The following is a 60,948-nucleotide window of genomic DNA, read 5'->3' as shown; positions in this document are numbered from 1 at the left end:
AACTTTTTTCCTTTGAAATCATGTAGAAAAAAAGGACTTAATTGTCTGAAAATGATGTTGTTTTGTCATCAATCTTAATGACGTGATTAATTGGGTAATGCTTGATCGACAGGGGATATAATTGAGAATTTGTTTGTTTGGGGACCAAATTGAGAATCGCATGACTGTTGAGAGACAAACATGTCTATTTCCAAAGATCAATTTCCTAATAATTTCTTTTTGTGAAGAGAGGGGGGGGGGGGAGCGGACTGTTCACAGCCTCCCTTCAACAGTAACCTTTCAGACCTTGAGGGCCATGCTAGTTCAGATCTATCCCTGTGGAGGATGAGGAAATTGAAAATTGAAAATTGAAAATCAGACAGGCACAGAAACAAAGAGCGTATCATAAATTAGATCGAGGAAGATCATTTACAGAGCTGTAGATGGAGATAACCTTAGCTAACTTGCTCAACCATGGCAGAATCATCATGAGCAAATATAAACATTTCAGCAGCTTCCATTTTCTTTGGAAACAGCATGGACCTGCAAGTTGGGCAGGTAACCTGGCCTTGATCCACCCAACTATCCAGGCACTTCATATGAAACACATGAGAACAGTTGCATAGTTCTCTGACTTCATCTCTTTCCTGAATACAATCCAAGCAGACAGGACACATGCTCTCTTGATCATCTTCAAGCTTCACTAGCCTTTCAAGCAAGCTGCTGAATGTCATCACTGGAAGCTTCTTCTTGATCAGCCTTGTTAGAACGGAAACTGGGACTGGAATCGGTGAGGGACTTAGTTCACCCATTACAAGAACATAATCCTCTGTGGGATGTTGATCTTGATCAGTATTATAAGGTTGTCGAAGTGGCCTGGACATAAGTAGATTGCTGAGAATCAATAGAAACAACAACTTGATGAAAGTTAGAAACTCTAGAAGAAATTGGAGACCAAAACATTTCGGCATCTTCACTGCAACAAAGGAGATCCCCATTTTTATTTTTATTTTGTCCGAGGGAGGTGAAGGGAGGCTTGAAGTTGAAGAAGAAGAGGAAGCGAATGGCTAGATAGGGTTTATAATGGAGAGGAACACTTCAATGGGTAGAGAAATATCATCGTAAACTACGATTTAAGCAAGTGGTCAGGCAATTTTTAAGGCCTGCTGAAAAAGTTGGGAGAGAAGACAATTCCACGTGTTACAATCCTTGTTGTTGTTATTATTTTACTCAATACCTTCCACGTAAAGTATGTTTTCTTTTTTAAAAAAAAAATATGGTCCTACTTTTAAAAAAGTTTTAAAAGCTTGTTGGCACGAACTTTCAACTGTCTAGATACATTTACAGTAAAATATTTTTTTATTTACTATATTGTTTATATTTGAATCCTTAATGATAATGTGAACATCAATATGTGAACATCAAATCCATCATAGATTAAAAGTCTATGATATTAATTATGTTTTCAAAGTATTTGAAAATATATAGAAATAACATTTTTATTTTTTAAAAAATTTATTTTTAACATTATCATATAAAAAAAAATTAAAGTAAAGAAAAAAATAAAGTAAAAATCAATTAAAAAAAAATTAAAACACGAAAACAAGCGAGTTCTAAACTATATATATATTGTTTTTAGATACCTTTTCAGACCACCTATTATCGATACTAAGTAACGGCCAAAACATTATATCCATTATTCATGATATTATGTATGGATCAGATATATCATGGTGAATTCTTTAGAAATTTTTGTTAAAGACATAATAGAATCTGATAGGTGAGATTTTGAGTAAGTGTTTATATAATCATCTTCTGTTTGAAAAAATGATTCATCAAAATAATGAACCACCATTGATATCGACACGGCCGAGATCGTCAAATGTTTGGGAGTTCCTTTATTCAATCCTTTCCTTTTTTCTTGTTGCAGGATATCTTGTTCATACACATCTTTTCTTTGTTTCTCAAGCCTATAATGAGTTACAGATAGAGTTCGAAAAGATCAATCAAGTGCCTGAACTCTAAGGAAAAATCATTATTGATGGTCCAAGATCATACATATTGATAAATAGAACTGTTATTTATTTGTTGAATAAACAGATCGATCGAAAAAATCATAACTATACTTAACAATAAAACACTAGGAAAAGCCCATATATGGTGAAGCTTTTTTGTTGACATCGAAAAAAGTAGCAGTCCCATTCCTATTAACATAGTGACTAGAAGTGTATCAAAAGATAAAATCCATAAATAATGATATGTATGTTCCATAAAAAAAAAATCTTATTATTTTTAATTAAAAAAATGAATTCTTTCTTGTTTAGGATGTGAAATGTGAGAGGGTGGATTTTATAATTTGGGTTTTGAATAAGATTGTTTTTCCAAAAAAAAATTTTAATATTGAAGTTTTTATTCTAACCTTTTTTTTGTAATTTGAAATAAATTTTAACTTTTAATGTTATCTTTAAATTTAAGTGTGTGTTTAGGATTGTGTTGTAAAGTATTTTTTACATGAAAATACATTAAAATAATTTTTTTTATATTTTTTTTATTTTTATCACTAACACATTAAAATCATTAAGAAATACTATAAAAATATTAATTTGATATTTTTTTCAAAGCAAATACATTTTAAAAAGCACATAAAAACAAAAACCACCGTAATTCCATACAGGATCCAAGTTTGATGAAAAAAGCAAAAATAAAAATTGACGTTTTCTTATATAACAATAATATGATAAACCATGTTGGAGTTAACATTAGAGATAAACACGATGTTTTAAATTGGAGAAAGAAGATAGAAATAATGGTGACTTAGTCATATGAAATTTATTTATTGGCTTATTAGCCACCCAGATTGAAAAATCTTCAGCAGAAAAGTCAATAAATTAAATTCTTCATTAATTGAAATCTATGAAGATTCTTAGATTTCTCAGTTTGGGTCCATTATGAATTAAAAAAGGAAAAGTCTTTGGCAAGCAGCCGAAATATTTTTCTTTTTATAAAGCATCCTACAGGAAAAAAGACAGCCGGAATATTTTTCTTTTAATAAAGCATACTACAGGAAGAACACCTCATGCAGATAAGTTCTTGCGGAGATTATGGTGGCCAAGGGGGCCTTTACTTTTGAGGACAAAGCTCAAAAAGATACCCACACTATTAAGAAATACTCTAAAAGGCATTGGAGAGCATTATATTTTCCCCACGTCTTTCACTTATTAATATATTATATTATTATAATTATTATATTATATTATAGAACTGTTTTTTTTCATTTTTCATTTTTTTAATGATTTTTTTTATTTAGTTTGTTAATGTTAAATTTTTTTATTTAGTTATCAGATTTTCATGATACAGATCTCAAGTTTGATGGATTAATCTGATTTGACAAGTTAACCTATATTTTTTTAATTAATTTTTTTATTTAATTTAGTTTGCTAATGTTAAATTTCTTTCTATTTAATTATTAGATTTTCATGACATGTATTCTGGACTTGACGGGTTAACTTGGTTTAATGGGTTAACCCAGTTAATTCTGGGTAAACCCGTCATTTTTTTTTTCTATTTAGTTATCAAACTTTCATGACGCGAATCCCAGGTTTTATGAGATAACCTGATTTAAGGGTTAACCCAATTAATTCAATTTTTTTTTCTTCATTAGTTTTTTTCTTCATGTTGCTTTTTTTTTTTTAATTATCACATTTTTATGACACGATTTTATAGCCAGACCCATATCCAATATTCTTGGGTTTAGTGTTGCAGTCAGGCTTACTTAAGCTTGGGTCATGCAAGTTTAATGTTATTATTAATATTATAAATATTACTCTTAGGTCAGCCGTTGCAACCAAACCCAAGACTTTTAAATCTTATTTTTTTATATTTTTTATACAAAAAAAAAAAAAAATGATCTGCGGCATCACACGGGTCATGTAACTAGCAAGAGCAATTTCCAGTAGATCTCAAATAATCTTTTTTTTTTATTTCAATTAGGTCCCCAGCATATCAATAGATTTTCAATTAGATCCTTTTATTACTTTAAGCTAACAAAATGGTTAAGTATGCATTTCAAAATCATGTGATTTCTCTTTGCCCCTTTAAAAGCCCTTGAATTTGCTTAAATCTTCTATGTATACATTATAGAAGATACTATATGAAGAAATGTAATTATGTTAGGGTTTATATCGTGTGCACGTGCGAGCGCGTGCACGAGAAAAGAAAATAAGATTCATGTGGTTTTTATGTGATTATGTAATAGCTTTCTTCATTAAAAGCTAAAGAAGGATATGATTAAGAATTCATGGATGCATTAAGGATCTAATTTAAGTTAGGGACCTAATCAAAACCGTCCTCAAAATATGAGAACTTCTATAAAGTTTGTCTTTTTTATTAAATTTTTTCTTATGGACAATAATTTCATCGCACTCATGCACGAGGAGAAATAGTTCTCCTACACTTGACATAATGTCAATTTTTTAGGTTACTATGTATTGTATCTTGAAAATAAAAATCAATAAAATCAAAATAAATTTCTTTTTATACAAACAATAATCTAAAGTTATCGGCCTATTAGCACTACAACTATATAAACAAAGCACAATAAATCCCACAAAAATGATTAAAAATGGCTATCAAAACAAAATTAATTTGATACAAACAACAACGTATCATCCGCTAAAATAATTTCTCAAGCATATCAATAATCCAAAAATCATGGCCAAGGTTTTTTTAAAAAAAAAATCTTAAAGGTCCATTTTAAACACATTTTGACCAGAAACACACCTCTAAAACATATTTAATTCAAAAAATTTAAATAACAACAATAATAAACATGAGTTAGCTAAAACTTCATAAAGAAAAGGATGTCAAAAATTATAATAAATACTATTTATTTTTGCGTTTTAAAAAAGAATTTGAAAAAAATTAAATTTTTATATTTTTTTTGTTTAAATTAATATTTTTTAAATTTTTATATTATTTTGATGTGTAGATATAAAAAAATTTTATTATTTTAATATATTTATAATTAACAAATATTTTAAAAAACAATCTACAGTACACTTGCGAACAAACTGTAAAGCTAGAAACTTTTAAATAGGATGATCCAACACCGACAAACATCCTCCCCTTCCTTCACGTCTCTCTCAAGCATCAATCAATTAAAGGCAACAAAATTAGTAAGAAACGTAAAGGACAATCCCGAGCTAGTGAAGTGCGCAACTCATAAAGTTGTGCTAGCTAGTGATTGAGGAGTTATCCCCTCCTGGGCTTGGTGGTTGACCACGTCATCGCAAAACTTGAGAGGTTTTTAATTTATTTATTTTTGTATTTTAAAGATATTTTAAAAAAATTAATTTTTTTAAAATTTTTTATTTTAAAATAAATGAAGATGATAAGATTCGAATTCATGACTGTTTAGTCATTAAAACTCTGATACCTTGTCAAAAATTAAATTCAACTCAATAGTTTAAAATGTTAAGTGAGATTCCAATATATGATATGATTTATATTATTTTTTTAATAAAAATAAATAAATTAAAGGAGTTAAAATATAATTTATTAAGTAAATAAAAATAAGTTAAAAATCATGATGATAAAATGTTTGAGATGGTTTTGTTACATAAACAACTTATGCTGTACTTCTAAAAGAAATTGATGATGTTGTAAAAACTTTGCATTGATTTTGGATTTTGGATGATTGTGTATTAGATTGAAATGTTTGGGTTAGGTTATTTCATGCTCTCCTCTAAAATAAGTCTCCAATATAAGTTTTTAATCAAAATAAAGGATCATCTAATATTTAAATATTAGATAGTAAATTATAAGAGAGATTGAAAGGGTAGGAAAGAGAAGGAGAGTGGAGAACTTGTGGTTGTTCAACGGAGTTTTGTTATTTGAATGAATTTCTTTACCTAGTGACCTTACTTAGTTATGTCCCTTGGAGCTTATCTTATAGGGGGTGAAGTAACAATGACGAATAATAGCAGGTAACCTGAAAAGACGAGTTTTTTCATTTTTTTTTTTTAAATAAATAAATTACATACCCAATGATAATTTTAATTTACATGATTTTATAAACAACACAACACATTATTTTATTATTAAATAATTTAATATGTTTAATTTTACAATACAAAATACGATATACACAAAACAACATGAGACATTACAAAATAAATAAAAATTAAAAGGGCTCAACTATTTACTATGTATTGTGAGGAGAAACACCAAAGATTTAGAGTGTATTGACTATTTTTGTCTTTCATCGCATTTAATAATTGCTTTGAAAATGAGGGTAAAATTGTTTTTTCCTGGAGGATCCAAATGTTATTTGCGAATTGGTTTTTTTGAAATATTCATATGCCTTTGAATCTTGTTTAGTCATTTGCATTATTAAAATATTAATAAATCAATTAAAGAGGCTGACACGTGTTGTTCACGTGCTCACGCATCTATATCCCGTGCGCTATTCTAAATGCGCATGAGGTATATTCTAGTAGCCAAAAGCTTCCGACCATCATCTCATTCAACGTGTTAGGTAATGATGCAGTTGTTATAGTAATATATGTGGTCAGGATGGCGGTGGTTCAGTGGCTATGAAGTCTTTTCCTCCACCCTTTCTTTTCTCTCTCCTAAGCTTTGGTATTCGTGCAAAACCTTTAAATATTTAGTTGCATCCTCCATAATGCATTTGTTTTGAATTTATTTCTTATTCTTTTGATAATTTTTTTTTTTAATTTCATCCCTCATCATTTAGTTTCATTAGATTTTTTTTATCCAGTCTAGTCCTTATTCTTTTATCCTTTGTATTAATATTTTTTTGATTTTTTCCTTTATAATTTAATTTCATTTTGTCTATTTTCAATTTTGGTCCTATTATTTATTATTGCTCTTTTTTTTTTATCCTTTTCTTCATTTATTTTACTTTTCAATTTAATCCCTGATTAGTTTATTTCAATTATTTTTTGTGCATGGTTTAGTCCTCATTGTTTTAATTTAATTTAAGTTAATTTAATTTTCTTTTATAATTTAGAATTTTGCTTTGTAATTTTTTTGTGTATGTCTTTTCAAGGTAATCTCAGTCTCATGACCAAATCCACCAATTTCGATGATGAACCCAGTTTAAGTTTGGTCTTTTTTAATATTCTTTTTTAATTTTTTTTTTATCATTTAACATTTAATTTATTGGAGATTTGTGATTTGTTTTGCTTCTTTTTTTTTAATAGGTTATCCATGTCTCATATCTCGGGTTACAATTTAATTTATCATTAAATTATTGACCATTGAGTGTGTTTTATTAAATGTTATTAAAAAAACTAATGCGGGCAACGAACGCCTCAACAAGTGATGGCCTCTATGTCATTCAAGAGGCGCGTGAGGTCCCTTTTATAGTTATCAAAAACTTGCTTTTGTGGTGATGTTGGGAGCGACGAGTCGACCTCTTTCTAGCAGTGTGAAGCATGTTGATGAAGGAGGTATAGTTGGGCCAGGGTAGAATTTTCTTTCTCCTCTCTTCTCTCTCCCATTGCCTAGAAATTCGAGCTTGACCTTAAAAAAATAATTGTGTCCGCCAGTTTGTGATTTGATCAATTTTGACACTTCTTCTTTTGATCACTATTTATTTGGCTTTTGATGTTTTCTTAAGTATTTTTTTTTATTTCATTCCTAGATATTTTATTCAATTTTATTTTTTAATCCAATTTGGTTCCTCTACTTTTGATTGTTCTATTTCTATGTTTTATACTTTTTTCTGATTATTATTTTTATTTTTGCAATTTCCCCCCTGATTTTATTGCATTCATTCTCACAATCCAATTTTTGTCATAATTGTTTTGATTACTATATTCTTATTCTTTTATTGATTTATCTTTTTCTCAATTTTGTCTCTAAATATTTAATTTCATTTGATTTTATATTTAGTTTTGGTCCTCATTCTTTTGAATATTTTTTTCTTAATCATTTTCTTAGTAATTTTGCAATTTAGCCCCTAAGTATTTTCTTTCATTTTGTTTTTATATCATATTTGGTTTGCATTATTTGAATTTTTAATTGTTTAACGATTGCATATTTTGTTTTGTTATTTTTTCATGCTTGCCTTCCAACATGGTAATCTTTTATTGAAATTTGATTTTTTTTTTCAAATTTATAATTTGACATTTTATTATTAAGCCCTTAACTTAATTGTTTGTTTTGCTTTCTTTTTTGTTGTGCTATCCATATCTCATATCTCAAGTAATATGTTAATCAAATTAACCACAACTGATTCATTTTTTTTCCCCTCAAATTTCTTAACAAATTTATTTTTTTATATAATTTTATCATTCGATATTAAATTGTTGGCCATTAAGCTATGTGATTTTTTCACTTTGCTTTATACTAAATTATCCTGAGTGCAAGTTAGTCAAGTTAACCTGAGTTAACTTGCATTTTCTTATTTAGTTTTTTGTTTTTATTTAACTTTGATCTTTTTTGCTAGGTGCTTTTTTTGGAAGTAAATTTTTTTTTTTAGCTTGGTCTCATATCACAAGTGGCGGGTTGGTTGAGTTAATCTGGATGGAATCATTAATTTTTTTAATTGTTTTTTAATTTCATTATTTTGCATTAAATTATTTAATCTTAAGCTTTGTCATTTCTCTGCATCTCTTATTGTTTTGTTATTTTGAGAGCGGGCTGGTCAAGCTAATCTAAGTTGATTTGTATTTTTTTTTCTCAATGTTTTTTATTTAATTCAATTTTTTTTTTGTAAGTCTTATTTTTCTTTTTAACCCCAATTTCTCTCCCCCCCCCCCCTATCCTTATGAAATGTTGAAAACATCAATTTTGCAATTTGAAAAGTCATAAATTTTGAATTCTCTATAAGATATTATTTCTCTTAATATTTTTTACACTATATTATTTTTTTATTTTTTTCTATGCTAGAGTACAAAAACACAAGCCGGTAAATACCTTCCACGCACCTTTCGAACCAATCAAGGTCAGGCCCAGAAAGTCTTCATTGGATCATAGGCGTATCCCAAAGCATGCCTACTTTCAGACGCTCGTGCCTCTTTCGAGGCCACTAAAAGGTACTTTAAATCAAACTGAAAGGAAATAGCTCCTAAAGACTGAGTGGCCTTTAGGAGCTATTTCCATAGAACGAGTAGGGAAATAGAGGGACTCTTCCCGTATTGCAAGCAACAAAGTTTTTATTATCTTAGAAATTTTTGGTAGTATGTGAGACAAAACTTAGTTAGCTTTCGGGAACATGACCTCTACATTGTTAGGTAAAACTTTAATTTTTTTTATATATTATTGAATTGTTTTGATATTTAAAATAATTTTTTAAAAATAAAAAAATAATTTTTTAAAATAATTTTTAAAATATCTACTGTCACCTACCAAACTGCCGACCCCGTGCAGGCGCCGCTTAAACAATTTCTGACATCCCCTTCAAATCAAATGGACGTTTGTTTGTCATTATCGATATATTATTTATTAACCTATCTATGATATTATAAATATTTGGGAGTACGTGAGACAAAACTTAGGGTAAAAATTATTTGGAAAAAATTGATTTTTTTTGTTTAAAATTAAAAATTTATATATTTTTTATCGTTTTAATATATTAATATTAAAATTTAATTTTTACAAATAATAAAAAATATTATTTGAATATAATTCTAAAACATAATTTTTTTTAAAAAACTACTATTATAATACCAAATGCTATCCAGCCGCTTCCCGTGCACGTCCCGCTTCCACAATTTCTAACGTCACCTTCAGATGGACGTTTGTTTGCCGTTGTCGATAAAGCAATCCTTTTCACTTGGAGAAGGGAAGGTGAAGTGACGGTGACATGACATCTATGATAAATGACATTTCGTAGCTGATTGGATATTTCATGGTTGTTACCGTATAGTGTTTTTTTTTAAATATATTAAAATATTATTTTTATTTATTTTTTAATATTAATATATTATAATAATTTAAAAACATAAAAAATATTTTTAAAATGCAAAAATAAATATACTATAATAATCAGACTTTTTCTCATAAATTTATAATTAATAAAAATAATTAATAAACTATTATAATTAAAAAAAATTAAAAAAATAACATAATTTGATGTGACATCTATTTCCATTGAAACCTTTTAAAATTCTAAAAATGTTACATTATCATGGACATCACATCTCTTAGCATTTAAAATTTTTAAAATTAAATTATTTCCAATCACGTCATCTTTAAAAAAGTAAATTTGTGAAGGTTGCGCTGCTAAAAAGTAATTTTTTTTTTTATATATTTTTTTAAATGTCTCTACACTGATTTTATTTATTTATGTATACTTGGACTTGTTTAATCAATGAAATATCTTGTTATAAATTTATTGATGTGACTCTTATTTCTTTATCAAGTAGGCTTAAATATTAGAAATTGACAATTGTAAATAGCATTTGAATTATGAAGTATCTTTATTTATTTATTTTTATTTAATTTACCTAATCTATCCTTATATAATTGAACAAATCCTCAATTTATTTTGTTTTATGTTTCAAAAAAATATATATATTTTTAAAATATATTTTTTTATTCATTTCAAATTATTTTTTTTAGTATTTTTATATTATTTGTTGATATAAAAAATAAATTATTTAAAATAAAAAAAATATTATTTAGATATATTTTTAAATAAAAAATACTTTTAAAAAATTTATTATTAAAGTATCAAGCGTGCTCCAAATATATCTAGCATGTCCTTGTATAATATCAAATTCTCTAATATATCACCCAGTAAATAAGAAAAGTGACATAGTAAGGATATATGGATCTATTTAAATTATATATCAATTAATTGTAACAAAAGTTCATGCTCTTTTTTTTTTTAATTAATGTGTATGTTTGGGTTAATTTGCTCGTATTTTTATTAATTTTATAAATTTTTAAAGTATATAAATATTTAATGATTATTATATTAATAATTACATAGCTCGAGATACAGATAAATAAAAGTTCGTACTCCTAATCACATTGGTTGGGCCTTTGGAATTGGATACATCTCTTGGACCAATGAATATCAATCCATTTACAAAAGCCTGAAGATAGAAGAGAGAAAAAATTCAAGCCCAACCCAAACACAAATCGAAGATGGAAAGGAGATGACAAGTTTTATCTATAACATCACTTCTTTCCTTCTCTTTCACGATCTACCCATTATCACTTCACTTCCACAATGGCTTCTTCTACTCTCTCTACCCATTATCACTTCACTTCTCCTTCTCCTTCTTCAAAGAACAATGCTAACATCAAGCTTTCCTCATCTCTTTTTGTTTCTCCCATTAGCTTATCTTCAAACGCCAACATTTCTCTTCAATTCTTTGACAAGAAACACTCCCCACTTCTTTCAACAGCTCCAAGAAGGCTCTCAGTTATTGCAATGGCACCTCCTAAACCTGGTGGAAAGGCCAAGAAAGGTAAAAAAGAGGTTCCCTTTATGTTTTTGTTTTGTAAAGTTTCAGTTTTTGGGGTTTTTTGTGATGATTTTTTGTTTGTTTGCGGGGGTTGCAGTGATTGGATTGATAAAGTTGGCTTTAGAGGCAGGGAAGGCAACTCCTGCACCACCTGTAGGACCAGCACTTGGTTCAAAGGGTGTAAATATCATGGCTTTTTGTAAGGATTATAATGCAAGAACTGCTGATAAAGCTGGTTATGTCATTCCTGTTGAGATTACTGTTTATGACGTAAGAATCTCATTTTTTTTGCAAAGTTTTGATGGGGTTGAGTTTTTTTGGGGGGTTTTATGGTGTTTCTTGTTTTGACCTTTTGTTATTATTCAGGATAAAAGCTTTACTTTCGTTTTGAAGACACCTCCTGCTTCAGTTTTATTGCTTAAGGCCGCAGGTATGCTTGCGTTTTTTTTTTTTTCACCAACTGTTTGATGTTTTTTTTTTCTCCGCTGGCCATGTTCCGTTTCTGCTCTAATTTCCTACCTTTCGAAATTGTCATGTTTTCCTAAAGCCCGAGGTCAATGTTTCAATGGGTTAGGATCGAATTCTATGAATGATTACCTCTAATTATTGAATATCTAAAAATGTCTACAAGCTTTATAAGGGAGAGGCATTTATGATATCTGTCAAACAAAATATATCACGTGAATAGTAGATTGGACAAGCTGTTTGCAGATAGTTAAATGATCAAACTATTTAAAGGCTTCTTTAAGAGACAGGTATGGTTGATCAAACTATCAAGCTGTTATTGTGGACCGGTAGTTTTGCAAGATGATTGTGGATGTTATATCATCTGCTATTCAATTGTCATTGCTGTAATATAGATGTTGATTCTTGGTTCTTATTAGGAGTGGAGAAAGGTTCTAAAGACCCAAAGATGGAGAAAGTGGGTATGGTCACCATTGACCAATTGCGTGCCATAGCTACTGAAAAGCTGCCAGACTTGAATTGCACAACCATAGAATCAGCAATGAGAATCATAGCAGGCACTGCAGCTAATATGGGGATTGATGTTGATCCTCCTATTCTTGAACCCAAAACAAAGGTTGTCTTGTAGTTCACTTTGTTACTTTTGCCTTGATTTTGGAATGTTTGTATTTAGAATAATCTGTAGAAGCAATTCATGGAAATATTTATATTCATAGTTCTGTAACTTCAATGTCAGTCTGTTTGACGATAAATTTTATGATCTGGTGAATGACACGAGCTTTAATCGAGAATCTAAGCTTGGTCAAAGTTCATCCTTCATAGGATGATGATCAGACTCTGCTGGAACTGGCTTTAGAGGCACGTTTTGCAGTTAGCATGAGGTTTGTTTCATGTTCCACTACCCCAAATTGAACATTGTGCTAAAGAGATTTGTTGGGAAAACTCAATGGAGTGACCAAAGCCAAGCAAGCATTGATGAAGAATGAAAAGGGACGCAAACTTTTCCAGGATTATGGTAGTCTGTTCCATCTCGAGTCACAACTCACTAGTGGGAATCGAATTCTATTCAACTTTTGGTTCCATCGTGTCCACCATGCAATGATTCATGAAGTCAAATGCTAGTTGATGAATATCCTACTGAAGTAGGATTATCATCAGTGGTGAGAATCGGGGGAAAAAAAATCCAAGTGTACCGGATGTATTGTTGCAAAATTTTGAATGAATTGAACCAAACCGAATTGGATAATTAAACTAATTGGTTTGGTTTGGTTTAAAAAGAAAAGAAAGAAAGAGGGCTATTTTCATTAAAGCTTTGATGTTTTTGAGATAAAAAGGATTGTTTGGTTTTAGTTTGGTTTGATTATATGTAGTCTTGATTTGTTTTGTTTGATTTTTTATTTCAGTTTTTTTTGTTTCATAAGCATAAACAAATTAATATGATTTTTTAAAAAAAATTATTTAAATTTTGTTTGATTTCTCATATTGTTTTTTGAGGATAATTTGATTATTTTGCTCACACCACCTAGGAGATGTGCTTTCAATCCTTGAAAAATGCAAATAATTTTCACAAGATTTAGATATAGAGATGGTCTAAGCATTCAGAACTTTTGCATGATTTCACAAGATTTCAGATTTAGATATAGGGATGGTCTAAACATAGTAAGAAAGTAAATAATTTATTTACTAAAATGTACCAAACCTATATAGAAATTATATTTAAAAAAAAAACTCAATCTCGATTAATCCATAAATTCGATACAAAACACTTTCGGTATCAACTTCAAAATTAAGAATTTATACCAAAACAAGATTAAAAATTTGAAGTGACTGTTGACTAAGAAAAGGGGGAAGAAGCTTGAGGAAATAATCCTTAATAGGAAAATAAAAAACTGCAAAACAAAAACTTACAATACTTTTTAAAAATATTTTTTTAACATTTTTAATATCAACAAATTAAAATTATAAAAAATACTTAAAAAATATCAATTTTATTTTTTCAAATAAAATACATTTTTAATATCCAATGATGTGCTCTCTTTCTCCATCTTGGGTATGAATTTGAGATCAAGAAGTTTATTTTCTTTATGATTTCAGGTTTGAGCTTTGTAGTTGCTAATATTAATAGTCATTGGAGACTTACTTGATCCTTAACTTCAGGGTCCATAAGAATTAGTCGAGGTGCTCATAAACTGATCCGTACACTCTATGTAAATAAAATAAAATACTGAAAAAAATAAAAAAATCACAACCCTCGACATAAACACAAGGAAAAAAAACATTAGTACTTTAGTGCTGTAATGCTCTCTCCATCTGTCATACAGAGAGAGCGATAATAGAAGCTGAAGCAAAGATACTATTGCCAACACCAAAAAGCTTCAGAATTTAAGCAGACCAAAAGGTACTTCCTTTGTCTTTCTCTCTTGTATATTGACTGGTATTAGTTATGGATATGGAATCTAATGCCTTCTATTTTATTTTATCTTATCTTGGATCTTTAAAAGAAAATTTATTTACCTTCTGGATTAAAGTTTATTGCTTTTTGTCATTTAGTGGAGTTTTAGTCAAAGGGTCTCGTGGATTTGTCCTGTTCATTTTTTTGGCCTTTTGCTCGTTGTTCTAAAGTGGATAATGTTTTTTTGAGGTTTTTTTTTCTCTGAACAAAAAGTTTGTTTTTTTAATGATCATGGATGAGGGGTTTGATGGCGGGTTTGGTTTGTTATCTTGGATTGTCAAGGGCTGGTTTTGTTCCCTGTTTGTGTTGTGACTGGTTCTTATTATGGAGCTTTGGGTGATTAATGATTATGTTTCCAAGATTTGTGGTGATTGAGGAATGGATTCTGCTTGAAGGTTAAAACTTGTTAACATGAATATCTATGTTTGTTAGCTTGCTCATTGTCAATGATTGATCTAATTACCGTATGTTATGTTTATCAACGAACATTAAGCTTATTGTTGGCTGGTCATTAGGTTTGGTTCCATAGATGCCTCTATGTCAGCGTTTAATGTTACGGATTAGTTCCAAATCCGAATGCTGATCTAATTACCGTGTTTGTCCTTGAATATGTTTATAGATTAATATTCATCCAAATTTTGTTATTGCTGCTGGTTAAATTCAGATGGAAGTGCGAAATTCAGAACATGGACGTATAATTGACATGCACGTAGATGTTCCAGCTGTGAAGACGAGCCTGGGTGTGAGTAGGATTTGTGCGGGAGCAACGTGTGGATTTTCAGATGCTAAAACCAGTTCTAAAGATGCAAAGGAACGAGGGGCGTCTATGAAGAAACTTGGATGGACAGTTGTGCTCTGTCTTATCTTCATGGCTGTTGAAATTGTAGGAGGCATAAAAGCCAACAGTCTCGCGATCTTGACCGATGCAGCCCATCTTTTATCAGATGTTGCAGCTTTTGCAATCTCTTTATTTTCAATCTGGGCATCAGGATGGGAGGCGACTCCTCGCCGGACTTATGGTTATTTTAGGATTGAGATACTTGGTGCTCTTATTTCCATCCAGCTGATATATATGGCTTCTTGCAGGGATCCTTGTGTACGAAGCTATTGCCAGACTTATTTACGACACAGGTGAAGTTCAGGGTGTTCTCATGTTTGCTGTTTCTGCTGCTGGCTTACTGGTTAACATTGTCATGGCACTCTTGCTGGGTCACGGTCACGGTGGGCACGGCCATGGCCGCAGTGATCATGATCACACCCATACCAACAGTTTAAGTGGGGCCACACATCATAATCACCACCATCATGAGGGGAACTCCGAAGACAATGATGAGCATAATGCCACACATGGAGCAGATCTTGCCGAGCCTCTGCTTAGTGGTCACACCGAAGTTGAAAATAAAACAGAAGGTGGGCATAAACAGAAGAGGCAACGAAATATCAATATTCAGGGGGCTTATCTTCACGTATTGGGAGATTCAATTCAGAGTTTTGGGGTGATGCTCGGTGGGGCAATTATATGGTACAAGCCAGGGTGGAAAATCATTGATCTGATATGCACCCTTGTGTTTTCCATAATTGTGTTGGGCACAACAATCAGTATGCTACGGAATATTCTGGAGGTTCTCATGGAGAGCACGCCGAGGGAGATCGACGCAACCACGCTCGAGAAGGGTCTCTGCGAAATGGACGCGGTGGTTGCCGTCCATGAACTGCACATTTGGGCAATAACTGTAGGGAAGTTTTTGTTGGCTTGCCATGTTATGATCAAGCCTGATGCTGATGCTGACATGGTTCTAGACAAGGCTATAGATTACATTAGGACAGAACACAATATCAGTCATGTGACCATTCAGATAGAGCGACAGTAACCATTTACATTTCAGTGGCTTAGCGTCAGTTTTGAACTTTTACTTTTAATTCCTTGTCATTGATTAATAACTAGTTTTTATGAATCTTGGCAGGTTCATGATTTTCTCTAACTTGCTGACAAATAATCACTAAGCAATCACATATTTTGATTAACCTTTCTTTTCCACTACTGAAAAATATAAGCTCCACAAGCAACTGTTTTCAGGGGCTTCTGGGACTACCATGTCCATTAGAATCACTTTTTCATTGTGGTTTTAAGGGTTTTTTGAGAATGTAATAACAATTTTTTTAACCTGTTTTTTATTTTAAAAAACATCAAAATATTATTTTTTTTCTTCATAAATCAAACCACTGTCAAAACTTTTAAAAACTAAAAACATCATAAGTGTAGGGATACTTTCAAAATATTTAATTTTATTTCTTCATGTATTCACTTGTTAAAGAACTATTACAATATTTTATATAGAAAAAATTAACAATTTCTAATAATATTGAATAAAAAATAAATTAGGATAAATATAGAATAAACTAGAAAAGCATCATAATAAAAAACAAAAAAATAGAAAAATATTTATTTTCCTAAAAAATCTCCTGCATCTATCTTCCTGGCTGGAAGGATTTTATCATCAAGTTCAATTTACAGTTAAAAACTAATTTCTATCAAGAACATCATTTATTGAATGTACCACTTTATTATGAGTCCCTAATATCTTTGTGTAAGTCACCATATCATAGATCTTAAACACAATATCTTTTTGTGTTTGCTACTCATTATAGATCTTTAACCCAACATTTTTGTGCAGGAACCTCATCAAGGGTTCATTCACTAGAATTTTGAATGACAACAACTAACATATATAAAAACAACACACTAGTTTCTAGATATTTATTTTTTTTAGAAAAATCTCCTCATTTTTTTTCTACACAAGCACGTCTTGTTTTCAACCTCTTCTAGTTATGATTGTTCTACAACACACAACAAAATAAAATAATTATGAGGAATTATTGAACTCTAATATCAATTAACATAGTCTAGAATAAAAGATAAAAAGATTTATTACATGTCAAAACTCTCAAAACCAAAAATATAATAAATATAAATACTTGATATTATTCATTTTGTCAAAAAGTTATTAGGATTCTTTATTAAAAAAAAAACTAAAAAACCTTAATAATACAAAATAGATACCTGGATAGGATGGTGAGATTTATACAACTGAGCCAAATCATAGTTGATACCCTTAACGGTAGGATAATTATAAATGTTCATGTTAAGCACAGAAATCGTCACCACCCACATCCACCAAGGCTTTTACACCTTCGAAGCCACCATACATCCAGAATTCTCTCCATAAATATGGGGTTGAAATCTCTCGTGCAGATACTGTCTAGAGAACAAGTGCGAATGGAATGGCTAGCTAGCAAGAAGGCAAAGGATACGGTCAATCACAAAAGGAGCATCAGTTGTTCTGAGAGTGGGGAGGCAGTTGTTCTTGGTATATTTTGTTAGCTACATTATCCAATTTATAATCCATCTAAAATGTAATTAAAAGTAATAAAACTGTGCAATCAGTTTATTGATCTTAGTTTGCAATCAGTTCTTGTGACAAGTCCGGTGGATGGTGCTGTGAGGAAATTTTAAATCTGTCATACTTCGAAAAACTGTTTCGGCCAGGGCACTAGCTGATCAGGTATGGAATCATCTACAGAAAAAAACTAGAAGTGGTTTAGGCCTCCTTTTCTGCTCCAGAACCTGCTCTGCTGCCAAGTCCAGTTTCCGGAGCTAAACAAATAAATTATGGTTGACTCTTGCTAATCAGCTGATAGATTCAACATTCATTGATATTCCAATACATTCAACATTCATCAACTACTGCCTCACCAAAATCCAAGACCTATACTCACTAGAGATTTGAGTTCTATGAGAATTGATCATCAGCTTCTGAAATGCAACCACATGAGCAATTGGGTAAGCTGATGTAACTACAACAGTAATTATGCACTTATATTTTTATGAACTCCACTACTGAAAAATTACAGACAAAACAAGCAACTCGAATATGAGAAAATCCAGCTTCCTTTCCCAAGGTTTCAAATTCTTTTTCTGTCCTTTCTTTTCCTTGCGGACTCATGCTTGTTATGAACAAATAATTCTGTAGCATGCTTTTAGCTTTAACATTGGTTTCAGGGGTTTCTGGAACTACCATATCCACTACTATAACTTTTCCGTTGTCTGGTAAAGCTTCATAGCAATTCTTTAGCATTTTTAGCAAGTGCTCATCATCCCAGTTGTGAGTTATCCACTGTTTCATTCAAAGATATCATTTTCAGTTCCCTAACAGAGGTATGTAGCTAACAAATTGTTAAAACTTCACTAGTATCAAATCTTCTTACCTTCATGAAAATGGCATCTCCTCCTTTCGGAATTGTTACGAATCCGTCCCCCGCGACATGCTCAATTCCTACAGAACAAAACTTGTTCAGACTGCTCAATTTTGTATACTTTAAGTAAATGATCAAACAACTGTATCTATGCAGTTTTCCTACTAGTCGCGTTTCAACTTCAAGAATTAATAGGCAAGCGTCCTTTCGATTTGTAAGTAATAAGTTAAAATAAAAGATCAAAACAAAAGATCAATACCTGGGTAGGATGGTGAGCTTTCGACAACTGAAGCCAAATCATAGTTGATACCCTTAATTGCAGGGTACTTGGTAATGATCATGTTGAGGATAGAACCATTGCCACCACCCACGTCCACCAAGCATTTTACACCTTCAAATCCATCATATATGTCCAGAATTGTCTCCATAAATGTAACGTTGAAACTTTTCATGGAACTGCTGAATAGCTCACAAAATCTTGCATCTTTTTTTAGATATTCTGCAGAATTTATCCCGTGAGCCTTCTCAAATGGAATCCCTCCTTCCAGAACTGCAACTTTTAAACTAACTATAGCAACAAACAGAATCGGCAACAAAAATCACAAACTAACTATAGCAACAAACAAATCGGCAACAAAAATAGAATATATGAAAGAATCAATACTTATGAAGTCTCTTACCACATATCCATCATAACCTTGTCATGAATCATAGCTAAAAAGGGACTCAACGATCCTCCATCCTTGTTCTTGGTAAAGTATTTGGCCACAGGTGCTAATCCATATAACCTCTGGGAATGACCATCCTGAATATTCTTGGTGGACACCGAGCAAGTAAGAACAGAATGGCTTGCGAGCAGGCAGAGGCTACGGTCTAGCAGAACATGGGCTTCCGGGTTGTTTTGTGTGGGAAATTGAGCGACAATATCTGAAGCTGAGAGCAAGGCATCAGGACCGGCCTTTTCTATTATCTCGAACACACCTAGCTCTATTGCTGCTTTCAAAACCAGAGGCAGCACTGATGCACTTGAAAGTTGCATAGCATACTGGAGATGATGGTCTTCCTCACCGGTTGAGGTTGCCATTTGTTTTTGCTTGCGATAGGAAAAGGAAAGGTGTTATCAACCCATAAATGTTGCTAGTAGAACTTTCCACGGCGAATTGTATCTCCATCTACAGTAAAACAACTACGGCCTTTAGTTTATTTGCTGATAATAATAATAAAAGAAGTACAGACAGCTTGCCATTAAGACTTTTCTATGTGAGGACAAACGTCATCACGTCTCTTCAATTGTTTTTTTTATACAAAATTAATGAAGAACTTTTGACTGGACACTTGTCTGCAGAGTCCGATGTTTTGTAGTTCTATGTGGAATGCTCAAATTTGTTTTTGTATTTGTATTTAGTATGTTTTAAATTTATGTTTCTGCTTAAGAAAATATTAATTTTTTTTAAATTTTGAAATGCTAATAGAAAAAATTAAAAAAAATTATTTTGATTTATTTTTAATAAAAAATGCTTTTGAAAAGTAACATGTAACACACCATTAAAATTTAAAAAATTAATGCACTTGATAATTAAGAACATAAAATAATAAAGAAAACTTTGAAACAACATCTTTTGAATCAAATTCAGCCATGATCGCAATCTTGATTATCGCTGGCCTGCCAACCACATACAGAATTGAGCTCATAGAAAGTACTTATAAAATTTCCACATAATTCAATTATTAAATTAAAAATTATGTTTATTTTCATAAAAAAAAAATCTTAATGTCTTAGAGTTTTTTCCTGATTTTGAACGTGTGGATATTGTGCTAAAACAATCCGCTAAACATTCAACGCTAGTCTATTTTTGTTCAAGAAAGTACTAAAATACTACAGACAATTGCCATCACTTCTCTTGTTTTTTAACTCACAAAAAGAAGACATTTAGAACTTAAGACTGGATAATTTTGAATTTTCTGTTCTACAAAAGTCCAAGATTAGGTAGTCCAATTTAGACCTTTCTAGCACGTTTGATTTATTGATTCTCCTATTATGTTTCCTTCTCATGCGTTCGTTTTCTAACAACATACCAAGCAAAAATTTGGTTCTCGGCGATCAATTTGCAAAAGCTGCTACAGCATCATAGAAACCATTTATAAGTGTTTGAAAATGTAATTGTAACTGTATTTTAATATGTTAATTTTAAAAATAATTTTTTTAAAAATAAAAAAAATATTATTTTAATTTATTTAAAAAAAAACATTTTAAAAAACAATTCCTACAACATTTCCAGATCAATATGTCTTCTCGTGTCCTCACTTAACAGTGTCTATATATCGAGGAAATATTTGCACGCTGCATGATTATGGTATCGCCAGAATAGTCAGAAAGCAGTGTTATGGGTTTCCAATAAAACGTGCCAAAAGTGTAAGAATCATATACAAATGTTCTTGACTGCTGCTTTCAACAGTGAAGGGTGTCAGATTTGAACGACTATTTTTTGAAAAAGAGAGTTATTTGAATAAATATTTGATTAATTAACCCTTAATCCAACGACAAAAAACCTTATTTACTTACAAGCATATTGGATATTGAAACATTAACGGTTACAAATTAAGTTAGGGATGAAGAGCGTGTTTGACAGTGTGGTAGCGGTTGAAATAGCTTTTCGTGCCGAAATACATGCAAATGATGTTTTTTTATTTTTTAAAAATCATTTTTGACATCAGCACATCAAAACGATCCAAAAAGTACAACCGTAACTCAATTTTAGTAAAAAAAAAAAAAAAAAATTTAAAAACAAACGCAGAAACAAACACTTCCGAACTCGTATGTATTGAAAAGGAAAAGGACATATTATGCCATCATCCAGCATAAAGCTCAACATTTCATAAAAACAGAAACGTTTTTATTTCAGGTAAAAGGGATAATATGTGATCATATATATGTCACTTGCTACAAGATTCATCACCTTTTATGGTACAGTGCTTTGTAACCAAAAAAGAAAAAGTTACAAAATGCCTGAGATTTGTTCAAAGTAAATTGCATGCCATCGATCTCACACACAAAACGAAAAGAAAAGAAAAGAAAAGAAAAGAGAGAGGATAAAAGCAGCATGCATCCCAAGCATCTTCTAAACATAGGAACGTACGGTAGTGGAGAAGATGTGATTAAGCAGCAGAAACTTTGAATGAGTCCAAGCGCGCGGCATCTGGAAGTCTTTGTTTCCACATTGTAGTGTAGAATTCTTCGTAGGTGTAATCTTTATAAATCAATGGATGATCATCATCGATCAATTCCTTAGGGGGCCCCATTTGAGTATCATTTGATGGATAGCAATATGAAGCAATGGATAGACGTTCTTTCTCAGAATTGACGATAACTCGATGGAGCAAACTCTTGTATCGGCAGTTGCTAAGCCCCTGATAATTAAGAAAGAATTCAGATATAAAATCAATGGTGATTTTTCATGTTTCTTTTTGCCTTGAATGAATAATTCTAAAAGAAAGTAGATGTAAAGAGAGTAAATGACCTGAAGCACGTCACCAACATGGACAATCAAGGTGTTAGGAATAGGCTTGACCGGTACCCAGTCACCATCTTGTAGAATTTCAAGCCCAGGCACCTCATCTGGCAGTAGCATGGTGAGTATAGTGGGGTCAGTGTGACCACGCAGTCCAAAAGTGAGCCCAAGATTTGACTTGTCACACGTCGGATAGTAGTTCAGAGAAGCGTATTGTCCATGGTTGTCCAATATCTGGTCTATAGATTTCCTTTCCATGCCTAAGCCCTCGAATACAGCTTCAAGTAGTGTTATCTCTGCCCTTTTAACAGCTACACAATACTCGGATACAACCTCCCTGTAAACAATAAAATATTATAACTAGTAATAGCTGAAAAAAGCTACTAAATTAGTCCATCCAGATTTAAAAACACCAAATTGAACTCTTGTTTAATCTTTCCATGAAATATTACCTGTAGGATGGAGGATTTGTAGGCCATAGATTCACATAATTTTCAACAGGATGACAATGAAATTTCAACGATTCCCTCGAGACGAAGACATTCTGATTATCGTCCTTAAAGCCAGTAGCAAGCCTGATAAGGCTGGTAGGGTCAGGAGAGTATAATTTCATCCTTTCTTCTTCTGGCAGATGGAAGAACTCTCTTGCTTTGCTCATTATGCCATTCAACAATCTCTCTGAAATTCCATGGTTCTTCAGCTGATAATACGACACATTAATTATTAGAACACAAAGTTATTTACACTTCACAATACTTGGTCAGAGATAAAGATGTTATAGATGCTCAAAGAAAGAGGTACCAAAGATGAATGAAAAAAATATTCGATGACACTTCTTCGGTGCCTTGATTGAACCGAAGACATTGAATTAAGTTAAAATACATTTTCTCAGTGACGTTTTCTATAATAATTTTGATGGTTTCCACATGCAACACACACACACATGTAGGCATAGCTAGGTAATTACCATAAAGCCACCATAGTGTTGGCATGCATGGCCAAGCTGTTTGATGGTGTCAGAGCGGCAAGGACCATGAAGGCCTCCCAGGTCGATGATGGGGAGGGTGCCCTCCCAGATCTCAAGCCCATGGATATCAGTTTGAGCAGTGGAAATGGGAATGGTGTTCGTTAGTGGAGTATTTTTGCCCCCTGCGGGTAATGCAAGGTGATCATCGGCTACTACTGCCTTTGTGGGAGCCATGACTAAAACTTGAAATGCAGGGAAATTCTGTGGATATGTGGCTAGTGAGTGTGATGAAGAGAGTCCGCATGCACACCCCTATTTATAGGAGGAAGCAACCATCGAGGGGGCTGCACTTGCTCAGCCATCCAGGGGGCTACTGTTTTGCTGGCCCCCAACTTGGTGGTGCCAGTCCAAGTGAAATGTCTTTTTATCCACCTTTCGAATTTGTTTATCGGACTCGAAGATAAAAAAATTATTTTTGTTGGACTACACTGAATGCCTTGCAGTTGCCGCAATGGAGGATCTCTCTTCGCCCTTTGATTATTGCTACAGAACTCAGCGCCGCCCGGTCTTTCAGGTTAGATTTGATCATGAAGATTAAACCGGATAAATTCAATTGATCTGTGACTTAAAACCTTAATGAAATCTAGCCTTAATGAGACATAGTAATTTTTGTTTCTCTCGTAACAACGTTGTTTTATATTGATCCGAATGATGGACAAAGGTTTTATAACTATGTTGTAAGCTTTTCCTTCTAAGCTTCTACAGCAAACTGCCTTTTATGGAATATAATTTTAAAGCCATTATGCCCGAAACGGACCTCCGAATTAAGGCTTTCGATTCGGGCCTTCTTCAAGCCAGCAAAAGATTTCATGGAATTGAATTTCTCCTTTCCTTCCATTCAGAGAAGCCTTCGTTTAATCTACACCTACACGTTAATTTGAGGCATACCATTATTTGTAATGGAGTAAAGTCTTGTACTCTTGTTCAGCTATACGTAAATAATTTAAGATTGAACCAAGTTTTAAGCAACCAAATAATTAATAATTAAAAGATAATGAGTTTAAAAACTCACCATTATTATTCTCTTCTAATGAGTTCATAAAAACTTTAACTTTAAAAATTTTTATATAAAGACATGTCACAAACTAATATAAAACTATTTATTCACTTAATAATATAAATATTTGAGTGAAATTAATTTCTTGAATGTTGATAATTATTGATTAAAAATATGCACCACATTTCTAAAAATTTTGAAATTTGTTTTGTTTAAAATAATTTTTTTTAATATTTTAAATCGTTTTAATATGCTGATATCAAAAATAATTTTTTAAAAATAAAAAAATTTAATTTTAATACATTTCTAAACAAAAAAACACTTTGAATTATAATTGTTAATACAATTCCAAACAAACCCTAAAATTAGAAAACATTTATCTCAAAAACTCCCCATCTTCTTTGTCAATCAACGAAGGTTTTATCTTTAAAATTGTTTTCTTGCATGATTTCAAATTATTATGATTTTAATCGAGTTTAATTTATTTTGTGTGAATAAATTAGATCAACATAAACATTCTCCTTTGTTCAGAAGAAATAAGTAACCAATAAGTTGAAGTTGTTGTAGCAATATTCAACCTTATCTTTGAAGGTTTGCACAGCAGAAAATTTCACTATCTGAACAAATCTTTTGATAAAGCTGCATGTAAAATTTGGTCTGTCGTATGCTATTGTTTTTTTTTTGTTTTTTTTTTTTTTTTCCAAGATGAGATATCACTCAAGTAAAGACGTTAATTTCCATTGATTTTCTGAAATAACGCTCTACGACTAATTAATTATTATGTTCTTCTCTCTGGCGGATAGGTTGTCAAATTTTAATCATTTGTCTGCTTACTACTCCTATGAACTTCACAATTGTGGATAATTAGTGGTCATTTTTAATTTATAATTCCAAGAATTTATGGATTAATATATTCTTGAATGATAAAAAAATATGACGGCTCATGTCTTCACATTCTAGAGGAGTTTTACCATTTAAGCTTTGCTAATCACATGTAGGAGACTTGTGAGATTATTAAAAAGGAAAGGAACATATTGTCCTCCAAATTGCGGGAATCAAACGCCATCAAAATAACATTTTCTTCTCCAAATTATGTCATATGGTGCATGTTTTTCAAGATTCAAATATATAGTTCTAGATAAAATGGATGGCAAAAAAAAGGGATTGTGGAAAATAATCAATACCGCGTTCTTAATTAATCTTAGGTTTCTATAATGGGAGATATGCTATTTTAGAGAATCAAATCCTAAAATAACTTTTTGAATAGTGTATACACTAATAGAAAAACTATTTAGAAAAATAAATTATATTTTAATATATTTGATATCAATATAATTATTTATTAATTATAAGTCAAGTAATATTATTGAAACCTGTTAATTTGAAAAAAAGATGGCTGAAATAAATATTCAAAAGCCATGCTTTCCAATTGTCAATATATAATACCTTAACTTCAAAGTAGAATAATTATTTATTACTTATTTTACCATGATCTTCATTGGAATGGACATATATATATATATTAATTAATTAATCAATAAGGCTCGCACAGCCACATTCCAGATTCCAGAGTCTAGACAAGTCTCATAATTTAAGTTTTGGTACCTGATAATGTACTGTTAGTGTTGCTAAATTATTATAAAAGACAAGAATATTGACTGGAAACTATGGAAGTCAAAAAATCAAACGCCATCATGATAATATATTTTCCTCGAAAGCTACACCGTACATGCCTGGTCTTTTGAATTGTCAAGATAGTTCTAGATCAGCCTCCAACGTGGGGCTTAAAACTAATCAAAGTAATTCAAACCCCTTGACTTAATAATAATAATAAAATCCTAAAGTCCTTCTGTAATTCTTAGTTTACTTTTATATTTTTTAATGAAAGAATTCGAATTCTAGAGTTCAAAAAGAATTTGTTAATGTTGATTAAATTTCATCTCATTAAATTGAAATAAACATGTTGATTGTGTTAATTATTTATGAAATATTGATTTAAGAGAAAATAATTTGATGTTGTAGTGAACTAGATTCTCTAATAGAATTATTCTATCTTGGAGTTATCATCAATTACACATATAATTTAGTTAAGGGATATGATTTAAGTCTATTTGTTTTTGTATTTTTAAAAAAAATTAATTTTAGATTTTATTTTTTATTTTAAATTAATATTTTTTGATATTTTTAGATTATTTTGATGTGATAATCAATGTTAAAAATAATTTTTTTAAAAAAAATATTTTTTTATAATTTTTTTGATAAAAATTACTTTAAAAAGTAACTGTTATTATATTCTTAAACACTTTCCTAATAATTCTTGTAAAAAGATTGAAATTTCTTGAATAACGATGAGACATAAAATAATAATTTTTTTAATATAATCTTAATTAATCATGAAGAATGATTATTGGATAATCACTCATCAAATTCAAAAATCACTTTCCACTTATTACTTTCTACATCTACCTGTAGAGTTTCATATTTTTTATTTATTTTTATTTGGACAACTTTGCCATTTTTGATAGACCACAATACCAATTGAATTTGACCGTGATGTGATGTAAGAGATAATGAAAGATAATTCAAAGTATCGTTGGAAATTAAAAACTAAATTTTCAATGTCGATTGAATTGACCATGCAAATTTTACATTTGGTTTTACGTTTTCCTGTGCTTTTTCCATGCAAATATATACTAGAAAAACATGTCGATTGTGTTAATTATTTATGACATATTGATTTAAGAGAAAATAATTTCATGTTTTAGTGAACTAGATTCTCTAATAGAATCATCTATCTTCATTTTTCATGTTTATTAATTCTTTCACTAGAGTTAAAAATATTAACCATATATTTACTAACTCAAAAGTTAAAATAATTTTAGGTTGAATTCTTGAATGAATGATTAAAAATTAGTTTTTTTTCTTTTATTAAAAAAAAAACCTTTTGATTGTTCTTTTTAAAAAAAATATAAAAAATGATAGATTTTTTTTTAATATAAATCTAATAGCCATTTTATTTGGATGAAGTTTTTTTAATGGGCTGTATAAACATGTTATAAAGCCTATATAAAGTATTTTTTATTAAAAAAATATAAATTAGTTATTTACTACAGTATAGCTTGCCGTGTAAATTAGTTATTTACTAAAAACAACTAAAAGACATGTATTATTCAGCAAAACAGCTACATGTTCTCTTATTATACAAGTGCATATGCTATCTCAGAAGCTGAAGGTCAGGCAGTAGAACACTTGAACGAGTCCAGACGCGTATCAGTAAAAGTTATTACTTTCCACATTTGCTCACTGAATTCTTTAAACGTGAAATCTTGATAGACAGCAGGATGATCATTGTCTATCAACTTCTTTGGAGGTCCAATCATGGCATCAGATGATGGATAGCAATAGGAGGCGATGGACATACGCTCCTTCTCACAATTCACCATAGCTTGATGGAGCAAACTCTTGAATTTATGGTTGCTAATTGCCTGATACAAAAGAAACATAAGAGAAAAAAGTAATTATCACAACAAGGAGAGCAAGACGTAGCATGCTACTACTTTTACCTACAAACATACAGTGACAGATCCAAAGCTGTAGAATTGGAAGGTCTGACTGTAGTTTTTTTTTTTTTTTTTTTTTGTTCAAGGAGAAGCATTTCGTAAAAGTACCCAGAAAATAACTAGTTCAGGGGAAGTTTGGGATTTTCGAAGATTTTGGGAGGCCGCATATACACTTTGAAAATCAAGAAATTTTATGGTTTTCACTGAATAACTACTCATGTTTATTGTATAAACACCATATAATTGATATGCACATAATAAAAAAAAAACAAAACGAAAAAAACAACTACACTACTTAACCCAATTTGGTGCTTCAGAAGTCTGTATTAAATACTACAATTAATTGTAGTTTCCCTGAATAGGGCTTTGACTGTTAATAGCAATTAAGGAAATCTAGCTTAAAATTAGATATGAAAAGATATAAATGATCACCTGCAGCAGATCTCCAACATGGACAACCACCGTGCCTGGAATAGGATTAACATCCATCCATTCGCCCTCACTTAGAACCTGAAGTCCAGGCACATCATCTTGCAATAGAATAGTTATTATGGTTGGATCAGTATGGGCACGCACTCCATAAGTAAGCTCGAGATCTGATTGTTCACAAGCTCCGTAGTAGTTCAAAGATACATAATGTCCACCCAATTTCTTCTCTATATAATCTCTTTCCAGGCCTAAGCTCTCTGATATTGCACCAAGTAGTGTTATCTCCACCCTCCTCACATTTGTCAAATACTCGGCGGCATACTTCCTGTCAGCAATCAAATGTTAACAAATATGCAGCACCCAACAATCTAATTACTATTACTATAAAATCTCCGATGGGCTGGTGCGAGGGGCATCGGTGCCTGCCAAGACTATCTTATCTACACCCTCCATGACTCAAGCATGTCAGGGGTTTGTCGAGGAACCAGATGGGACAATTACGACTAAGGAATTTTTATAGAAAAAGATTATAATAACGTGTGCTAGCTTTTGTTACCTGAAGGAAGGAGGATTTGTTGGCCACTTATTCACGTAATTCTCAACAGGGTGACAATGGAACTTCAAAGATTCCCTTGCTACAAAGACATTTGCAACCTCATCTTTATAAGCATTCATTAGCCTGATGTCACTGTTAGGGTCAGGAGTGTAGAATTTCATTCTTTCTTCCTTTGGCAGATGAAAGAATTCTCTTGTTGTGTCGAATATGTTGCTAACCGTTGTCCTTGGAATTCCATGATTCTTCACCTGACAAGGAGGAAAAACAATAGAGTTGTTAGAACTAGATAGATTTCAAGCATATACAAAGAGAATATAGGACACCAAACTACAACCACTGCTAAAAATAAAAATTAACAGCAAGAACAGTAGCATGCTGCGAGAGGCAAAGTTGTTGCTAAAGGTCATCAGAAACAACTGCCAAACACTGGATGTCTTCCCATGAAAATTCCATATAACAGGACCACTATATTACTCTGGAAGACAGCAGATTTTGCATAATTTCTTTTCCCATAAGTAATTCAGAAGAGGATTTATTTTGCTTTGTTTCTGGTAATTTTCAAGAATTATTTTCTTTCATTTTCTGTTTAACCCTTCTTGTAATCTGTCCATAGTTGTACTATGATGGCTTTTTCTGTACTATGTCCACAAGGTATTCGATAGCTGGCCTATGTGGACCTGCGCTGTTACTTTGCTGTGTATTTGCAATGGAGTCTTGTCTTTTACATGTGTGGTTCCTTATCTTCTCCACTTTCCTAGTTCTGGGCAGATGTCATCGTGCTATAACCAGTTTTCAAGAAAATGATTCCTTCCATTCATGAAAAACTAGCACCACCATATACCATTTAGCACAACTAGCATCGAGTATAAACTCCAACAGAAAACTTTTCCAGAAAAAAAAAAAAGAAAAAAAAAGCTCCTACCGCAAAGAAACCTTTGTGCTGGCATGCCTGGCCAAGTTGTTTGACAATATCGGAGCGGCGAGGACCATGAAGGGCTTCCAGGTCAATGATGGGGATGGAGCTATCAGATACCTGAGCCTCAGGGAGGGTTGGAAGATTGGAAATGGGATCCTTATCGGTGTGTGGAAGATGCTTGGCCCCTGGCAAAGCAAGGAGGCATTCAGCTAATTGCAACATAGTGGCAGACATGATTAGAAGAATTAATAGTAGTGGTAGTAACAACGAGAGTATTGTGGTCTAAGTGGGGGAGTTTGTACCCGTATTTATAGAAGGAAATCGACAGCCATCGCTAGAGGCATAGTACAACTTCAATGTTTTCTTATGTGTACAAATCTAATAACTTCTTTGTTTTATATTTTAAAAGTAATTTTTTTTTAAAAAAAAAATTACTTCAAATTTTTTTTTGTTTTAGATTGTCTTGATGTGCTGATATTAAAAATAATTTTTTTAAAATAAAAAAAAAAGATTATTTTGATACATTTTCAAGTAAAAAACACTTTGAAAAGTAATTAATACTATATATACTCCTAAACACCCTCTAAATACTATATCATAGCTTTGAAGAATAATTTTAATAACCAACCCTGAGGTTGACTCGTGCAAGGCTAGGGTTATAGGTCGAGAAAGATTAATTAAACAAAATCAAAATTACATTAATTGGTTTTGACCGGGTCATCAATTCGATCCAGGTTTTTTTATTGGATTAACCAAGCTTTTTATTTTATTTTATTTTTTCTTGAATCCAAACTAGTCTAGGTTTTGGGTTAATTGAATTCTAAATAGACATGCCAAGATTGTAATAACCCGACCCAACTTTCTATCTATTGTTTGCTTTAAGCCTTACTGTTCTCATGATTTTGTTCTTGGTGACGTAAGCTCATTTTTTAGTCTGACGCCTCAAAACGTGTACAACAGGTCAGCGATCATGATTATTTATAAAGTTTTGGCTCTGAACACTCATTTCTGATATGGAATATCACAAGGGTTGTCTGAGTTTTACAACAATTATTTGAAGAGGATGTTTGGGATAGCGATGTGGTGAGATGTGATTTTTTTTTTTAATGTAAAATCCATTTAATACAAAAAAAAGTTACCATTAAAAACAAGTTTTTTTTTTTTTTGTGTGAGTATAAAAAAAACAAATCATATATCGCCACACCTCATTCCAAACACACAAACTTGATAAACATGGTGTTTGGCGGGCTGATGAACAATAACTTGTGTGTTGGTGCCACCGTGCTAGCCAAACAAAGAAATTTTGGAATTTTGGACCTCTGTGTTAGTGAAAATGATTTTAATGATATAAAAGAGTATTTGAGGTTTGACGAAAGGTAGTTGGGATTTTTTGTATTAGAAAATAAGGAATATTTAATAACTAATATATATATATATATATATATATATATATATTATGAATAATATCTCAATTGGATAAGAAGAGTACGAGTTTGGTGCGTTGAATATCAGACGTGTTATCCTTATTTAAATCTATAATTCTCCTACATTTAAGTTTTTTTAAAAAAAAATTTAAGAGATGTAGTTCAATTGATCAGATTATAGAATTGTTTTTTAGAGGTCTTTTTAATTTGAGTCTTACAAATCTTAAGATTATTGAAAATTTACATAATCATTAACTTCAAGATCCATAAAATTAGTCGAGGTATATGCAAGCTAACACAAACACTCACGTTAATGTTAATAATAATAATAATAATAAATTCTCAATCCCACCTCCAATCTACTTTACCATATTTCACCATACTTTGAATTCAATGGTTTCAATAAATCCTTTACCATAATTCGTCTTTGACCATATCTCAAATTCCTCTGTAACAAATGTTTTTGTAGTTATTGTTTGTCTTTGTTTTCTCATGGTTAGATTATATTTTGAAAAAAAATAATTTTTTATATTTTAAATTTTTTTGATATGCTAATATTAAAGATAAATTTAAATAATAATAATAAATAATATTTGAAAAATTAATTTCTGTCACTGTATCAAATACTTTGAACATATGCAGGAGAATACCTCAAAATACTGTAATGGTTTCCATGTGAAATATAATAAACAATGAACATTTAATTTAGTCAAAGTAAAGAAAAACACAACCTCTGCGTTCGGGAGCTAGCCAATTTCGAAAGCTATACTCCGATCGTTGCATTAATTTATAAATTTAGTAGCCAGATGATGCAATACGCTACGTTTTCCTCTTTTGCTAATTTAATGTCTTGAAGTAGGAGATTTCTAGGAAAGAGAGATGGCAGAAAGGAATCATATAACCAGCCCAACCTAATACTAAGAGTTTGGTGACATGCACATGAAAAAACCTCTACAATTGTTTTATTTCAATATATAATTTTCTATGTGTGTATATATATATTAAAAAAATCTATATAAACAAAGCTTCATCTTTCTAGATGTAAAATCTGTCATAGGCATGAAACTAGAGTTCATATCTCTAATACTATTCTCTCTAGACTTTAAGTTTAACACAGTATAAATATAATACAAGACTTAAATAAAGTTTAAATAACATTTAAGTCTAGAAAATATTTATTATCCTCATCATCTATATAAATACTATATTGACTTAAACTTCATAGTATTTTTTTTGCCGGTGTTGCTGAATCCACAAAGTTTTTTATATCTAATTTTGTTAGCTTATGAGAAGCACCCCCAATCTCTTTACAAAAAAATATTTTCCAGTCTTATCAAATACAATGCATCAATGGAAGCCTTCACTTTCATTGATCCAGAAACATTTGCTAATGTTTTCGTTTATGGCTCATAGATAAATGGCAAAGTAGAGTAGAGTGAAATGTACCAAGCAAAGCAAAGCGAAATGACATAGATTTATTTAGGGAAGTGAAGTAGAGTGATATGATAAAGGGGTATTAGAAAAAAACTATTAATACTCTTTAAACGGCTAGGTTTTCTTGAATGATTTAGGATCTATTATAAATACATATTATGTAATTGTATTTCAATATACTGAAAATAGAAGTTTTTCACTTCTATAGATATACACAAATTACCAAACCGTGTTTTTAGTTTTACGTCCATTTTAGTTTATCTCAATATTTGCTGCATATTTTTGACCATAAAATGGAACCCTTCACTTTCATTGATCCAAAAGCATTTGCTAAAAGTTTTCCATTATGATTGAAAATATAGTAGCTAGCTAGTCTGTTTATGCAAACATTTTTATATTATAGTCATACTTTGAATCAACTATTAAATCTACCATATAATTGAGGAATTTAAAAGGAAGCTTCTTCTTTTATCCTTTTTTTTTTCCATGCATGTAATTTAATCATTTCAGAGTACAAGCATGAATTACTAATCAATCTTATTTTCAAACAAGTATTGTTTATTTCGAATGTGATATAATTATAATTGTTAAACTATGAAGTCAAGTTAAACAATAAATTATAAGGTTATATAAAATAAATTGGTCATAAATCGGACAGTGAAACAAATAGTTTTCATTTTAGCAATAAATTATATTGATTCATGAGAGAAACTAATTCATTAAGATATTTAATTATATTGCTTCTCCTTATGTATTTTCGAGTTCGTTGTTTTTACTTTTAAAATTATATTTAGATATATTTTAAAAGGTTATTTAGCATGAAAAAAATATCGAATTAATATATTTTTTATGATTTTAATATAAAAAAATTTAAAACAAAATATTTTAAAACTAAAAATATTTTTTAAAAAATACACTACGCGAATACAAAATGCAGTCATATACTTCCAAAAGATGATAGCCGTCGTCCGACAGAGCATAGAAGATATAAATTCTTGTTTTATCTTTTTCGAAGGTATTTTGTATTGTAGTATAACCCAGAATTCCTTAGGTTTGACTTGGATAGGGAAGAAACATTAGTGCTATCCGATTTTTTCAACAAGTTTAAATTTATATATTTCCTTTATAGCAAAAATACAAAGAAAAAGAATTAAGCAGTCGCAGTTATACAACAACGCAACGTTTATTCCATTTACGGCCTCCTTTTCTTCTTCTTTGAACACAAGTTTGAGAATTTAAACCACGTGGTAGTACAACATTGAAAATGGTACAATGCAAGAAGAACCAAGAGAAGGGAAAAAAACAAGCAAAGTGATCGGAATCCCAGCAGACAAGTAGGTCGGCCCAAATCATTGGCGAGCTCCGACTTGATCCAATCCGAATTTTAGAAGATACGTTTCTCTAATAAAAATAATTAAGTGAATCAAAATAGATCAATGAGAGATTATGGTTTTAAGAAAACAAATTAGATTAGTTAAGATTATTAGATAGAAAAACCTAATAAACTATGAAGGTTTTTTTTTTTTTTTTTTTTTTTTTTTGTGATAGAAAAAACTAGGTATTATATGAAAAAAAAATGGTGAATAATGTTGAACTTTGGATCACGTATTAATATTTGTATATATTTTGATAATAATAATTAAATAGAAAATATATTAATAATATGTCGGGTTAAAATAAATTTAAATATATTTATATGAATATCATCAACAAGTATGAAGTATTGAATAAAGAAATCAATCAACAAGTCTAAGATGCAAAGTAGATGAAGACTTAGTTTTTAAGTATTTATTTTAGTGCTCTATGTATAAATCTTTATATCTTACTTGATAATATAATTAAAATGAATCTACACACTTCATATTACATGCATTATAGGATTGATACATGATTTGATAAAATCAAAATCAATTGGTTCAAGATTCACCAAGTTTAAAACTGTCAAAACTGATATTTTGTATAAATCAATCTACCGCTTGTTTATTAGAGATGAGCTCCTAGAAATATGCAGGAATCGGTCGACTAATTAGCTTAACCAATTTGAATTGGCGGATCATTTAAGCTGTCAGTTGGGTCCCAATGCTAGGAATGACTAGTTTCTTTTGGAAACTTATAAATAACTCTCATTCTTGAAAAAAAATGCAAGAGGATTATGAACATTGACATGCTGCTCAAAAGAAACTAAGCACATTGCAGGGCTGTGTGGCTGAAGGAGAAGCATAGTTGACACTTGATGTGCTGCTGAAAAGATCGATGAGGAGGCCACTGTCCACCAGCAGCAGGCCATCTGGGTTGTTGCCAATGACTCTACTTCCAGTCCGTGGGAGAAGAGGAATGAGAGTCATGCAAATCAGACCTACCATGACTGTTGTACCTATTGCTTTTAGAGCGCCAGCTATCGCGGGAACAACCTTTGTTATGGCCAAAATTAGAGCTGGTTTGTTACTGGGCAAGATGAGCAGAGGAAAACAGAGATGGTGTGGGCAACGGAGGTGGATTTGCAGCCAATGAGGGAAGATAAGACTTGTGCAGAAACTCATAAGTAAGAGGATGTTTTTGAAGGTTCGCGTATGATAGCGGTTCTGCCTTGGTCACGAGACTAGTTACCAAGTTTTTAAACTCACCATGAAGGCCATGAAATATATAGAGGTTGAAGTCTTCAAGAGAGATGGACTGGCCAGCAACAACTAATTCATCAAATAATGACTTGGCGTGCTGCATGTATGTAGTAACCAAAGTATCTCATTGTCGAAGATCTTGAAAAGACCCATGGAATTGCATAATGCAAGAATTTGACGGAGAGGCGAGCATTTTCTCAAGAGTGCGTCAAACACAAGAAGAAGTCTGACAATCTACCACAAGATGCAGGACGTCCATGGAGAGAGAGGAGAGTAATGCGCTTAAAATAAGCTGATCATGTTGCTTCCAACGAAGAAAATAGTGGTTGATTGCTGAAGAAGAACCATTTGAACAGCCAGAATCACGAGAGGGAGGACACGGCACTGAGCTAAGAAAGAGCCATGGTTTTGCTCTGCAGGTTAGGGCTGCTGTTGGTGGGAGAAAGAACTAGCAGCAACAACTTTTGAGTGACTGGATGGGTTGCACCACCGTTTTGGTGGGGGGAGTAGGTGGCAGCAGCAACAAAGTCCATTTAAAAGAGGGAAAGAGGAGGCAGGCTGCAAGGAGGGAAAGGAGAAGAAGAGTTTTGACAGTAGAAGATTCTGATACCAAGTTGAAAATAATTGGGAGGCTTAAGTACGTATCGGTTAACTAACCTTTTATATATATGGGGCAATATACAATAGCAATGGTGAAGTTACAACATAAAAGTATAACTATAATATTTTCTATATAGTATGCCTACAATATTTCATATATAGATACATTAATAGGCCTCTATGATTCCAAGGTCAGAAGGGTATTGAGAAGCAACAAAAAAATGATCTACATGAGTAGAGATTTATTGGTGATAAAAAAAGAAAGATAGTAGGGTTCTAAAACAACTCAAGGATCAAAATTAATCACTTAATAAGGTTTTAAGTAAACCAATGTATCAAGATAGATTTAATTAAATTTTTAGAAAACAAAAACTAATAAACTACAAATGTTTTTAATTGAGAAAATATGAAAAAAAAACTATGTACCACGCCAAGAAAACTACAAATATCAGAAGTTAGCCTTCTGACTCGAAAGCTGCCACTGTAGAATTCCTTTTATTTTCTTTCCTTTTTTTTGTTTTTTTTTTTTCTCAAGTCCAACTTACAAGTCATTGCATGACCTCTCATCGTGCTTTATTATTATTATTATTATTATTATTATTATTATTATTATTATTATTATTATCATACATTGGCATATCAGGATGACACCTCTGTGTTCTAATATTGACATAAAAAAATCTGATATTTTATAATTGGACCTCTCCAGTACTTTGGTAAGTTTGGTCGATGTTGACTTGATAGGTTTGTTTATTTCTATTGCCTATGAATTAGGCCATGTGCATTACATTGTTTTTTTTCTATTTGGATAATTTTTTTATTTTTAATATCAATATATTAAAATAATAAAAAACACTAAAAAAAATATTAATTTAATATTTTTTTTCAAGTAAAAAACATTTTTTAACACACATTTTCTAGACACTCATTAATCATATCTTTGATAAATCAAACTTGTATTGGATCTTAATTTGATATTTTCTTATTTTTCACAATTGTTTTTGTTCATATGATAACTTAATTATGAATACATAGAATTTGTGAATTAATTAATGGGTGAACGAAGGAGTACGATGGTGGCTATATAAATTCGGTCTTGGGAGGGTGTCTTAAAGGCCCTTATGTTTCTATACTTTAGAAAAGTTGTACGAAATCTAATATGATTCTTTTTCCCTAGCATTCTAAAAAATGAGTATAGTTTAGAGAGTAACTGATAATATCTATAATTTGTTGATAGTAAGTGTCAACACATGATTTAATTAGGAGATTGGAGAGAGAATAAATAGAAAAATAAAAGAAAGAAAAACAGAAAAGATCCATAGATGCATAATGAAACAAATCCAACGATATTTAAAAAGATCACCAACGGTAATTTGAATGGGCCACATAAGCGACTTAAATGCAAGTGACCCGACCTCTTTGGACGGTTCATGGGACCCACTGCACTCATCACGTGTGATTTTGTTTTGGTGTTGTTAGACTCGTTTCGTCAAGATTTTTTCATTGGATGGTATTTTAATAAATATCATTCATTTTTAAGAGGTAAGTTTTTTTTAGGGTGGCATCATACAACTCTGCTATCTTAAAATTTTCTTTTTTTCTCTCTTCTCTTTTTCTATAGTTCTCTTGACTAGTTTTTTCAACGGTTTTTTTTTTTTTTTTGCTTGAAAATAAACCGAGCTACTATTTTCAAGTATTTGGGCTAGCATCTAAAGTTGAACTTCTTTTTTGCCTGCTTGACTTTTCTAGGACATCGTACAGAAAGGGTACTATCCAACATGATATCTCATGGCTTTTTATTTTTTTATGGGACTCCGAGGTCGCGTTAACTCAAGATTAACGAGGAACATAAAAGCTATCAGCATCTGGTGGCGCCGTGCGGAGTCGTCTGAATAAATAGAGGTCTTTGCATGATCAACTGATAAAAGCATTGCATCGAGTAGGAAAATTGAAAGAAGAAACTGTAGTAATTATTGCTGATCATCTCTTGAACCCGACCCAAAAATTAGAAGATGGATAGCAATGTGAAAGCCAACATCCCTAAGAACATCATCTTTCAACACTACAATCCAATTAAGTTATCCAAGATTGAGATTTAACATTAATATTTCAGTAATTTTTTCTGCAAAACATTGTTATATTGTGTGGCACATGTGCATAGAATTAAGAAGAATAAATAACAGATATCGTTAGTAGTACCTAGATGTAAAATGTATGAAATTTGGGAACAATCGATAAAACCTTTGTCTGAAGCTAGCTTAGTCGAGATTAGTGTTATTTAACTCGGTTTGATCACTTTGCAGATCAATTTAGTGATATGATAACTCGACATCTAATATGAGCTGGGTTACAAATTAAATTAGATTAGTGTTGATTCAGTATAATATGATAAAAATAAATTTGTGTGAGGCTAACCACTTTGCGGATGGCCTTGCTAAACAAGCATCCCATGAATGTGATCTAAAATATCCAGGGACTGTGTCTTATTTATGGGACTTTCTATGTGTCACATCTTTTGCTATTATGGGATGCTATTATGGGATCTGTGCTATATAGCTTCAGTTCTCTGTTCTGAAAGTAGCTAGAGACGAGTGTTAGAGTTTGTGTTGGGGAAATGATGTCTACTGGTCATTCACTGGGCAAGTTTGTTGGCCTGGGTTCCTTCATTTCTTCCGTGTATCTGTTTTTCATGGTGGATGTGCTAATATCAAAGAATTATTATGTTGAAAGACACTGTCATTTCCCTTTCGGCCTGTGTCCACCATATATACCTATTCATTAATATTTTAACCTCGTTTGTTTGCTGGAAAATAATTTTTTTTTTTTAAGTAAATTTTAGAAAAAATAAATTATTTTTCGATGTTTGATAGTGTAAAGAAAAATAAGTTCGAAAACATTTTCTAGTGTTTAGTTATGTCATGGAAAATAAACTGAAAAAATAACTTATTAATGTTTTATTTTTTTCAAGTTTATTAAAATAATAAGGAATAAATCTTACAAATTAAAAAGTTAAATAAAAATAAAATTGAAAAAAAATATAATTTCATAAATTATCTCAAATAAAATAAATAATAATCAAAGTAATAGAGATCAAATCTAAAAAATAAAAAAATTTTGAGAGATGAAGAAATGAAAATAATAATAATTAACATTTCCATAAATTATTTCAAATAAAATAAGTAACAATCAAAAGAATGAGAACCAAATTTGATATATAAAAAATTTCAATTAAAAAATAAAAAGGGAAAATCAAATAACAATTATAAAAATGAGGACCAAAGTTAATATAAAAATTAAATTCCAAGGGATTAAATTGAAAAAAAAATTCAAAAAAAAAATATATAGTAATCAAAAGTTTCAGGATCAAATTTGATATAATCAGCAAATAATATGATATTTTTAAATTTTTCACAACTTTCAGAAAGTGTTTTCCGTCCAAAATAAAAGAAAAACACTTTCCTGAAAACCAAGCTAAATTTTTCTTTGATTGGAAAGTGTTTTCCGTTGATCGGAAAATATTTTTTCATTAATTAATTTTTTAATGGACAAACAAATACATGAAAATTTAAAAAATAATTTTTTGAAAACTACTTTTCAGAACGCAATAACACCTTTAGAAAAGAAATATGATCAATCCATCATATCTCCTTGTTTGATATTCCACCATTATCTATTAATGCTTGTAGATTTCATACCGACAGCGATGGAGGTTTGGTTTTTCAACGAGGTTGATGCAAGAGAGTGGAGGTTGAGAAAGTGCGAGTTTATGTCATTTATAGTGGAGGTGAAGATAATTTGTTGGTGCGTGTTTATGTGAATTCTAGTGGAGGCGAGTTTCAATTAGTGCTTCACTTGTGAATTTTAGGTTAGGGTTTAAGTTTGGAATTTTACTTCAATATTTATTTTAGGGTTCTTGTGTTTTTTTAAAAGGTGGGGCTTGAGTATTTATTTCATTATTTAAGTCTTTTTTACTTTTTAAAATCAACATTAAATTTTTTTTTTTCAATTTTATTCCGCATAATAAAAGGTTATTTAATCGGATGCCTAACAAATTTTAGTCAAACTAACAACATAATTAATGAACATAGTGATTTTTTAATTCTAAAATTGAAAATTCAAGAGTTGATTTTGCTAAATTTATTCTAGAGAGATAAATTTAACTAAAATCATCTAATAGAAAGGTATGCAATGATTTTTAAAATACGGTTGGGTAAAACATTATACAAGTATTTGAAATATTAATTAGCTACAATATATTGAACTTTTATATGATAACAAGATTAACAGAGTCACTACAACACCAAAACACATCATGGGTATTGTGCTATGTCGATATCATCAATAAAAGATAATTAAGTATTAAAAGTTTGGAAATTTGTTTTTTCTATGATTTCAGGTTCAATTTATATGATTGTTTATATTATAGTCACTGGAGACTTACATAATTGTTAATTTTCAAGATTCGTGGGATTAGTTAAGGTACACGCAACCAAACTCAGATATCACGTTAATTAAAAAAAAAAAAATTACACACACCAACATCCACTTTTATGTAAAAGAGAAAAAAAAAAACAGGGGAAAACTAATAATACCTTACAAGGTCAAACAAAGCATTATAAGACACGGTATAAATGGTATAATTAAAATAATTTCCAATTCTTTTACTGTAGTGAGTACTTTAATGGTGATAATATATAATTTCTTGATTTTTTTATTTTTTTTTATATATAATTGATATATTTATTACTTTATACTTAACCTATTTATCATTATTTTTTTTATAATATTTTTTTATTTTTTCCTTTTTTTCTTTATGCTTTTTTTTAAATACTATTTTTTATTCTTTACAATTAGAATATATATCACCCTCCACTTATTCTATCTACACCATTATTTTTTTTTTCTTATTTTCATTCTTTTGTATTATTTTTCTTTTTTCAATACATATTTTTTAAATTAATTATACAAGACTAAAAGTAAATAATATTCCACCTTAGCAATTACAGTATTGTTATATTATCTACCACATTAAATATTAATTTAAGATCTTACACTTTTTTATTAATGCATATATTCTTTATTTTATTTTATTATAATTTTTTATTTTCATAATTATATTTATTTTTACCCGTAATGTTAGAGTCAAAAAACTTTTGGGTTGAATTGTTTTAATATGATATCAGAGCCTTGATAACTAAATGGTTACGAATTTGAATCTCACCATCCTTTATTTATTTAATAAAAATTAAGCACAAGGTAATGTGAATCTGTATAAGTTTTAAGCCCAAAAAGTTTTTTATTTGAGGGAATGTGTTAAAGAATAATATAAATTATATCTTAAAACATAACTAACAGCTTAAACTTTTGGAATTAAATTGGTTTTTTTATAATAAACGAGTCAAATAAAAATATTAATAATTTTTTTATTAGCATATATAATTTTTTTTATTATCTGGATAAAAAAACACTTTTAAAAAATTAAAAAAAAAAAAAAAAAAAAAAAAAACCTAAGCTTCGTTTCCATGCCCTGCAGGTCCACCATGCTTTCTTTCATGACGTGACGTGTGTTTGTGTGCCGTATTAACCATGACAGAGCACTTTGCCCCACCACACAATATATTTACTGACTTCCACGACGTGCCTTTATATATCTCCTTCGCCGAAAGCTAACCATCCACTAGCGTTAGAGAGTGTGAGAAGGATTCTTTTTGAATGTTGAGACATGTTTTGATTCGAGAAATCAAAACAATATCTGATTATTGATTTAATAACACTTCACACAACCTTTTTATTTTCTTAGGACATATTTGTTTTCTGAAAAGTAATTTTAAAAAAATTATTTTTTAAATTTTTTTATTTTTATTTGTCATTAAAAAAGTTTCAATGAAAAAAATTCCGGTCAACGGAAAATATTTTTTAGTCAATTTCAATCAAAGAAAAATTTGGCTTGATTTTCAGAAAAATATTTTCCCTTTAGCTGTGTTTGTTTTTTGGAAAGTGGTTTCTGGGAAAATCACTTTCCAAACTTTCTTGTGTTTGTTTGCCATTAAAAAAGTTGGTTAATGGAAAACACTTTCCAGTAAAAGAAAAATTTGGAGAGGAAAACACTTTCTGGAAGTTGTGAAAAATTTAGAAATATTATTATTTGTTGATTATATCAAATTTGATCCATCAAACTTTTGATTGTTATATATATTTTGTTTTGAATATTTATTTTTCAATTTCATCTCTTAAAATTTTATTTTTATATTAACTTTGGTTCTTATTTTTATAATTGTTATTTGTTTTTTTCCTTATCATTTTTTTTCATTGAAATTTTTTATCTATCAAATTTGGTCCTTATTCTTTTGATTGTTACTTATTTTATTTGAAATAATTTATGAAATGTTGAATATTATTATTTTAATTTTTCATTTTTTATTTTTTTTAATTTTTTAGATTTGATCTCTATTATTTTGATTATTATTTATTTTATTTGAGATAATTTATGAAATTATTTTTTTTTTCAATTCCATTCTCATTCAACTTTTTAATTTGTAAGATTTATTCCTCATTATTTTAATAAACTTGAGAAAAAAAAAAATATTAATAAGTTATTTTCCAGCTCATTTTCCATGACATAACAAACACTAGAAATGTTTTCCAATTTATTTTTTATTACACTAACAACACATCGAAAAATACTTTTTCGGAATTCACTTTCTCTGGAATTCACTTTCTAAAAAGGAAACTACTTTCCAGCAAACAAACGAGGCCTAATATAGTGAATTTCTAGTAGAAGTTTTAGAGATTTGTCAATTAAATCTCATGTTTTTACTATTATTTTTATGTTATTCTACATGGAAAATATAAATTTAATATTATAATATAGAAACAAGTGAAAGATTATTATAATTTTTTTGGGGCCTTGGATTTGATTTTTCCTTTTCTCCATACATTTATTTATTTTTTTAAAATAAATTCATGAAAGTAATTAATAAAATATTACACAGTGCACCATAAAGTTTTTCGATAAACTTGCCTCCACCAGTAAATTTTTATATATCTGCTTTATGTATAATAAACACTGTAAAAGTACTTTCAACATACAAGAAGAAAGATCTTAGCTGCCATTTATAAAATTTATTGGAAGTCATAATTCAGCAAAACTGCTGGAAATTCTTATTGAGTACAGCTGCTATATGTCTCGGGCATCCCGACAGAAAATGGAGTTAATCAGCACGAGCGGCCTTGAACAAGTCTAATCGCTTAGCTGTTGAACACTTTACTCGCCACATGGATTCGTGGAATTCGCTGTAAGTGAAGTCTTTATAGATTGCTGGATGATCCTTGTCTACCAGCTTCTTAGCAGGTCCTATCATGGCATCATCCGATGGATAGCAATAACTGGCAATGGATACACGCTCTTTCTCACAGTTCACAATAGCTTGATGAAGCAAACTCTTGTATCTGTAGTTACTAAGTGCCTGGAAACGAACAAAAGAAAGAAAAATTAGTCATTTCTGAATCAATCCATAATTTTTTTTTTTCTAACCAGTTAAAGATCAAGAATGTTTTTATATTACTATATAGATGGAATGGTTAATTGATCACCTGCAGGATATCTCCAACATGAACAACAATGGCGTTTGGAAGAGGATTAACATTTATCCACTTGCCATCATTAATAACCTGAAGTCCAGGCACATCATCTTGCATCAGAATAGTGATTATAGTTGGATCAGTGTGAGTCCGAACTCCATAAGTAACATCAAGTTCTGATTCCTGGCAAGCTGGATAGTAATTAATGGACACATAATGTCCTTTTAAAATCTTGTCTATGTAATCCCTTTCCAGGCCCAAGCTCTCTGATATGGCCTCGAGGATTGCTACCTCCACCTCTCTCACACTTGCACAATATTCTCCAACATTTTCCCTGTCAAAAATTGTATTGTAAATTAATGAATACAGCACAAAATAAATAAAGAAAACCAGGTCTAGATAATTGTATTGATCATGTTAGAGCTTGTCTACCCGAAAGAAGGAGGATTTGAAGGCCATTGGCTCTTGTATTCTTCAACGGGATGCGAGTGGAATTTCAAGGATTGTCTCGAGACAAAGATGTTCCGGGTCTTGTCTTGAAAGCCTGTGACCAGCCTGATGACACTGTTCGGGTCAGTAGAGCGAAATTTCAACCTTTCTTCATCCGGCAAGTGGAAGAACTCTCTTGCCGTGCCCAGCATGTTGTTGATCTTCATTTCTGGAATTCCATGGTTCTTCACCTGATGTTGTAGCATTGATTGTTAGAACTATAATTAATTTTAAATTTACAAAAGAGATTTTTACTTCATGAAGAATATATTACATATGATTTGTGAGCAGGGAAGCTTGATAAGCATGGCTGTGACTATTTAAAAAAAAAAAAAACAAATATTACTTTTCTGTCCTTTTTACTGTCACTCAAGCTCTGCAGTTATATTGCATTTAGCAGCAGCAGCAGCAGCAACAATTTTATCATCGATTTATTACAGAATTTAATGTAGAGAATAATCTAAGCACTTTATTATGAAGAATGCATGCAACAACATAAGTTTTGTACCGCAAAAAAGCCATTTATCTCGCATGCAAGGCCAATCTGTTTGATGATCTCGGATCGGTGAGGACCGAGAAGGGCTTCCATGTCGATGATAGGGGTAGAGCCATCAGCTGATACATCAACACCAGAGAGAGTTGGAACCTCTGAAAGGGGATCACTGTAGGTGTACGTAGCTTTGTTGGCCCCAGCTGAAGCAAGGTGATAACCAGCTTGTGGCAATATAGTGGCAGACATGATTAAACTTGAAATGCAGAGCCTGCCTTTAATTTGTGGCTTCTATATTTGATGATCTGATGGTTTGCAGCAGTATGATTCCCTATTTATATGAAAAAAAATGATGTAGCTGTGTGGTGGAAAATTAAACTTGTCAATGGTCACAATCAGTGGCGTTGTCTGCCTGTCGAAGGGCCCAGCAAACAGTCCTAATTCTTTTTACCCAAAACAGAAGGTAAATCGTTAAGGAAAAAAAAAAAAAAAAAAAAAGGCAGAACGAAGAATCAATGCCTAATTTCAGAAAAGGGCAGGAGAAAAAAAAAAAAAAAAAGTTTACCTAGCTTATTAAAATCAAAATTAAATTAAATTTTAAAATTTCAATGAAGAATTGGAAGCTGAAATCACTTGACAAATCTCAAAAAAAAAAAAAAAATTCAAGTGAGAGAGGGCTAGAAACCACCAATCTTATATAAAATAAATAAATGATACAAAATTAATATATAAAATTAAAAAATAAATAATCTATCACTAGACTTAAATTATATATTTAAATAGAATCCAGTCTCAATTAATAAATTTAATAAATAAAGTATTTTTTGAAAAAGAGTTTGTTATGCATGAACTCATTACAAGTTGAGAATAATAAGAGGCTTAATCTATTAGTTAATCAATCTTTTCTATTTGTATATATATATAGGATAATGTAAAATAGTTAATGTGTGTAGACATTTAAACATAAAATTAATAAATTTTATAAATATATACAAGCCTATAAGTACATAAAATACTATAATATGCCCCTTCTCAAGTTGAGGGTAGGGTTCAACCCAAAATTTAAACCTAAAAATAATGAAAGAAATAGTAGAGTGAAGTTCTGTAAGAATGTTATGCAAACTAATCATTATAGCATGATACCCACAATATTAAGATAAACCTCAATGCTTAAAAAATAATAAACAACTTTTTAAATTTTGAAGTTTAAACTTTGAAGCTCAACAATAGAGGAAGCTTTCAGAGCAGAGGGAGAAAAATAGTAAATTGGAGAGAAGATTATTTTATTTTTTTTTAAGTGTAATAGCTTATATACGTAATATACTATAATATTTCATATGTAAGTAAATCATTTATACAAAACTAGATGCCTTTTATATCATTGAAAGTCTTTATTATTAATTTTCATTTTTTAAAAAATCCAACTTCTGAATGATGTTCATAATCAGTGGTGGTGCTAGTCCAAGTAGTACTCAGTAAACAGTCTAACTAGTACTACTTGGGATTCGTTTTGAAGCTCATCACCATGAAAAAGAAAAAAAAAAAAAAAAAAAGCTTTGAGCATCATTTTGAAAAAGATAAAGCATGCCCATTCATCTAGAAGCAACACGTAAATAAATTATGTTGTCCACATTCTCAGGATCTTTAAATGCTTTAGTGTGCCATTCTAGAATGGCTTGCCTGCAGCATGCTTCATGATTTGACCATTCGCTCTTAACATAATACAAAATTTCAACATTGATGTTTTTGAAACAGCTTGCTCTATATCCAAGTTGTTCGATATAGCCAAAAATATTATCCAATTGGAAAAATATTTCTCAATTTAATTAGCACTACAATAAATTTAAACCAAGATCGTGTATGTCCTAAGAGTGTGTTTACTTGTACATAATAAATTCCACACAAGTACTAATTTAGCATATTTCATAGTAAGTAATTTCATAATTAAAAAAAATAATAAATAAATCGCTACAATATTTCATGCGATGAGAATCTAAGTATTGAATACGCAGAGAGATCAACCTCTCCAAACTCTTCAGGTGATTTCATTATTTGACTATATGGTATTTGGATATTGCATAAAATTAGTTTAAGTTGACTCATTCATGAAATTAAATAATACAGAATTTCAACATTGATGGTTTTGAAACAGTACTTTAATCAAGTTGTGTGTTTCAATGACGATGAAATGATACAGTTTTGTGTCTCAACATAACGGTCCTATGAAGCTCCTTTTGGGGCCCACTTGGTAAAAAATACCTTTTTAATTGAATATAAATTAATGGAAAAAATATTAATTAAAAAAATCAGTTTATCCAAAAAGCTCAGTTAATTGTTAGATGAAGTTCAATAAATAATTTTTTAAATGGTTAATTATGAATTTTTTTTACTAAAATATTGTATTTTTAAATCTCATAGTCTCATTTTATTTAAGCATTGATTATTCTTAAATCAAATGAGAGTATTGGATTTTAAGAATTCAGTACGTAATTCTAATGATGCAAAAAAAAAAAAAAAAAAAATTATCTAATACTTAGGGTTATTAAAAGTCTCCTTAAGCACCCTTATATTACATAGCTTATGCTGGATAAATTGAATAATCTACTTGATTGAATCAACTTTACTACACTATTGATTGAGAGAATGTCCATCTGTTTTCCATAGAGATAAAGAAAGAAAAATTCCACAGATTATTAAATATCTAGAACCAGAAGTCATGTATGTCCATTTGTTGTCGACTTTTTATGGAAAATTGTTTTTATAAAGTGAATTATTTTTTTATATTTAGAAGAGTCATAAAAAATTATTTTTTAGTATTTGATTATGCTATAAAAAATAAGTTGAAAAATCACTTATTAGTTTTATATTTTTTTTTCAAATTTATTAAAAGAATAAGACCAAAATTGACAGATGAAAAAGTTGAAGGATTATAAAATTAAAAAAAAAATCTTAATTTTATAAATTATTTCAAATAAAAATATATAATCAATTAAAAAAATAAAAACTAAATTTGACATATAAACAAGTTGGATGGGGATGAAAGTAAAAAAAAAATTGAATTTCATAAATTATTTTCATTAAACAAATAACAATAAAAAAAATTAAGTCTAATAAATAAAAAAAAATAAAAAAAATAAAATTAAAAAATAAATTTTAATTTCATCCATTAATTATTTAAAATAAATTATGCACCTGTGTGGTGGAAAATTAAACTTGTCAATGGTCACAATCAGTGGCGTTGTCTGCCGGTCCAAGGACCCCAGTAAACAGTCCTAATTCTTTTTACCCAAAACAGAAGGTAAATCGTTAAGGAAAAAAAAAAAAAGAAGGAAGGCAGAACGAAGAACCAATGCCTAATTTCAGAAAAGGGCAGGAGAAAAAAAAAATAGTTTACCTAGCTTATTAAAATAAAAAATTAAATTAAATTTTAAAATTTCAATGAAGAATTGGAATCTGAAATCACTTGACAAATCTCTATATATATATATATATAAAGTGAGAGAGGGGTAGAAACCACCAATCTTATATAAAATAAATAAATGACACAAAATTAATATATAAAATTAAAAATAAATAATCTATCACTAGACTTAAATTATTTAAATAGAATCCAGTCTCAATTAATAAATTTAATAAATAAAATACTTTTTGAAAAAAAGAGTTTGTTATGCATGAACTCATAACAAATTGAGAATAATAGAAGACTTAAATCTATTTTTTTTAGAACTCATTTTTTTTCTATTTATATATATAGGGTAATGTAAAATAGTTAATGTAAACATTAAAAATAAAAATAATAAACTTTTTATAAATATATACAAGCCATACATAATATACTATAATACACGTCCTCTCTCAAGTTGAGGGAATGAGAGTTCAACCCAAACTTAAATCTAAAAATAATAAAAAAAGTAATTGAGAGAAGTAAGAACATTTGTAAACTGATCATTGAAAGAAATAAAGTGAGTTTGAATGGTTTTTATAACAATTTTATTTAATATAAAATGATAATTAACCTCAACATATTTAATACAATATAAAAAAAAAAGGTTTGGCATAAAAGTTTTGAGTATCATTTTGAAAAAGATAAAGCATGCCCATTCATCTAGAAGCAACACGTAAATAAATTATGCTGTCCACATTCTCGGGATCATTAAATGCTTTAGAGTGCCATTCTAGAATGGCTTGCCTGCAGCATCCTTCATGATGTGACCATTCGCTCTTAACATGATACAGAATTTCAACATTGATGTTTTTGAAACAGCTTGCTCTATATCCAAGTTGTAGCCAAAAATATTTTCCAATTGGAAAAATATTTCTCAATTTAATTAGCACTACAATAAATTAAAACAAAGATCGTGTATGTACTAAAAGTGTGTTTACTTGTACATAATAAATTCCACACAAGTACTAATTTAGCATATTTCATAGTAAGTAATTTCATAATTAAAAAAAAAAAATCGCTACAATATTTCATGCGATGAGAATCTAAGTATTGAATACGCAGAGAGATCAGCCTCTCCAAACTCTTCAGGTGATTTCATTATTTGACTATATGCTATTTGGATATTGCATAAAATTAGTTTAAGTTGACTCATCCAGAAATTAAATAATACAGAATTTCAACATTGATGGTTTTGAAACAGTACTTTAATCAAGTTGTGTGTTTCAATGACGATGAAATGATACAGTTTTGTGTCTCGACATAACGGTCCTATGAAGCTCCTTTTGGTGCCCACTTGGTAATTAAAAAACACCTTTTTAATTGAATATAAATGAATGATAAAAATATTAATTAAATCGTACCATATCAAATTTTAAACTTTAATTTTTCTTTCAAAATTTATAAGTTTTGATTTAACATCACCGAGAAATATGATGGCCGATGAAATTGAATGAAACATGGAAAGTAGATCAAAGGGTCACGTTGCTCTATTCAACAATAGCCTAATTCAAGAATCGAATAAATGGTTATTATGTTAAAAAAATTTGTTTAATCCAAAAAACTCAATTGTTAGATGAAGTTAAATAAATAACTTTTAGCGGACATGTTATTAAATTAGTCTTTGAATTAAAAAAACTTATATCAGTAATCAATTAAATTAAATTATTTGATTTGATTTAGTTCAACCATTAAATTTTTTATATGAAAGGTGTGCGTGATTGCCAAAAAATGGTATTTAACTAAAAGATAAATATAATAAAGACATAATTTATTTATTTATTTAATAAAAATAAAAAATAAATTAATAAATCCATGAATTTACACCGTATCTTGACTTGATTATAAATTGACCTTGACTAGAGTAAACTTTTTTCCAAAAATAACTTTGACTTTAATCAATAACCGATATAAAGACGTGGGGAATGAAGAATTGAAAAGGTTGTCATATTAGTTCGTTTGAAAAATATTAATTTTTTTTATATATATTTTAGATTGTTTTGATAAGCTAATTTTAAAAATAAAAAAATATCATTTTAATATATTTTAAAATAAAAAATATTTTAAATAACAGTTGTAATCACATTCTCAAATATATTATTCTCATAGCAAAGAATTGAATCATATTATTATTTCAATTCAAGCAACCAACGCTTGTCCTTATATATTGAGAATGGTGTATAAATAAAATCTTAATTTTATTTAAGTTTAATTGTCTTAAATATAAAAAATTATTCCTCAGATCTCATTTCTTATCTTAAGGGATAATTTTTTTTTATATAAAAAAGCTTTTTATTTTATACTGTTTATTTACCATTGGTTTTTTAAAGAAGGGAAGAAAAACTTTTCTTCATACTATTAGAAAATGGAATAGAATTATTTATCAAGTTTCATCTAATATTTTAAAGTTTTGAATTGAAATGATTTTTTAAATTATATTAAAAAATATATCATAGACATGTGTGTACACTATCAAGAAAATCCCTCGCTTAGGTTTTATTTTTTAAAGTAGTAAAAGATGAAAAAAAATAAAATCAAAGGAAGGTGAGCTGAAAAGGCAAGAAGCAAGCATGGAAAGTACAACGAAATGAAGAAATCTATGCCTTTGGAGTTTCGACTTGTCTAAATGTTGTTGTATCTTGATCCATCCATGTTTTGTCTTATTCTGCTTAATTATATATATAATTCACATACTTTTTTTGACTGGTTTTATTATTTAGTATTTGTTCATGCCGTTTGGATCGATTTTCTTTGAGGCTGCTTGTCTTCTGTGTTTTGTAAGATAATTACAGGTTTTTTTTATATGTTTTATGTAAGAAAGAAGGGAACTTTGAAAATAGGGCATCTAGTAAAAGCTAACTACGTGCAAAGCACGATGCACAAGGCAAGAGCGGACAATTTGGCCATCAGGAATTCTGTGTTCAATTTCCATATGAGCAAAGACCAGCAGAATTTCTAGCTCTAGAATTGCAATTTTTTTTTTTTTTATAAAATCAAGAATATATAAAGAATAAAAAAAATATGAATAAAAAGAGGAAAGCTTTAGCTATATAAGTTGTAACTTAGACATCCGTCTAATTATAATAAAAATAAAAAAACAAACAATCCTATTAATAAGATAATAATACAAAAACCAAATAAAATCATAATTTAAATAACCAAACTGAAATACATTCATGATTTCTCTATGCAGATCAAAGGAATTAAGCTAGACAAGGTAAAGTTTATATATATGGATCAAATAATATAATTTAATTGATAGTTGCAGTGTGGATGCTACAGTTATAAATGATGATATAATTCAAGACGTTATGATTAGTGAAGGGTTTTTTTTCAAATTAATTAAAATTTAAATGTTAAATGTATCTTGAGTTCCATAAAATTAGTGTTTGGCAAAATTTCAGATGGAATCATAAGTATCGATATAAAAAATACAAACAAAAATTTTTTATCGGTAATGTAAATACCAATAGATTTTTGCCATTTCTTGGTAAATATTCATTCAACTTAAGATTTTATATTCAAATATTATCACAGTTTTTTTTTATTAAAAAAAGTGATATATCTATATTTAATTAGTTTTATTTACGAAATGAAAATCACGTGCTCTCTTACCTATTGTATCTTTTATAAAAATAAAAAAAAAATAAACAAACAAAGAACCCTAAGATGACCGAATGATTTAGCAAATATTCCTTTGTTGTCAAACACATCAAAATGGACTAAAATATTAGGGTATACAAATCAAAGTGGAGACTACTTTTTTAAAGCTATCTTGGTGTGAAATCGACAAAACACAAGAAAAAGCGCACAAAGCGCAAGGGGAAAAGGCTTCAGTTAAAGATGCATGCTCACTTGTTGGAACCATGCGTTGATGTTTGTATTCATTCCATCTGATGAACACAACTAGAAAATAATTTTAGATTAATGGAATATTTCTTTCATGTTAAAGATATATATATTTTTGTATAAAAATCACTGATTAATTTACTAATAAAAACATGTTCGGTAATTTTATCAGTAATTTAAATATCAATAAATAGACTAACAAAATAGTTAAATTGGTGATTAAAATAAGTGATGGCCAACAAAATAGTTACAAAATCAAATATAATTTCACTAAATTACAAAAAAATGTAATGTTTATCTTTTGATATAGGATTTCATTTCTTGTTCAGGAAAAAGAAAGAAATTATTTAACATTTTCTAATCATATTAATTAATATAGAAGAATGACAGTGTTTGTAAATTTCTTTTGATATATCAATATGCTTGAAAAATAAGGCTTTTATTCACATTTTATTGAGCATAATCTTCAGTGTCCTTTGTGAAGTAAACCATGACATCTTAACCTTAAAAAGAGTGATATAAGAAGCAACCCTTGTATTAGCCAAAAAATTGCTTCAAGAACCACAAGATCATCGACTCTGATACTAGTTTGTTAGGGAACTTCTTGTATATATTCAGGAAGATATTGAGCCTGCGCATTCAAGGGATTTTATGCAATAATGAACACCATCTCCAGCCTAAAAGAATTACGAGCAGAGGCACCATGCTGGAATCCATGCGTGGAGTTTTGGTCTCGACACTTCGTTTCTGTAGTGAGGCGTGGGCTGTTTCTAGCTAATATTGAATAGTTATAAAGCATGGGCTTTGTAGCTTGTTTCAGTTTTGAATGTAATTGAAACCTTTTGGGTTAAAAAGAATGGCGAGTAGGCTAGAGGGCCAGCTGTTTGTAATACCTGAGACATAGCTGGCTATTGATTTGCTTCAAAACCATGCAATTTCCCTTGATACACTTGCAAGGTGCACGGTATACAAAATTACTAATGGCTAGGCACTTTTAATATTTTTTAATTTGGATTTGGAAGTTTGTGTTGTTTTCGCTTTTTTTTTTTTTCAATCTTTTCTCTCGTTTTTAAAAGAGATGGAGTGGATAATAGAGCATTTTTTTTTAGATGTAGTATTTTTTTTTCTTAATTATTTAATGATGGGGCATGGGATTAAGTTATTACTTATAAAATTTGATTAGTTACCGCTTTAAAACCATTGAATTTCTTGACCTAAATGAAAAATAAATAAATTAATACATACTAACGGTTGGTCCTTTCTAGGCAACTTATATAAGCCTTAGTGGAGGTGATTTTTCCATCATATTTTGGAAAGTGTTCTGATTGTCAATAAGGTTGTGCACTATGACATATTCAAGGATAGCGTTGCTTAATTTTAATACTTTGGGGACCTAATTGAAATTAGAATAGTATATACCTCTTGCCTCTCTCTCTTTCTTCTAAACTCTAGAAATTATATAATCAAACTAGTCTGTGACAATATTTCATGTGGAATCCATCCCTCGTAGTTCAAGGAATTCAGTAAAGTAGGTGGTGGAACTCAACAACTTTCACAAGGTATGTTACATTTATTTTCTTGAATCAAGAACTGAAAAGTGGTTTAAGTGTGTTTGAGTGTTAAATAATTAGGTTTTGTTCATTATAATATCATTTTTTGTATCTTGTTTGTACAAACAAATGTTTGATATTTGTTTATTGTTGAAAATAGAATCTCAAAAATGAAAACCTTTAAAAATTCAAATATTAGTTATACAATGTTTATATTTGTTTATTGTTTATGATGTTGACGAAAGGAATAAACTAGTACTAGTGAAGTATAAAGATGATTGTGATAATTTGAGAATTGGTAGTTCTAATGTTGATGTACGTGATAGAGCTACACCTTATACTAGAACTTCAAGTACAAATAAAGAAGAAGAAATTTCAGTTACTAATATATTTGATACAAATGAAGAAAATAGGGATGAAGGATAAGATGTGGATGATTATGATAATAAGGAAGATAATGATTACATTTGTGCTCATGAGGAAGGTTTTGAAATTTGTAATGAATATAAAAATAAATGGATTGATAGTCTATAATGAGAAGTTCAATTTGGTAAATTTTTAGAGGGTGAATCTGAATATAAATGATTAGTAGTGAAAATAATGATGATGATTGTAAAAATAATGAAAAGTTTGGTAATAGTAATATAGAGCGGTAATGAGATAAAATGTCAAAGAATAGAATTGTTGATCCATCATTAACAAATATCACTCATTTCATGAAAGTTCTAAAAGAATACAAAGTCAAGCACGATTATCATATGGAAAAGGTATAGTAATAAAAAAGAGAAAGTTGTTGCAACATGTTTGAGTACTAGTTATTCATGGCGTATGTTGCACCTCAGTGGATGTCTTGACGGGAGCTAAAATCTATATTAAAAATTGGAAGTCATTATCTAGTAATTAGAGGAAACTACGTGTCCTAAAATATGCACTGATTCTAGAGATTCATGTAAGAAATTAGTTATGCTTAAGGGAAAAACAACATCATTCTTATAACATCCTTTCTTACGAAAGGTTATCTTTATTATGTGTTTTCTTCTAAATTTATTTTTTTGATTACCCCTAATCATCCTAATTATTTTTAGCTTATTTTCAATTTATTGTCATAATCATTTTGCGAGAAATTTAACATTGGTCTTGAAAATAGAAGACGTGTTAAAGGTGTTGACGTTAAGTTTTAAAAAAGAAATTTTCATCAAAATTTCTAAAAATTAACGTAACTCATATTTGGTTTTAAAATATGGACATGGATCATTTTAAAATGGGACATGTCAAAAACGACGGTTATTCTTATAAAAAGAAATTTCATCGAAGTTGCTAAGAACAAACATTTGACTCATATGGATGATAAAAATTGGGCTTTGAACTTGTATTGATAATGTGAGTTGGGCTTTGAATCAAACTATTACTTACATGGGCCTTAACAGGATTTGGGCTTTGGCCCATTTATTTTTGTTGGTTTTTTATATTATTAATTTCTAACAATTTATTTTTTGCTTTTTTTTTTTATCATGTGAGAATATCACTACAAAAATGGTTTTTTCACAATATAAAAAAAAAGCACTAAAATATCAATAGACACAAAAATTGAATACACAAATGACATAAATACTTGGATTCGAAATTAAACTATGAGTTGATAAAACACCAGAAATCGCTGGAAAATCAGTTTGGGACACGTGTCGCGCATGCCAAGATATTCCAGCATATCCTTGCTGGCTTCATGGTTTTGCTTGATCTGAGGGATAAAATCGTGGCATAAAAACATGAGATTTAGGTTATAATTGTAGCTGGCATGTTGGATAATTATCACCATGTGATTTTGTTTCGGTTGGGGATCAATCAAAGCTGCATATTGATGCCAAGAAAATGCATGAAGGGGCTGGAAACCTGGGACTTTTGGCTGGATAAGAAGAAGAAGAATTTGCAATTAAATCCTTGAATTTCTCTAATTTTTAATGTAGTCCTTGGTCTTTTGAATTTTAATTTCTTTCCATTCAATTAAGGTTTTAATCTTGGATTTCCTTTTCAATTTCATCCTTAGTTTAATTAATCGAACCTTTAATTTCTCCCTTGTCTCTAATTTAGTCCTTAATTAATTTCTAGAAATATACAATGTTGACCAATCCAACTCACAATTTTGATTTTCTCTTCAAATAAGTCCCTCATTGACTTTTTAATTTGGTCAAGTGTTTAAAATTCATCATTGGTTCTTTAATTTTTATAATCTTAGCCAAGTTAAAGTCAAATTAAATTCTTTTACTCCAATTTCTTTTCCAATAATTTTTCCATTGTAACCTAAATTATTCTTGGATTTAATTGATCTTCCCAAAATTAATCTGTAACTTGTGAAATTCAATCATCGGTCCAATTTCACCCCAACTATATTTATATATTTTTATCTTTTAGTTTTTCTTTGTATTTTAGTTTTTTTTTTTTGTTTTTTATGATCATTGTTACTTAATTTAACATAGAAAAAATTAAATAAAAAGGAAAAAAAAATAAAGAAATGATTAAAATATACTAAATTTACTAAAAATGCACATTTTTTTTGGATTTTTATTTTTTTATTTGAAATATATATAAAAAATAGAAATTAAAATTTGGGTTATAACAGTTATCCTAAGATAAAAGAAATGGAGATAATAGAGACAAAAACTTGTTTGGTTTGATAAAAATAGAGACAATAAAGACGAAAACATGTTTGGTTGTATAAACTAAAACCAAGACATAAAAATAAAATTGTTCAAGTGATAGTTTTGGAGTAAATTTATGTATTTTCTAAATAGAAGGTGCAAAGAAGACATTTATTTAAAGACAATATATATTATATTTTATCTCTAAAATATTTCTAAAAAAACTCTTAGTTTTAAAATTATCTAATATTTTTAAGTAAATAATCCTATCAGTTTTGAGTTTAAAAACAACAACTATCTTCTTCTCTTAACAATCACAGATATTTTTCATATTAGAATCATCTCTCTTCCTATTATTACTTCTCAACCAATTCCATGCTTCACTAGATTTTCAGGTACAAAGCGAAGAAAGGCAGGAACCTATGTGCAATTAAGAACGTGATAGTGCCGGTCTCTGTTTATTTTCCATTGATTGGCAGATGTATCGTGACCAGATGTTCATAAATTGCTGAAGCAGTAGTGGAAGTTGAAAAAATTTGCGATTGATCTGATCTCTTGCTTTTCTTTTGATATATAATAGTTCGAATATTTGATTTTTTTTTTTTTAGATTAACGTGGATGTCCGGGTCAGTTTGTATACACCTTGATTAATTTTACATATTTTGAAGTTAACAACTAAGCCTACAGTTATCCTGAGGTTTGTGAGACTTAAACTGATGATATTTAGAGAGCAAAACATGAGCATGATCAATTGAGTTATACCCCTCATTTGATTGTTTTCTTCATTCTACCTGTAGAAGCTTAGAAAAATATTCCCCGGAACAAAATCTATTTTTATAATGCATATTATAATTCATTTAGTATCACAATATCGATAAAATAATTTTTTATATTTTATTTTGTTTTATCAATTATTAACTAATTATATGTAACATAGAACATAGATAATTATTCTCTTTAATGTATTATTATCAAACACAATTACTCTATTCCAAGACACTAATTAAATGCTAATTATCTTTGTTTTTTTTTTTTTTTTTTTGTAATGTGATACAGTAATGAAAAGCTAATTTATTAATACATAGTTAGAGGAATACATGTAAATGTTTTTTCTAGGTTGTATTATTAGAAGGCTTGAACACAGAGGGGTGGCAAGCCCCTGCAAGAAAATTGTTTTTCCAGCCTTCCCTTAATAATTTATATGATTTTAACTAAAATAATAATGCAACTGAAATCTTGCCCCTTAATTTTATCTTTTGGCTCTCCCCTGCTTGAACAAGTCCAAGCAACATTCTTTTACAAGTCCCTTTTTCCAAAACTTCTCATAGTATTCACCGTACGTAAAATCTCTATAGACTGCAGGATGCTCGTCGTCGACTAGCTCCTTCGGAGGCCCGATTACAGCATCCGGTGAAGGACAATAGAACGTCGGTATAGATATTCGGTCTTTATCACTGTTCACAACTGCCCGGTGAAGCACACTCTTGTAACGATCATTGCTAAGTACCTTATCATAATAAATTAAAAAATAAAAAAGAATTTGTTAGAATAAGAAAAGAATAAAAAAGGTTGTTAATTAATGCATTGTGGAACTCATGCTTGATAATTAATCATCAAATTAAGCTCGTGGACTTGCAGATGTAATTAACAATGATTAGAGGTTGTTGGAGCATTTTATTATTTAAAATTATCAATATAAATCCAATGGTGCGGTAGGTCCATTGCTAAATATTCATTTCCCCCTAACTTTTAATTAATGGCATGCCAGAAGCACATTCCCATCCACATCCAGTGATGAGATCCACCCCACCAAATCAATTTATATCCGCTGACCTGATTTAAAGCTCAAGTAACAAATCACAGATTAAATAAATTGATCTAGACGAATTCAATATTTTATTAAAAAAATTTAATTTTTATTAACTCAACCCTAGCTAGATTTTGAACCAACGAGTTACCGAGTTAACATCTGGGACGAGGCCGGATTTTATAACTGACTCACAGATTGATTGAATGTAAGATGAAACTCCATTTTGTTTAATTATTTTGTCCAGAAAACGGGAAAGGACAGAGAAGTTCACCTGCATTTGATCACCGATGTTGACGATGAAAGTATTGGGAATCGGATTCACAGCAATCCACTTGCCGTTTCTTAGAACCTGCAATCCAGGCACGTCATCTTGTAACAGGATGGTGATTAAATTAGGGTCGGTATGTCCAGGCAATCCATATGTGAGCTCTGGCTGTGGACAGGGTGGATAGTAGTTCATAGCCATATGTTGTCCATGCCCGCCTAATTTCTTATCAATACAGTCTCTTTCCAAACCCAAGCTCTCGGATATGGCCTCAAGCAGCCTCAACACTAGACCTCTAACACTTGTGCAATATTCAGCCACATCTTTCCTGTTCGAATGGGACCACTTTTAGGTTTTTAAAATCATAAATTACCCTCTTGATCAAAGTTTACTGCTAATAAATTCTAAATTATCCCTTTTAAATGCATTTTAGTTTTATTTGTAAAAGATGAGATTTAAAAAACTATTAAAACTTTAGAAAAACTATTAAATTGTCATAAAAAAACCCACAAGGGGACTAATTTACAAAAAGTTTGGAGTACACAATGCTTGCTTTTAGCTTGGTTACAATCAATTAATTACCTGAATGATGGAGGATTGCTAGGCCATTCATGTACGTAATCTTCGAGAGGATAACAATGAAGTCTCAAGAAATCTCTCCAGCTTGAAACTTGTTCTGTCTTAATATTGAAACTAGTAGACAACCTGGTTGTCTTGGTGGGATCGTCGGAGTAATTTTTTAACCTTTCACTTTCAGGCAATTTGAAGAACTGTCTAGCTATGTCAAGTATGATACTGATCATTTCCTCTGGTATCCCGTGATTCTTCACCTGACACGAACGGTGCATATATTCTGTTAGAACAACTTGATGCAGCATGTACGTAATGAAGGGAAAAAAATCAACGGTGTTTATAAACTGTAGAAGTCATAAACAGTTAGAAGAAATATGTTTAATTTATTATGAAATTTAATAAATCATAATAACTTCATAAAATCTAACTTACAAACTCTTTATATAATAGCAAAATTGACTGGTCGATGTAGAAATGAAAAACGAAAGCAAAATTAGCTAAAATCTAAAAGTAACGCAATCTTAAAACAATATCTTTTAAGTTCAATTTAATAAATCAATATCTTTTTTTTTTGTTAAGATTAATTAATTAACAGTAAGAGTGGTCAAATCACACAATATCTACAAGATACCTATGACAAAGTCTGAGCAACGTGAAAGAAAGAGTCAAGTGAGAATGGAATAGCAACAAATAATGATCGTAGTTTCATACCTGAAAGAAGCCATCCCTTTGACATGCTCGGCCAATTTGTTGGATTATAGTAGAGTGGTTGGGACCATTAAGGCCATGAAGGTCAATTAGAGGAATCGAGCCATCAGAAATCTGAACATCGGAGAGATTCGGACGGTCGGAGATGGGACGGATGTAGTTGGAAGGAATTTGTTTTACACCTGAAGATGCAAGGTCGGCCAGTAGTAGCTTGGCGGTGGGAGCCATGACTAGGTGATCAGAATGCAATTGATTCTTGATAAGCTGTCAATCTCATGGAAATGGAGGTGTGTATGGCCATATTTATAGGACAGCACATGAGGTCACCAAAACGTTTCAAATAACATGAATTATGACAATGTGAACACAAATAAGATAAAGTTTTATTATTTAATCCGATTGTTCTAGTTTCTTTCCCACGTCATATTTATCCTCAAGGAAAAACACGTAAAAACTAAATCTACTTGCAACTCAAATCAAGATTTTAAAAAAATGTTAATATTTGTGAACTTGTTTGTAGTTTAGCATTTTAAAGAGAGTGAGAAAGGAAATATTTGATTATCCCTATGGCAAAATGTAGAGAAAAAAAAAATATATTTTTGTTTAATTCAATGCAATAAATTAAATTTGGGATTATGCAGTGAAATTTTGTTTGAATTCTCGAAGATGGAAGCTAGCTAATGATGTCTCAAAAATCCAACTAATTTGAAAATAGGAATCCCAAGTTGGATAATTGGTTAATTAATTGGTCCTAAGCTTATAGAAGCTGAGTTCTTCCCCGAGGTTATACCCAAGAAAGGAAAGCCATTCCTTTAGATGTGCCAAGAGAGGATGATTATTGTCTTGGACTTACCTAATTGCTAAGTCCAAATATCTTGGATCTGACATGTTTGCAAGACCTACGTCGTCTTGGACTTGACTGACTGTCAAGTTCAAATGTCTTTGGACTTGGTGGAATGTCAAGTCTAAATGCCTCAGGTCTACGATGTTTGTCAAACTCACGTTACCTTGGATTTGGCTGCCTGTCAAATTCAAGTGAATTGAGTCTGCCATTTTTATAAGACCCATGTTACCTTAGATTTGGCTAATTGCCAAATCCAAGTGACGGGCTTGGTACACTGTCAAGCCCAAAAAGCATCTGGATGTGGTTGGCGCCAGACCCAGCATGCTTGGGATTTGGCACACTATCAAGTCCCTATTTGAGGCATACTCATTCCCTTAGACGTGTTAAGAAATGATTGGACTTAAGGGGTTTTTTAAGCTCATTAAAAATATGTTTATCAGTAGCCCCCCAAGTCTTTACGATATTGATACGTAAAGACTTATAAAATTACTCAGTTGTTATGGTGAGTTTGTTGAATTTTCATCATGTGAAAAAAAAGGTGGAAACATTGGATGATATACTAGACAACCTATGTGAAGGAGCATAAAGGAAACCATAATTCAAAAGTTTCCCTAAAGGGTAAGAGAAAAACATGGGGAAGGAGCCTGTACTTAGAAATACTTTTAAGTGGCCAGGGGAAACCCATAGGAGGAAATCAACTTGTTTTAAAGGAAGTCTTATCTCTAAGTAAATCGAGTGTCGATCCCATACTTAGAGAATTTCTAAGTTGCTAGTTGGAACCCAAAAAGGATTAACCTATACTTAGAAATTTCTAAGTGATTATCGGCTCTTTAGAGAGTAGGAGCTAGGAGCTTTCCCATTATTATCATGAGCCTTAAGAGCCCCCTACTAAAAGTGATGTACATGGCACTACGAAGAGTGATGCATATAGCATTAGAGAAATCACATCCATCCCTGACGAGTGGTGTATATAGCATTAGAGAGATCATATTCATCCAATGGAGAATGATGCATATAGCACTTGGAAGATCACATTCGTCCCTTGAA

The 60,948-nt window shown here is 30.3% G+C and overlaps 7 protein-coding genes and 1 pseudogene across 7 annotated transcripts; 2 read left to right on the top strand and 6 right to left on the bottom strand.

Annotated features, from left to right (window-relative positions):
- Positions 1-367: 367 nt before the first annotated feature.
- Positions 368-1,138, bottom strand: LOC118040843 (E3 ubiquitin-protein ligase ATL59). Its single transcript, XM_035047888.2, has one exon. The coding sequence runs from the start codon at positions 975-977 to the stop codon at positions 435-437; it is 543 nt and encodes a 180-aa protein (XP_034903779.1). The 5' UTR covers positions 978-1,138; the 3' UTR covers positions 368-434.
- Positions 1,139-11,142: 10,004 nt separating this feature from the next.
- Positions 11,143-12,679, top strand: LOC118040851 (large ribosomal subunit protein uL11c). Its single transcript, XM_035047895.2, has 4 exons — positions 11,143-11,426; positions 11,521-11,693; positions 11,790-11,853; positions 12,308-12,679. The coding sequence occupies exons 1-4, from the start codon at positions 11,186-11,188 to the stop codon at positions 12,514-12,516; spliced, it is 687 nt and encodes a 228-aa protein (XP_034903786.1). The 5' UTR covers positions 11,143-11,185; the 3' UTR covers positions 12,517-12,679.
- A 1,482-nt stretch (positions 12,680-14,161) lies between these two features.
- Positions 14,162-16,468, top strand: LOC118040822 (metal tolerance protein 1-like; annotated as a pseudogene).
- A 1,531-nt stretch (positions 16,469-17,999) lies between these two features.
- LOC118040848 (caffeic acid 3-O-methyltransferase 1) lies at positions 18,000-19,768 on the bottom strand. The gene is made up of 4 exons (XM_035047893.2): positions 19,272-19,768; positions 18,854-19,161; positions 18,607-18,674; positions 18,000-18,515 (listed from the first exon to the last, which is right to left on the bottom strand). The coding sequence occupies exons 1-4, from the start codon at positions 19,676-19,678 to the stop codon at positions 18,216-18,218; spliced, it is 1,083 nt and encodes a 360-aa protein (XP_034903784.1). The 5' UTR covers positions 19,679-19,768; the 3' UTR covers positions 18,000-18,215.
- Positions 19,769-21,466: 1,698 nt separating this feature from the next.
- Positions 21,467-23,355, bottom strand: LOC118040824 (protein DMR6-LIKE OXYGENASE 1). The gene is made up of 4 exons (XM_035047873.2): positions 23,071-23,355; positions 22,556-22,803; positions 22,113-22,440; positions 21,467-22,002 (listed from the first exon to the last, which is right to left on the bottom strand). The coding sequence occupies exons 1-4, from the start codon at positions 23,302-23,304 to the stop codon at positions 21,751-21,753; spliced, it is 1,062 nt and encodes a 353-aa protein (XP_034903764.1). The 5' UTR covers positions 23,305-23,355; the 3' UTR covers positions 21,467-21,750.
- Positions 23,356-27,262: 3,907 nt separating this feature from the next.
- Positions 27,263-29,876, bottom strand: LOC118040852 (protein DMR6-LIKE OXYGENASE 2). The gene is made up of 4 exons (XM_035047896.2): positions 29,595-29,876; positions 28,673-28,920; positions 28,120-28,441; positions 27,263-27,612 (listed from the first exon to the last, which is right to left on the bottom strand). Exons 1-4 carry the CDS (start codon positions 29,820-29,822, stop codon positions 27,361-27,363), a joined length of 1,050 nt encoding a protein of 349 aa, XP_034903787.1. The 5' UTR covers positions 29,823-29,876; the 3' UTR covers positions 27,263-27,360.
- Positions 29,877-42,668: 12,792 nt separating this feature from the next.
- LOC118040855 (protein DMR6-LIKE OXYGENASE 1) lies at positions 42,669-44,518 on the bottom strand. The gene is made up of 4 exons (XM_035047898.2): positions 44,243-44,518; positions 43,678-43,925; positions 43,258-43,579; positions 42,669-43,130 (listed from the first exon to the last, which is right to left on the bottom strand). Exons 1-4 carry the CDS (start codon positions 44,471-44,473, stop codon positions 42,876-42,878), a joined length of 1,056 nt encoding a protein of 351 aa, XP_034903789.1. The 5' UTR covers positions 44,474-44,518; the 3' UTR covers positions 42,669-42,875.
- Positions 44,519-56,709: 12,191 nt separating this feature from the next.
- LOC118040847 (protein DMR6-LIKE OXYGENASE 2) lies at positions 56,710-59,343 on the bottom strand. Its single transcript, XM_035047892.2, has 4 exons — positions 59,061-59,343; positions 58,359-58,606; positions 57,783-58,104; positions 56,710-57,208 (listed from the first exon to the last, which is right to left on the bottom strand). The coding sequence occupies exons 1-4, from the start codon at positions 59,283-59,285 to the stop codon at positions 56,951-56,953; spliced, it is 1,053 nt and encodes a 350-aa protein (XP_034903783.1). The 5' UTR covers positions 59,286-59,343; the 3' UTR covers positions 56,710-56,950.
- Between the last annotated feature and the right edge of the window lie 1,605 nt (positions 59,344-60,948).

The sequence above is a fragment of the Populus alba genome, chromosome 11, assembly GCF_005239225.2.
Source record: "Populus alba chromosome 11, ASM523922v2, whole genome shotgun sequence".
NCBI classification, from domain to species: Eukaryota; Viridiplantae; Streptophyta; class Magnoliopsida; order Malpighiales; family Salicaceae; genus Populus; species Populus alba.
Note: the sequence above shows the minus strand (reverse complement) of the source record. Positions and strands in the feature narration are given on the sequence as shown.

What these genes read in the sequence shown, in the direction of transcription:
- LOC118040843 (XM_035047888.2), bottom strand. Translation starts at nt 977, where the DNA reads ATGGGGATCTCCTTTGTTGCAGTGAAGATGCCGAAATGTTTTGGTCTC.
- LOC118040851 (XM_035047895.2), top strand. Translation starts at nt 11,186, where the DNA reads ATGGCTTCTTCTACTCTCTCTACCCATTATCACTTCACTTCTCCTTCT. An exon ending in TGGTGGAAAGGCCAAGAAAG is followed by an intron (nt 11,427 to 11,520) that starts GTAAAAAAGAGG and finishes CGGGGGTTGCAG; the next exon opens with TGATTGGATTGATAAAGTTG. An exon ending in TTTATTGCTTAAGGCCGCAG is followed by an intron (nt 11,854 to 12,307) that starts GTATGCTTGCGT and finishes GGTTCTTATTAG; the next exon opens with GAGTGGAGAAAGGTTCTAAA.
- LOC118040848 (XM_035047893.2), bottom strand. Translation starts at nt 19,678, where the DNA reads ATGGCAACCTCAACCGGTGAGGAAGACCATCATCTCCAGTATGCTATG. An exon ending in GTTATGATGGATATGTGGTA is followed by an intron (nt 19,162 to 19,271) that starts AGAGACTTCATA and finishes TGTTGCTATAGT; the next exon opens with TAGTTTAAAAGTTGCAGTTC. An exon ending in AAGCTCACCATCCTACCCAG is followed by an intron (nt 18,675 to 18,853) that starts GTATTGATCTTT and finishes TTTGTTCTGTAG; the next exon opens with GAATTGAGCATGTCGCGGGG.
- LOC118040824 (XM_035047873.2), bottom strand. Translation starts at nt 23,304, where the DNA reads ATGGCTCCCACAAAGGCAGTAGTAGCCGATGATCACCTTGCATTACCC. An exon ending in ACAAATCCTCCATCCTACAG is followed by an intron (nt 22,441 to 22,555) that starts GTAATATTTCAT and finishes TATTGTTTACAG; the next exon opens with GGAGGTTGTATCCGAGTATT. An exon ending in ATGTTGGTGACGTGCTTCAG is followed by an intron (nt 22,003 to 22,112) that starts GTCATTTACTCT and finishes CTTAATTATCAG; the next exon opens with GGGCTTAGCAACTGCCGATA.
- LOC118040852 (XM_035047896.2), bottom strand. Translation starts at nt 29,822, where the DNA reads ATGTCTGCCACTATGTTGCAATTAGCTGAATGCCTCCTTGCTTTGCCA. An exon ending in AGCACAAAGGTTTCTTTGCG is followed by an intron (nt 28,921 to 29,594) that starts GTAGGAGCTTTT and finishes CCTCCTTGTCAG; the next exon opens with GTGAAGAATCATGGAATTCC. An exon ending in ATGTTGGAGATCTGCTGCAG is followed by an intron (nt 27,613 to 28,119) that starts GTGATCATTTAT and finishes CTTTTGTATCAG; the next exon opens with GCAATTAGCAACCATAAATT.
- LOC118040855 (XM_035047898.2), bottom strand. Translation starts at nt 44,473, where the DNA reads ATGTCTGCCACTATATTGCCACAAGCTGGTTATCACCTTGCTTCAGCT. An exon ending in AGATAAATGGCTTTTTTGCG is followed by an intron (nt 43,926 to 44,242) that starts GTACAAAACTTA and finishes CTACAACATCAG; the next exon opens with GTGAAGAACCATGGAATTCC. An exon ending in ATGTTGGAGATATCCTGCAG is followed by an intron (nt 43,131 to 43,257) that starts GTGATCAATTAA and finishes GTTCGTTTCCAG; the next exon opens with GCACTTAGTAACTACAGATA.
- LOC118040847 (XM_035047892.2), bottom strand. Translation starts at nt 59,285, where the DNA reads ATGGCTCCCACCGCCAAGCTACTACTGGCCGACCTTGCATCTTCAGGT. An exon ending in AGCAATCCTCCATCATTCAG is followed by an intron (nt 58,105 to 58,358) that starts GTAATTAATTGA and finishes CCATTCGAACAG; the next exon opens with GAAAGATGTGGCTGAATATT. An exon ending in ACATCGGTGATCAAATGCAG is followed by an intron (nt 57,209 to 57,782) that starts GTGAACTTCTCT and finishes TATTATGATAAG; the next exon opens with GTACTTAGCAATGATCGTTA.